The following is a 72,089-nucleotide window of genomic DNA, read 5'->3' as shown; positions in this document are numbered from 1 at the left end:
AAAGAAGCTGGCTTCCCGTGTGTGGCCAAACCAAAAGTGTCCAGAGGACATGGTCTTGCTGGGACGTCCAAATTAGGTTGTAACAAAACCAGTGAGAGTATACAGATGTTCTCTATACTAAAGTTTAAATTCAAAGTAGTCTTTAATTCAAGGTCTGCAACCACTTGGAGACCTAAGTCAGTCAAATCAAGCAGCCCCAAACACAGTTTAAAATTAGCTTTTAAAGACAAAATTACACATTGATTGGTGTATGAGGAGGAGAAGCCTAGCAATAAAACAAAGCAGTCAAACAAGCTCTTTTACAATGTTTATCTATAGGATTAATTCATAGAGAAACATTCTGGGAACACCTGAAACCTCCCAGAACTAGCCCAAGGCCACAGCCTGCAAGACCAGCCTCAAGCCCAGGGGTAAGGAGTGTTTTAGAAAAAGTAAGTTCTGTAGGCTCTGGCCGGTTGGCTCAGCGGTAGAGCATCGGCCTGGCGTGCAGGGGACCTGCGTTCGATTCCCGGCCAGGGCACATAGGAGAAGCACCCATTTGCTTCTCCACCCTGCCCCATCCTTCCTCTCTGTCTCTCTCTTCCCCTCCCACAGCCAAGGCTCCATTGGAGCAAAGATGGCCCGGGCGCTGGGGATGGTTCCTTGGCCTCTGCCCCAGGCGCTAGAGTGGCTCTGGTCGCGGCAGAGCCACGCCCCGGAGGGGCAGAGATCGTCCCCTGGTGGGCAGAGCGTTGCCCCCTGGTGGGCCTGCCGGGTGGATCCCGGTCGGGCGCATGCGGGAGTCTGTCTGACTGTCTCTCCCCGTTTCCAGCTTCAGAAAAAAAAAAAAAAGAAAGAAAGAAAAAGTAAGTTCTGCTAAAATTCTCTTTGTTTTAGAGAAAGTGAATTCTGCTTTATTTCAAAATTTACTCTAAAGCTCTTAGAAGGAAACATAGAAATAAATCTTCATGATCTTGAGTTAGGCAATAATTTCTTAGATTTGACCACAAGAGAAAAAGCAACAAAAATAGATAAATTGAACTTCATCAAAATTAAATATTTTGAGCTTTCAGAGAACACTATTATAAAAGTGAAAAGGAATTGGTGAAAATATTTTCAGATTATGGATCTGATAACGGTCTGGTATCTAGCATATATAAAGGACTCTTACAAGTCAAAAACAAAACAAAACAAAAACCAAAATAAAGCTCTAATTAACAAACAGGCAAAGTATTTAAATATAAATTTATAAAGAAGATATACAAACAAATGGCCAATAATTACATGAAAAGATGTTCAACAACATTAGTCATTACAGAAATACATATTAAAACCATAATAAATAGATGACTATAATATAAAAGACAGGCAATCTTTTGTTTGGTAAGTGTTGGCAAGAATATGGAAAGTCAGAACACTCATACAGTATCAGTGGGAATGTAAAATGGCACACTCTTTTTGGAAAACAGTTTAACAATTTATTAAGAAGTTAAATATTTTGTCCTGCAATTTCACTTCTTGGTACGTATCTAAGAGAAATAAAAATATATGTACACCTAAAAACTGGTGCATGAATGTTTACAGCAGCATTAATTCATAATAGTCACAAAGTGGAAACAACCCAAATATACATCAACAGATGAATAGATAAACACAATGTAGTTTATTCATATAATTAAATATTATTCAGTCACAAAAAGGAATGAAAGAAAGATACATGTTAGAACATGAATGAACCTTGAAAATATTATTCTAAGTGAACAAAGCAAGTAACAAAAGACAATGTCTTATATGCTTCCATTTATTTAAAATGCCCAGAAGGAAAATCTATAAAGATATAGATTAGTGGCTTCTTAGGGCAGTGGTCGGCAACAGAGCCAAATATCAACAGTACAATGAATGATTAAAATTTCTTTTGAGAGTCAAATTTTTTAAACTTAAACTATAGAGGTAGGTACATTGTTATTAACTTAATTAGGGTCTTGTAAGCTGACCTTTGCACCCACACTAAAGGTGCCAAAGAGCTGCGTGTGGCTCATGAGCCGCAGTTTGCTGACCACAGTTTTAGGGTCTGTTTGGGGTGGGGTGGGGTGTGACTTAATTTTTTGGTGGGGATGAGTGATGAAATGTTATGAACTTAGATTGTAGTGAACTTGATAATGAACATACTAAAAACCATTTGAATTGGTGAATTTTATGGTATGTGAATCATATTTCAAAAAAAAAATTTAAATATCCCTTAGGACTGATGGGAGAAGGCAGTTACACTGGGTGACCTCCAGGGTGTGGATCCTCGGGACTGAGGTATACTGTGCTCTCTAAGCTGGAGGGTGGAGGCTGCACCCTTCCTTGGCACAAACACGGGGGTATGGATTTGAGAAGAAAGTTGTTTTTTTTTTTTAAATGAATTTTTATTAATGGTAATGGGATGACATTAATAAATCAGGGTACATATATTCAAAGAAAACATGTCTAGGTTATTTTGTCATTAGATTATGTTGCATACCCCTTGCCCAAAATCAGATTGTCCTTTGCCATCCTCTATCTAGTTCTCTGTGCCCCTCCCCCTCCCCCTGACTCTCCCCCTGTCCTCCCTCCCCCCACCCCTGGTAACCACCACACTCTTGTCCATGTCTCTTAGTCTCATTTTTATGTTCCACCAATGTATGGAATCATGTAGTTCTTGTTTTTTTCTGATTTACTTATTTCACTCCTTATAATGTTATCAAGATCCCACCATTTTGCTGTAAATGATCTGATGTCATCATTTCTTATGGCTGAGTAGTATTCCATAGTGTATATGTGACACATCTTCTTTATCCAGTCTTCTATTGAAGGGCTTTTTGGTTGTTTCCATGTCTTGGCCACTGTGAACAGTGCTGCAATGAACATGGGGCTACATGTGTCTTCACGTATCAATGTTTCTGAGGTTTTGGGGTATATACCCAGTAGAGGGATTGCTGGGTCATAAGGTAGTTCTATTTGCAGTTTTTTGAGGAACCACCATACTTTCCTCCATAATGGTTGTACCACCAACAGTGAATGAGGGTTCCTTTTTCTCCACAGCCTCTCCAACATTTGCTATTACCCGTCTAGTTGATAATGGCTAATCTAACAGGGGTGAGGTGGTATCTCATTGTAGTTTGGATTTGCATTTCCCTAATAACTAATGAAGCTGAGCATCTTTTCATATATCTGTTGGCCATTTGTATCTCTTCCTGGGAGAAGTGTCTATTCATGTCCTCTTCCCATTTTTTTATTGGATTGTTTGTTTGATTGTTGTTGAGTTTTATGAGTTCTTTGTAAATTTTGGATAATAGGCCCTTATCTGAGCTGTTGTTTGAAAATATCATTTCCCATTTAGTTGGCTGTCTGTTTATTTTGATATCAGTTTCTCTTGCTGAGCAAAAACTTTTTATTCTGATGTAGTCCCATTCATTTATCTTTGCCTTCACTTCTCTTGCCATTGGAGTCAAGTTCATAAAATGTTCTTTAAAACCCAGGTCCATGAGTTTAGTACCTATGTCTTCTTCTATGTACTTTATTGTTTCAGGTCTTATATTTAGGTCTTTGATCCATTTTGAATTAATTTTAGTACACGGGGACAGGCTGTAGTCGAGTTTCATTCTTTTGCATGTGGCTTTCCAGTTTTCCCAACACCATTTGTTGAAGAGGTTTTCTTTTCTCCATTGTGTGTTGTTGGCCCCTTTATCAAAGATTATTTGACCATATATATGTGGTTTTATTTCTGGGCTTTCTATTCTGTTCCATTGGTCTGAGTGTCTATTTTTCTGCCAATACCATGCTGTTTTGATTATCGTGGCCCTATAATATAGTTTAAAGTCAGGTATTGTAATGCCCCCAGCTTCATTCTTTTTCCTTAGGATTGTTTTCGCTATTCGCGGTTTTTTATAGTTCCATATAAATCTGATGATTTTTTGTTCCATTTCTTTAAAAAATCTCATAGGGATTTTGATGGGAATTGCATTAAATTTGTATATTGCTTTGGGTAATATGGCCATTTTGATTATATTTATTCTTCCTATCCAAGAACAAGGAATATTTTTCCATCTCATTGTATCTTTTTCGATTTCCCTTAACAATGCTTTGTAATTTTCATTATATAGGTCCTTTACATTCTTTGTTATGTTTATTCCTAGGTATTTTATTTTTTTTGTTGCAATCGTGAAGGGGATTATTTTTTTGAGTTCGTTTTCTAATATTTCATTGTTGGCATAGAGAAAAGCTATGGACTTCTGTATGTTAATTTTGTATCCTGCGACCTTACTGTATTGGTTTATTGTTTCTAATAATCTTTTTGTGGAGTCCTTCGGGTTTTCTATGTATAGGATCATATCATCAGCAAAAAGTGATACCTTTACTTCTTCTTTTCCGATATGGATGCCTTTTATTTCTTTGTCTTGTCTGATTGCTCTGGCCAGAACTTCTAGCACCACGTTAAATAAGAGTGGAGAGAGTGGACAACCCTGTCTTGTTGCTGATTTAAGGGGGAAAGCCTTCAGTTTAGTGCCATTTAATATGATGTTAGCTGATGGTTTATCATATATGGCCTTTATCATGTTGAGATATTTTCCTTCTATACCCATTTTGTTGAGAGTCTTAAACATAAAATTGTGTTGTATTTTATCAAAAGCCTTTTCTGCATCTATTGATAAGATCATGTGGTTTTTGTTCTTTGTTTTGTTGATATGGTGTATTACGTTAACCGTTTTGCGTATGTTGAACCATCCTTGAGATTCTGGGATGAATCCAACTTGATCATGATGTATTATTTTTTTAATATGTTGTTGTATTCGGTTTGCCAGTATTTTGTTTAGAATTTTAGCATCTGTATTCATTAGAGATATTGGTCTGTAGTTTGCTTTCTTTGTGCCATCCTTGCCAGGTTTTGGTATGAGGGTTATGTTGGCTTCATAAAATGTGTTTGGAAGTATTGCTTCTTCTTCAATTTTTTGGAAGACTTTGAGTAGAATAGGAACCAAGTCTTCTTTGAATGTTTGATAGAATTCACTAGTATAACCGTCTGGGCCTGGACTTTTATTTTTGGGGAGGTTTTTAATAGTTTTTTCTATTTCCTCCCTGCTGATTGGTCTGTTTAGGCTTTCTGCTTCTTCATGACTCAGTCTAGGAAGGTTGTATTGTTCTAGGAATTTATCCATTTCTTCTAGATTGTTGTATTTGGTGGCATATAATTTTTCATAGTATTCTACAATAATTCTTTGTATATCTATGATGTCTGTGGTGATCTCTCCTCTATCATTTTGGATTTTATTTATTTGAGTCCTGTGCCTTTTTTCCTTGGTGAGTCTTGCCAAGGGTTTGTCAATTTTGTTGATCTTTTCAAAGAACCAGCTCCTTGTTTTATTGATTTTTTCTATAGTTTTTCTGTTCTCTATTTCATTTATTTCTGCTCTGATTTTTATTATCTCTTTTCTTCGGCTGGTTTTGGGTTGTCTTTGTTCTTCTTTTTCTAGTTCCTTAAGGTGTGAAGTTAAGTGGTTTACTTGGGCTCTCTCTTGTTTGTTCATATAGGCCTGAAGTGATATGAACTTTCCTCTTATTACTGCTTTTGCTGCATCCCAGAGATTCTGATATGTCGTATTGTCATTTTCATTTGTCTGTATATATCTTTTGATCTCTGCGCTTATTTCTTCTTTGACCCATTCATTTTTTAGAAGTATGTTGTTTAGTTTCCACATTTTTGTGGGTTTTCCCCCCTCTTTTTTGCAGTTGAATTCTAGTTTCAAGGCTTTATGATCAGAAAATATGCTTGGTACAATTTCAATTTTTCTAAATTTGCTGATATTGTCTTTGTGGCCCAACATATGGTCAATTCTTGAGAATGTTCCATGTACACTAGAGAAAAATGTATACTCTGTCGCTTTAGGATGAAGTGTCCTGTAGATGTCTATCATATCCAGGTGTTCTATTATTTCGTTTAAGGCCACTATCTCTTTATTGATTCTCTGTTTGGATGACCGATCTAGAGCCATCAGTGGAGTATTGAGGTCTTCAAGTATGATTGTATTTTTGTTAGTTTTTGTTTTAAGGTCAATAAGTAGCTGTCTTATATATTTTGGTGCTCCTTGGTTTGGTGCATATATATTAAGGATTGTTATGTCTTCTTGATTCAGTGTCCCCTTAATCATTATGAAATGACCATTTTTGTCTCTGAGTACTTTTTCTGTCTTGTAGTCAGCATTATCAGATATGAGTATTGCTACACCTGCTTTTTTTGGGGTGTTGTTTGCTTGGAGTATTGTTTTCCAGCCTTTCACTTTGAATTTGTTTTTATCCTTGTTGCTTAGATGTGTTTCTTGTAGGCAGCATATAGTTGGTTTTTCTTTTTTAATCCATTCTGCTACTCTGTGTCTTTTTATTGGTAAGTTTAATCCATTTACATTTAGTGTAATTATTGACACTTGTGGGTTCCCTACTGCCATTTTATAAATTGCTTTCTGTTAGTTTTGTATCTAGTTTGATTCTTCTCTTTTGTTTTTCTATCATTTGTTTTTGTTTTTTGTGTTCCATACTTCTTTCCTCTGTTGCTACCTTTTTTAAGTCAAGTGTTTTTGTGGTGGTTTTTTCTAGGGTGGTTACCATTAAGTAATGAAAAGGGTACCTACCATATTCATTGTAGTACCCTATCTTATGAGTATTTCTGTGCTTCATCGTCCCTTGCTACTGTTAATCTTCATCCTTTCTCCCCTATTTTTTCTTTTGTTGTCACAGTTTAAGTTTGGTTTTATTGTTTTCTTGATGGAGCTGTTACTTGTGGTGTTGTTTTCTTTTGTTCTTTGAATCTGGTTGGAAAATCCCCTTTAGTATTTCCTGGAGTGGGGGCTCTCTGATGATAAATTCTCTCATCTTTTCTGAATTTGTGAATGTTTTTATATCTCCTTCATACTTGAAGGATAGCTTTAATGGGTATAGTATTCGTGGCTGAAAGTTCCTCTCTTTCAGGGCTTTAAATATTGGGGTCCACTCTCTTCTAGCTTGTAGAGTTTCTGCTGAGAAATCTGATGATAATCTAATAGGCCTTCCTTTATATGTTGTATTCTTCTTTTCCCTGGCTGCCTTGAGAATTTTTTCTTTGTCATTGGTTTGTGTCATCTTTATTATGATGTGCCTTGGAGTGGGTTTGTTGGGGTTAAGAAAACTCGGTGTTCTGTTTGCTTCTTGAATTTGAGGCTTTAGTTCTTTCCACAGGCTTGGGAAGTTCTCGTCTATTATTTGTTTGAATATATTCTCCATTCCATTTTCTTTCTCTTCTCCCTCTGATATACCTATTATTCTTATGTTATTCTTTCTGATGGAGTCAGACAATTCCTGTAGGGCTTTCTCGTTTTTTATTATTTTTGAGTCTCTTTCTTCTTCTCTCTGTTGTGCCTCAAGTTGTTTGTCTTCTATTTCACTAATCCTATCTTCAGTCTGGGCTGTTCTGCTAGCTAAGCTTGTTACCTCGTTTTTCAGCTCGTTAATTAAGTTTTTTCAATTCTGTTTGATTTGTTTTTATAGTTTCAATTTCCTTGGTAATATATTCTTTGTGTTCATTGAGTTGTTTTCTGATCTCCCTATATTGCCTTTCTGTGTTTTCTTGTATATCTCTGAGTATTTTTAAGATTTCTATTTTAAATTCTCTGTCATTTAGCTCCAAGGCTTCCAATATGTTAAGTCTTTTCTCCATAGATTTTTCCACATCTATTTGTGTTACCTCTCTTTCTTTTGTATCCATAATATTCGATTTCCTCTTTCTTATTGGCATCTGAGGGTGGTCTTGTTGATAGCACTAATTAGAATTAATAAAGAGTAAAAAGTAAAAAAAAAAAAAAAAAAAAAAAAAAGGTAAAACACCCCACAAAAAAAAACAGTAATAATTTATTATTTCCCCCTTTTTTTCTTTCTTCTCTTTCCCTCCTCTCCCCTCCTCAGGGAAATATCGTGCCTATAATGGAGGGCCTGATTTGGGGTGAAGAGTTCAAGGGGCAAAAAAAGGGGAGTAGGGACCTACTAAATGCAAAAAAAAAAAAAAAAAAAAAAAAAAAAAAGGAAGAAAATCTTAGACAAGCATAAGATGATTTGCTTGTGAGTGATGGTCAACTAAGAAATATAATGAGAGGGATAAGAGGGAACCAGAAAAAAGGACAAAAAAAGAATAATAAAGAAGAAAAAAATAAAAATGATAAGTAAAAATCTGTTGTATTAAGTGGAGTGAAGACTAAATACAATGGAGACCTTGGGTTGGGAGGACCCAAAATGCCACAAAAATAAACAAAGAAAAAAACAAAAACAAAAACGAAAAAGAAAAATAAAGCCAAAAAAAGCCTTGAGTCCCAAATTAACTAATTTGTTCGTGATTGAGGATTAAATGGGATGAAAATAAAACGAGAAAAGAAAAAACGAATAGAAAGGAAAAAATAAGAAAAAGAGAAAAACGAAGGAAGACATAAAAAAGGAAGAGAAAAAAAAAAAACAAGATAAAGCAAAACAAAATAAAACAAAAGAGGAGAGAGTGAGAGTTAAGTGTTTTGGAGTATAACCTTAAAGGAGGGTGAGGATGAAGAAGAGAAATAAAATGTAACACTTATGGGTAGTGTAGTTCAAGAAAAGGGAAGCATAAGATGGGCAGAGAATAGAAGGTCCGAGGTGGAGGAAATAAAGGCAATAAGATAGAAGAAACAAACAACAACAACAACAACAACAACAAAAATTAGTGGAACAAGTTGTGAAGTCTGTGGATTTTTCTTGATTTTGAGATGTTAACTTCTTCCTTTTTCTTTTCTCTCCCTCTTCCTGGTCGGTGATTCTACCCCAGGCTCTGCCCCTGTGTCACACTTAGGTAGGGATTTGCAGTTGATGGGATTCTATGGCAATGTCATATAATTGGCTTTAGTCTTGCTGGTATTCAAGGCTTGTTGGCGTTTGCAGGGTCCAACGATGAGAGAGTTTGCTTTCCTGGATTCTCTCTCCTAGTCCCCCCTTCCTGAATTAGCAGCCTGGTGATCCAGCTATAAGGCTGCAACTGCTTCTGCCTGGGGAGTAAGAGGCTCAAAGAGCTGGGAAATCGCCACTCTATCCCCACTCAGTGCAAGGCTTTGGGAAAGGCTCTGGCAGTCAGGGCCTCCAGTGTAATCAGTTGGGGGTGGGAGTCAATTGTTGTCAAGGTAACTGTTCAGCGCCTAGCATTCAGTTGGACCTCTCAACCCAGGCTTTCCACACTTTGTAGCCTGTTTCGGCTGGGAAGAAGAGGCACTAGTCTCTGCTTCGACTAGTGTAGTATAGATCTTATTATCTGCCAAGTCCTTCTTGTTAGCGTTTATCCCTGAATATGGAGGCTCTATCAATCAGAAGTTGCCCCCGCCCCTTTAGCGAGAGGCACTAAAAAATATCACGCCTCTTGTCTTGGGTCGCTGAACTGAGAGAGATCTTATCAATTAGAACCGAGGGTGCGCAGATTTCACAGGTTAAGCTAATTTCAGTGATTGGGTCACAGCTGTGCTCCCGAAGGTATTTCAGGCTGCCTGTGCACGCCCCTCCCCCAACGCTTGATTGTTAGCTTGAATGGCTGGGTGAGGTGCCCCGCCTGCGGAGAGAATCTCCCAAGTAGGGAATACTGCCCTGGGGCCTCTCCCGCTCCCCCCGCTGCTGGCGGCTGGGGCGCACCAGGCGCAGGATGATGGGGCACCCTGGGTGTGCGGGCCAGCAGGGCGCTCTGGGCACGTGGAATGCCCAGGGTACACGCGCGAATGGGTTGCTCCGGGCACCGGTGGCTGGCGACTCTCACTCGCAGTGCGCGGGCCGCTGGGAACGTTAGCGGTGCTTGCTCTGCAACCAGACCGGGCGCACCAGCAGCTGCTCACCGCTCCGGAGTGTGGGCGGTGCTCGCTCTGCAACCTAACCGGGCGTGCGCCTGCGGCTGCTCGCTGCTGCTGCTCGCGGCTCCCGAGTGTGGGCTGACTCACCACAGGTGCACTTCCTCGCGGCTTGAATGAACGTCCCTGCGGTAGCTTCCTCCACACCCTCGTCTCTCAGATTCAAATGATAACAGTCCTTTCGCTTTCAGTTTGTGTGGAACTCCGGAATGCTCCGAGGATAAATTTTCCTGTTTCTAGTTGATAAATTTGTTGTGATTTTGGGGAGATCTGTCGGACGCGCTGCTCACGGCGCCATTTCCGTCGAGAAGAAAGTTTTAAAGCCACACTGGCTGGCACCTCAGAGATAAGTCTTGGTGTGCTCCCTCAGTGCTTCCTCACATTGGAGCTTTCTCATTATGAGCTCCTCAGTGATAGAAAAGTGTACTCCCCACTGACTTGGGTGATTTGTAATCCGAAGAGCACTTTTCTATTTTTTTTTTTTTTTTTGGTTTGGTTAAACAATCACACCAATCCTGAGAGAAATTCTGTTATTTCCACTTAACAGGGGAAATTGAGACCAGGGAGGTGAAGAGAGTTTGCTAAGGTCAATCAGTGTATTAGTGGGAGATTTTATGATTCCCAACCCAGTGTTATTTATACTTTCAATTAATCCGTTTCTCACCTACAAAATGTCTAGTCTGCTTTCTGCTGAGAAGAGAAGGTGGGCCACATGGAGTCAGCCCTTCCGGTTTGTTCTCAGCAAGGGGAGGGCCACTGCAGCATTTGTGCAAGGAGAGCCATGGTTAAGGATGTGGTTGTCTTGGGCTGAGAATCAGATGAAGACACATGGTGTCCATCTGCTCAGGAGGAGATGTCAATTTCTTGCTTGGTTCACTGATTGAGGTGAAGGTTCTGGTCTATTTAATGCACTCATTTCAGTCTTTTTTTCTTTTTCCAGAATAAGAATGTTTGAAAACTTTACTTTGCTAATCTCAGTAAGAGCATAATAGTTCGGGCCTCCATTGCTGCTCTTCCTTGCCTGACAACAGGCACCAGGAAGCCTGTGTGTCTCAGTCACATGCACATCCATCACCTGGAACACCCAGTGCCCCCTCAGCTATAAGACAAAACCAAAGCAATGCTCTTGAGCTTACATAAATGTTTAAAAATGGAATCTGACAGAAATCTGATGATAGCATCAGAGTAGGAAGATGCAAAGACTCCCAGCTCACAAAACCGAACTGGATTATAAACTAATTTATGAACAATCAGCATGAAAAACCAACTCTGGACTACAAGAACAGCTCTCAAAAACCAAAGAGCAAAGAAGAAGCTACAACAAACCTGGTAGGGAGCAGCTGAATCTCCCCTGCTTATAGGAACAGAGAAGGGGTGAGGCTGAGAGCACAGAAGTGCTATCACTCCAAGGAAAAGAGCAGAAAATACTGCTCACAGCCACTTGCCTGGTGACCAGGGAAAGAGGTGTGTTGCAAGGGCTGGCTTGTCTTCCAAAAAGAAAGGGGAGAGAGAGAGACAGATGGTGAGGGGAAGAGGAATGCAGGGGATGACCTGAGAAGCTGACTCATCCAGTGCTGCAGGTGACCATAGCTGGGGAGGAGCTGATCCTTCCACAAAACAAAAGACAAAGTGCTTCTGGGTCACAGATCTCCAGACATCTCTCCAGCTCCAATCAGCGCAACAAGACACAGCTGAAAACAAGAAGTGAGGAGAAGGGGCAGTAACTCAGGTCTCCATTGAGATCTGAGATACACCTCCCCCTACTGAAGCTGAGAAAACACCCTGTCTCCAGAGGGAGTAACTAGCAGAAGAGGCCTTCAGAGTATCAGGTTACAGCCACCACATTCCTGGATACAGTTTCAAATAAGCCTCCTGCTGAGATCAGTAAACAAGACTATCACCTGTTAAGAAAACAAACAAATCAAAACTTCAAAGCGGCCCAAATCTGAAAGTGGATTGCAAATAATAGCTGATGCCAACCCAAGAAGACCTAGAAATAACAAAATTAAAAACTGGAGGCAGACAACATGAAGCCTAGACTAAACCAGCTCTACAAACAAAACACTCAAACACACAGACATAATGAGAAGACAGAGAAGTGCAATCCAAATGAAACCCCAAGAGAAACTTCCAGGAAATGAACTGAGTGATATGGAAATAACCAAACTTCCAGATGCGGAGTTCAAAATAATGATTGTAAGGATGCTTAGGGATCTTAGAACAACAATGGATGGTCATTAAAAACACTTAAATAAAGAAATAGCAAGTATAAAAAAAGATATTGAAATATTAAAAGAGAATCAGTCAGAGATGACAAATCCAAAATCCAAAATGAAGACCACAATGGAAGGAATTAAAAACAGAATGGATGGAGCTGAGGATCAAATCAGCAAGTTGGAGGACAAGTGAAATGAAGGCATAAAAGCAAATCAGAAAAAAGAAAAGAGACTCAAAATGTCTGAGGAAACTCTTAGAGAGCTCTGTGACAGCGTGAAGAGAAATAACATCCACATGATAGGGGTTCCTAAAGAAGAAGAGAAAGAACAAGGGATAGAGACTTTATTCAATCAAATCTAGCTGAAAACTTCCCTAAATTAATGCAGGAGAAACTCTCACAAGTTCAAGAAGCACAGAGAACTCCATTAAAGAGAAACCCAAAGAAACCTATACTAAGACACATTATAATTAAAATACCAAAGCTAAGTGATAAAGAGAAAATATTAAAAGCTGCTAGAGAAAAAAAAGGCTATCACCTACAAAGGAGCCCCCATAAGGATGACATCAGACTTCTCAGCAGAAACACTTGAGGCCAGAAGGAAATGGCAAGAAATATTCAAAGTAATGCAGAACAAGAACCTACAACCCAGACTACTTTATCCAGCAAGGCTATCATTTAAAATTGAAGGAGAAATAAAAACTTCCCAGACAAAAAAACAAAACAAAAAAACAAAACAACTCAAGGAATTCATAACAATCAAATCAATGCTCCAGGAAATGTTAAGGGGCCTGTTGTAAATAGATCAATGTGGGAAAAGAATATAGCAAAAGAGAAATACAGCTTTAAAGAATAAAATGGCAATAAACAACTACATATCAATAATAACCTTAAATGTAAATGTATTAAATGAACCAATCAAAAGACATAGGGTAGCTGCATGGATAAGAAAACAGGACCCATACATATACTGTCTACAAGAGACATACCTTAAAACAAAAGATGCACATAGACTTAAGGGAAAAGGATGGAAAAAACATTTCATGCAAATGGAAATGAAAAAAAGGCTGAGGTAGCAATATTTATATCAGACAAAATGGACTTTAAAACAAAGGATATAGTAGGAAATAAAGAAGGCCACTATATAATGATAAAGAGAGCAATCCAACAGGAATATATAACTATTATAAATATCTATGTACCTATTATAGGAGCACCTAAATATCTAAAGCAGACTTTGATGGATACAAAGGGTGAGATCAACAGCAATACTATAATAGTAGGGGATTTCAATACCCAACTAACATCACTAGATAGATCCTCAAGAAAGAAAATTAACAAAGAAAGAGCAGACTTAAAGGACACACTAGATCAACTCGATTTAATAGATATCTTCAGAACCTTTCACCCTAAAGCAACAGAATATACATTCTTCTCAAGTACTCATGGTACATTCTCTAGGATAGACCATATATTAGGGCACAAAAGTGGTCTCAACAAATTTAAGAAGATTTAAGTCATATCAAGCATTTTCTCTGATCACAATGGTATGAAACTAGAAATAAATCACAACAGAAAAACTCAAATATTCTCAAACATATGGAAACTAAATAGCAGGTTGTTAAATAATGAATGGATTAAGAATGAGATCAAAGAAGAAATTAAAATTAATAAAAATAAGATAAAAAATGGAATCTGACAGCTATGACATCATATTTTTGGGTGTGCTTCTTGCATATATCTGGCTGTCCATTCAGTTGCCTGGCTCCTGAGAAAGGAGCAGGAGCACTGGGGCTGCAGAGGCCACTGAGTCTGTGCGGTGCTCACCATGTTTCCTATCTTCACAGAACTGGTACAAGAGCTGCCTCTGTGCCTAGGTGGCCTTTCTAGGATAACTCCCAAACAGGAATTGGGCACAATTCCCACGTACTCATACCCATATTCCATACTTCTCACTTTCCTCTGACTGTGACTCTGAAATCCTGAAGTTTCTTCTCAGTGACAGCTAGTGAAACAGCTCCATGACATACACCATGGAGGGCTTATGGAAATGTGTCTGTCTTTTTTTCACTTGGTTTTATGAAAGCACTGTTATTGCATAAAGAGATCTGCTTATTTAGAACATTTGCTGCTTTTAGGCACCAAACTGTTACTAGCTTCTGGTTGGGTATTTCCATGCATTTGCAAAATAACTTGTAGGGAATCATGAAGAGTTTCCAGGAATAAACACACCATTCATATCTAGACGTTAAAGCATGTGCTCTGAGGCCTGCTCTGCATAATCTTGGTGTGCTCACACACACAAACTCAAGAGCTGAGTAACCATTTCTTGTATTGCTTCTTTTTATGATTGTCTATGAAGAGTGTGTTTGCTCTTCCTTGCAACAATCTCATGGACCAAAGGACATTTTCTAGAAATGAATACTCTATTACCTTAAGGAGTATATGTTTCAAATGTCTTTGCTCAACCTGGGTGAACTGTCACTTCCATGGCTTGCTTGGAAGTATAGGTAGAGCCCTAGCCTACTCACTCACTTACCTCCTACCCTCTCTCTTTCCCTCCTCTTTCCACCCATTTTGCACAAATATATAGCTCTCACTTCTTCTGCTACCAGGCACCTAAGTATAGTGGAGCCACTCCTTTGTGCTGTGTGAGTCTTTAGGACACCCCCTCTGTGGTCCTTGCATAGAGCAGGCTCTGTGTCTTGCGCTGTGTCATTCCCTGCTGAAAATGTTATTGGCTATCAGAATCTTTCAGTTTATATCTTCTACTTGGACTCCTGAAGAAGTCCATATGGTGGGGATGCAGAGAGCTTTTGGAATGAGCATCACTCAGCAGGCCTGGCTCTCCCTGAGGAAGCAGAGTGGGTTGGTTTCCCTGTTTGGCTCTGTACCTCCTGCTGAGTACACAAAGAATGCAGCCCACTGCTGGTCACTGCTCCCCTGTCCTGAGGATCTGTAGCCTGGTCTTTCCTCCCCATCTGAGTGATGTCAGTTGGGGTTTGGGACCCATGCCACCTTCAACACCTGCTTATGGATATGTGTAAGTTGTCAGCACAACCTTGGGCCTTCAGATCTGGGATGCTGCCTAAGAAATGGGTCAGGCATGAGTCCTTGCTGAGTGCTGGGCTCTGTGTCAGGAGCAGCTGAAGCCTGGTGTCTTCTACTAGGGCCGAGGCAACCTTGTGTGAAGTGGGAGTGATGCTCTCTCTGGGGAAAGCACAAGGGTTTCCTCGCTCTGTGTCCAGGAGGAAGAACTTGTGTTGGCTTGAGTACTAGGCTTCATTTGTGCCTCCCTTAAGGCTTCTTGATGGCCCCAGAGGCCCAAGGGAGGATTTCTGTTTACCCCTTGATAGAGGTGACCCATAAAGACCTCAAGGTTCCTGGAGGGACCACAGATATCAGGAAACACCAGGCAGGGCTGTGAGTCTATGCAGATCTCTTGCTGAGCATCTCCCAGGCTGGAGCCAACAGCTCAGAAGAGGCTGTTGCCCATGAGAAAAGATTAGAAGTGTGGAGCCCAGGGGGCAGAGATGATGGGGGTAGTGTCAGAGGTGGTTTCCTCTAGCTTGCTGTCTTCATTATTTAGCCCTTCAGCAAGGGCTGGGATGATCTTGACCACGTTATCCTCAAAGTGCACCTGCTTCTTCTTAGTCAGCAGGTCAGTTGGTTCCAGGGTCAGCTCTGTCAGGGTCTCGGGGCACTGGAGGGTGTGGGGCTTCCTGGTTCCCTTTAGGATGCACTTCATATGCATGAAGAGGGAGCCGGGCCCTTCCCTGAGGGCGCCATGGAAGGTGTAGGTTTGCTCGGTGTCCCCAGAGCCAGTAGAGCTCACGGCACTGCTGCAGGGGTCTGTGTACTGTGTACTGCTCCTGGGGAGCCAGCACCGCAGGGGCAGCTTTGCTCTTCTTCCGCTTGCTCAGCAAGAAGTAGGCCAGGCCAGTGATGATGAACATGGAGCCTGGAAAGGATCTGGGAGGTCAGGATGCTAGATGTGTCCTGAAGAGAAGCCAGAGGCTGTCCAAGCCCACTGTTTCAAAAGGCCACGACAGCACACCTGTGTGGCCACATGCAGGCTGCTTGTGCTCCAGACCTAACTTGTCATCCCACACCCGCATCAGACTCAAGGGGCAGGCCTGATGCCTGGCTGAGGCATGTGGGCAGGGCAATGCTCCTGACTGTGAGTGAAGGAACCCTGTGCCTGAGGTTTCCTTCCTGTTGACACCTGACCCTGGTGCTGCCTGAGCAGCGTCCCATCACCACGCTCAGCCTCCCTCTTGGCAGACCTTATTGGGGCTGGACCTGTGACACTTTCTTTGGGTCTGGATTCTATGTTGGCTACCAGGCCCCACCTGCTGAACTGGACTTCATTCCATCCCCAAAGTGGGAGCTGTCTTTACTTCAGCCTCCCCAGTAAGCACAGAGCCAAGTACAGACACCTTGTCTGGGGCTGGTGTAGCACTGGCTCTTTCATGGCTCCTCACACAGCCTCCAGGCCAGAGAATCCTCTGTCCCAGACTTAGCCATGCATTGTCTAGAGGAAGAGGGAAGCTGTCTTGCCTACCAGGGCCAGTGCCTCTAGGGTCTCTCTGACTTTCCAAGGAGCTGGACATGTGGCTTGCTCAAGCCTCTGTGATGCTGAATCCCTCTCAGGAGTCCACTGAGGGTCATGCAGAGTGGTCTTGAGAGGCTGTGACAGGCAGAGTAGAGAAACTGCAGGAGGGAAAAAGAGGCTCTGCCTTTCAACCTTGTCTCCTTGGGCAATTTGCTTCCTGAAATTTTAGGTGGGTCATGAAGAGGGACAGAGTTTTCACAACTGGAAGGAGGACACAGAAAGTTGTTGGCAGAAAAGGTCATGAGCAAAACCCCAGAGGTGGAAGCATGAGTCCTGGCTCCGCTGGTCAGACACCGGCTGACCAGCAGGCTAGAAGATGGTGTGGAGGATGTTGAGGCCATGCGGGTCTTTGGGGGTCTTACCACTATGTGCTATCCAAATCAGGCTGAGAAGTTTGGGCCTGAATCAGTGGGCACTGGGGAGGCATGGGTGGATGTGGGCAGAGAAATGACTATCTCACCCTCTGAAAGTTAAATCCATACACAGGCTTTGAAAGAAAGGCCATGTCCCTTTTGGGGTGCAGCCTCTGGACACCTCCAAGAAAGATGTAGGGATCAGGACATTCTTGCCACTTACTCAGTATGGAAGATGTCTAACAGGTCTTCATTCCCATGAAGGTAGTGGGGCTAGAGGCGGCCCTGGTACCAGAGTTACTGCAGGCTGAGATGAGGAGGATTTAGGGCTTTCTGCTCAGAGCCTATCTATGGTGAGGGCTGCCTGCCTCCACTACCTTCTGGAACTCCTACCTGATATGGTCACATGCCAGACCAGGACAGGGTGCAGAAAGCAGGCTATTGACAGCAGCATGTAAGCTAGGAACTTCTGGAAACAGCCCAGCCAGTAGGCCTTCTCCCTTGCTCTGTAGGTCAGGGACCCTGGAAGACACCTGGGAAGGAGTCCATATTAGCAGGAAGCAGGATGTGACTCAGGAGAGCCCCAGCAATGCATGGGCCATATTTTCTGTGGTGGCTTCTGGCTGCACACCCCCAGGGGTGAGAGTTCTCAGTTAGGGGTCTTGCCTGTGCTGCACCATAGGGCCCATAAAGAAAGTGGAAAAGAGGAGACTCAGGAGTAACTGGGAGTGCACAGCAGCATGCAGAGGGTGTGCAGTCCAGGAGATACCTGGCTGGGATGGTTGTGAGGGTCACACGACACAAGGGCATGGCTACATCTGAGCAGGCTGGAACCCAGTTGCACCTTGCTCAGAGTCTTGCTTAGACATGTAGTGACATTGACTCGGGCGGCTTCATGAATGCCATGCAGAACCCACACATAGGCCTGACAGAGGCCTAACACTGAGCAAGTTTCTTCAGGGTTGCCACCTGCAGGTTTCAAAGGAGGAAAGCACTGGCCTTCAGGTCCATCTCCTTCCTACTGTGGACTGCCCTGGAGCAGGCATCTCTCTGCACAGCTTCATCTTGCTCAAGCCAGCTTTGCAGAGGGATGGGGATTTTGGGTGATTTGTAGACCCAGAGCACAGCCGGCTTCCACACCACTACCATGGCATGGCTCTTTGGTTCTTCCTGATGGTCATTCTATTGTGACCAGGCCCTAGCTGGGTTTGGAGGGGTCCAGAGCTGGTAAAATGCCCCTTTAGTCTAGGGCTCCTTCCTCCCCCCAACCCCAGAAGTTGCAAGGATTCTTTGGCAGTGGAGGCTATTTACTGGAAGCAGATGGACAGCAACTGAGCCACAAAGTAGACCCCTTTGCACATGGAGACAGTGGCTCCTGTAAACCTGTGGTAGAGACAGGTGAGAGGGGCTGGGCATCCTTCAGGTCTCCCTTCACTTTCCAGTGGGCCATATTCTCACAGCTTCTTGGCCTCCTGGGTCTACAGCTGACCAGAAGACCAGGAGTTTCCTGACCTAATCTTGTCATCTAATCAGCACCCACCAGAAGTTGACTTAATGCCAGGCCTGGGCTGGTTTGGGCTGTGGTGGTGAAGGGGTTGGAGTCTGGGGTCCAGAGATAGGTGAGGAAGGAGTTGCACGCCAGCAGGAGAGATCACCTGGACCCCAGCACCCCCTGTGGACATTGGGGGGCAGATGTTCTGCTCCTTGCTGTCACCAGGATGGACCCCCACTGCCTAACTGTGAGTCTCAAAGCTGGATCCACTCCCGAACCCTTCCTTCTCCCTCTTTCTCATCATCTAAAATGTCACCAGGACAGGCTGGTTATAATCCTTCACTGACCTGAGCATCAGTTCCATTCATTCAGGCCTCACCTATATTGCCTTAATTTGGGTATTGTTCCCTGGACCCCTGTGCCACCTTCCCCTTTGGACTCCCTCACTCCCTAGTCTTCATCTCCCACACCCAGCTCCTCTACTTTGTCACCACCAGGCTGCCCCAAAGGCTCCTTCTGACATCTGAATGTAATCACATTCTTTCCAATCAAGAATTCTTCAAAGCCTCCTCATGCTCCAAGTGTGGTCCAGAGACCCTCCACTCAGAGTCTCCTAGGGAATATGTAAAATCATAGATTTGGGGCCAGTCCCACTTTCTACATCAGAATCTTTAGCAATGGAACTCACATTTTTTGCTGGAGACTCTTGTTGGCCTATCAAATTAGAATTCCTTAGCACATATTTTAAAGCCCCACTTGAGCTTTCATATTCCTCTGAATATACAGGAAGCTACCAGGTGCCACAGGACCTTTGCCCAGGCAAGCCTTCCTTGGAAGAACTCTTTATCTCCCCTTGTCTGTATGGTGGCCTCTTATTCTTCCTTGTAGCATGAGTATGGTTAAGGGTTCTATGGACTGCATTGGGGTGAATAAATGAGTGAGAGGAAGTGATTCCTTGCAGGAGAAGGAAGCTTGGGGTCAGGGTTTCCTCGGGCCCACAGCATTACTTCTGATCAGCTGTATGACCACAAGCAAGGCGCTTGACCTCTCTGTGCCTCAGGTTTCTCAGCTGTAAACTGAATGTAATTATTGTGCTTCAACAATATAATTGTTACAATGACTAAATGAGTTGCTATTTGTAAAGTCCTTAAAATGTGTTTAGCACAGAGTGTTCATTATATACAGGGTGGGGAAAAGTAGGATTACAGTTGTTTGTATGGAAAAATGCAAATAAATACATAAATAATAATACAAGAATTAACTGTGTTTCATGTACTCACAACTATAAGCCGACTTCTGCCAACCCCTGTGCACATTAGTCACTGTCATTGCTCTCCCTCTCTCCCCCCCACCACTGTGACTGTTTAGTACTTACCTCTACTTTCTCCCACTTTATCTATGACCACCAGCATCCCCTTAACTCTTACTCCTCAGTTTTTAAGTGGTAATACCCTTCAGTCAACAGTGTGGCCACTGTTTGTGTGTAAGTATGAGAGGGCAGTGCTTGGCCTCACAAGGAGGAGGGAGGTGGGAGAGGAAGGAAGCATTGAGAGGAGAAGCAGAGAAGGACAGGGAAGGCCAATGACAGGTCAGGGCCTACTGGTGCTGACTGCTCTTGCCATGACCTCAGCTTGGTTCTGCAGACACAGAGAAGGCAGGGCATTCATACAGGGTGTGTGCTATGATGGTGAACCCTCTGAGTATGAGGGAACACATGGCAGGAGTTCAAGATCTGTGAGGGGAGATTGTATGTGTGTGGGAGAGTGAAGGAGGCAGGACAGCGTGGGGGGAAGGAGGTGTGAGAAGATGGAGGGGAACATTTGAATATGTGGATGGCTATTGCAGAATGAGTGGACATGAATGCAGGGAGGGTGGGTAGGGTGGGTTTTTCCCTCAAGGTTGGATAACAGTGCATGGATGGAGAATATAAACTAGTTTTCAGTGAGGAAAGGGGGCCTGAGGCTGGAAATAACTTGTCTTAGGACTTGACCACAGAATGACTAGACAGGCATAGTATCCCTTTAAGACAGGCAGAGCAATCAGGGCCCTGGGTAGAAAGCTGGCAACATAAACTGGCCATGGACTTGACCAGGATAGTAGGATAATAACTCCCAGCTCTCACCCAATGTGCTGTTTGTGGGTGAACTAGGCAACCACAGAGAGAGGAGGACGTCCAGGGCTGTTCCTGGGGTCTAGGGACATTTCACAGCGGCTGGGCAGGCTCAGTAAGACATGGAGGACCCTCAGAGCAGCAAATCTCTTCCAGTTGGTGGGGGTCCTGGGCAGGTGTCCCACGCCAGAATGCCAGGAAGGGATGTCAGGCTTCAGGGATGCTGAAGTGGGTGAAAAGGCACTCCAGTGCTTGAACAGAGGAACAAGGTGAGGTGATGTGGGTGCGTTTGGGAAAGAGTCAGAACCTTCTGGGGTGTAAACGGAGTGACAAGAAATAAGGTGGAGGTCAGAAGATTACAAAGAAGTGTAGCCTGGAGGCCATGGGGACCACTGAAAGTTGTCAGAGGGAATAGTGTTTCTGGGCAACTGATGTCATAGGATGTGGGAATGCACCGGGAGGTTGGCACATGGGTGGGAGCTGGTGGATGTGATCTGCCCAGCACACTGAAGCACCTGTCTAGGGCAGGGGCTCCTTAGGATACAGACAAGGTCACTGTGATGAGAGTGGATGTGGAGGGAAGGAGCAGAGGAGTAGAAGATGCATCCTGCTGACCCATAAGCATATTGGGCTCCCTGTGTCCTCACAGACCCGGTTGCTGAGAAGTTGGGTGGTCAGAGTCTGCAGGAATGCCAACTTTCCTCCTTCTCCCAGACACCGCTGCACAGTGACCTCCTCCCGGCCAAGGGGTGTTTGCAGAGACAGTGGAAGAAGAAAGGACAGAGGCTGGGGAACTAAATGCACTGGCGTCTGGTGAGTCTGGGCCATGCTGCTCATGAGCTTGGTGGTGTGGGCTGAGCTGCGTACTTCCAAGGAATTTTCTCATCTGCAAACCGGGATGATATTCACTTCTATAGTGCTGTCAGAGTCAAAGGATGTGATGTAAATAAAACATTTAGTGTGCTTGACATGGAGATGGACTCAATTTTTCAGTCCTTTGAGATTCCTCTCTCTCTAAACGAAAGTTCAGTTACTGTCTTCAAACTAAGAAATAATTGAAGAGATGAATGGATGGATGGGTGGATGGAAGGATAGGAGGTGTGTGCATGGGTGTGTGGAAGGATACTTGGTTGATTTATGGGATGGTTTGACTGAAGCCCTTTCCAAAGCAGAAGATATCCTAAGGTCCCCTCTAGTCCCACCACCCCTGGGATAGGATGGACATAGCGTGGGAAAGGGCAGGCTGCTCTGCGTTACTCTGAGAACCTAGACTCAGGGTAAGCTGGAACACATTCAGGCAGAGCATGGCATGTGCACACATACTCACAGCAGGTAGAAAGCCGGGCTTTTGAAGTGCCCTTGGAGGAAGGTCTCAGTGCCCACGCCGATCAACACTAAGAAGGGGAGAGGAGAAGGGACTGTGAGAGTGTAGCTCCAGGCACAGCACTGCTCTGAGGAGGACTCCTTGGCCAGAGAGTGAGCCTTTCTCTTGGGGACTGAGAGCCAGGGGTGGTGCTTCCCGGTGTGGCGCAGAGCTGCTCTGACACAGGACACTGCTCAGCCTCATTTCCCTCCTACTCTTTCTTGGCAGTTGGTGTTAAATCACTTCTAATCAAACACTTGACCTTCCCTTTTTACAGGAAATTTTGTCTTGGATCCACCTTTGCAGACTTGCTGGCTCCCAGTCATTTCTTCACGGTGACTCCCTTGCTCTAACAGCTTCACTCAACCAGACATGGCTGGAACCCCAACCTTTCACTGATGGAAACATTTCACAGACAGCACTCAGATGTCCCCAGACCTTCTTCCAGGGCCACACTGGATAACAATCAGACCTCTTTCTGGACTAACTAATCATACTCCATGCACCTAACTTGTCTCTCTGGGTTCAGATGGCACACTGGGTATTTGCCACTGTGGTATTTACCACCTTGTCCTCCCTCCCTCCTCTGAAACTCAGAGATGGTGGGTTGGGTTGTCATATTTGGCTGTGAGCAACCCTTTGTCTCTGCTGCTCCTGGGCTGCTTCCCTGGGCCTGATGCCTCCTCTCTTCCTGGGCAGAGATTCTGTGTAAGCTTCCATCCCTGGGTGGGTGGTCCCAGCCCTGTCAACAGCAGAAGTTCCACCTCTTAAAATGCAGGGTGGGGCCCCCCACTTTGGTCACCAGCACCCCAACCCTTTATTTCTGGGGGGATTGTGGAAGTGTTGCAGGGATAGGGGTCAGAGTACTTTGATCTAGGAAGGGGAGGGGAGGCTCCCCGTGCTTGAAAGCTGTGGCTGATGCTGCCTCTGTCCCTGCAGGTCCCAGCTGCCAGCTGACTCATTGCAGGGAAGGAGCCGGAGGTGTTGGTCAATGTCAGTACAACCTGAACAGCACATATGGGTTTACACACGGTGGTCATACATGTCCTCACTCCTCACAGCAGCCGTGACACAGGTAGCTCTAGACTCCCTGTTTTACAGGAAGGAAAGGAGGCTGTGTTGTTCTCAAAAGGACACACATGGCCAGAATGTAGATGCACAGACCAGACTTGAGATTCCTGGCTGCAGGTGCTGGGCAGCTTCCTGGTTTTCACCACCAGTGCATGTGTGTGTGTGTGTTGTGTGTGTTGTGTATGTGCTGCAGGTATGATCGTTTATTTAATTTTCACTATATCCCTTGTCCTGTTCTCAGCACTGAGGATTTATTAACTTATTTAATTATCACAAGGTTTCTATGTAGAAATACTATGTTATTCACATAGGAAGGAAAATGAGGTACAAAGAGTGTAAGCAAAACAAATCAACCAACCAACCATGGATGCCTAGTTTAGGTCTTGCAGTTCAATCTTACACTGGCAAGTTAATACCCAAGTCATTCAATCTCGCTAAGCCTCAGTTTCTTCATTATTTCTCTTGAGCATAATGATTATGAGGCTTAAGTAAGCTAATTTATGCCCAGCACATCACAGTTGCTCAATTGTTAATTTTGGGTGGTGGCTTCATCTGCATCATTGTCCTTGTAGATTTACATGGGCTTGTGGCAGATGGCCAGCAGATGGCAGGAAAGGGTCTTGGAAACATAGACAGTTCCCTAACTTACACCAACTAAACTTGTGGAGAGCTATTTTGACACCTTTTGACTGAAACAAAGGGTCAATAATCAAAGGGGCATTGGAGGAACACTAAAGGCAGAACTGGTTTGCAGTTTAAAAATATCAAAGTAACAACAGAGAAATGAAAAAGCTGGGCTGGAATCCCAGTCTTACTCACTGGAGTTGTTTCCCATCTGTGGAACGGGGGAAAGCTTTGTGCTTGGTAGGTGTCAGGTGTCCAGTGTACATGAGTCTCTTCCTCCCCCAGCTGGGGCCTCAGCAGCTTTCCCAGCCTCCAGCTGGTACACTTTGTACCACCCAAAGCTCTCAACCATAGCCATGCTGAATTCTGAGGCCCAGTGACAATGGGGTGCCCTTTGGCTGGAGGAGGATGGCAGGAAGATGAAGTCAAGAGTATGGGTTATTTTTTTTTAGTGAGAGAGAGAGAGAGAGAGAGAGAGAGAGAGAGAGAGAGAGAGAGAAGGACAGACAGAGATAGACAGACAGGAAGGGAGAGAGGTGAGAAGGATTAACTTGCTGTTGTGGGTCTTTAATTTTCACTGATGGCTTTCTCATCTGTGCCTTGACCCAGGGGGCTGCAACTGAGCCAGTGACTCCTTGCTCAAGCTGGCTACCTCGAGGTTTCAAACCTGGATTCTCAGCAAACCAAGTCAACGCTCTATCCACTGCGTCACCGCCTGGTCAGGCAAGAGTATGGGTTCTAAGGCCAGAGGATTCCTAAGGGGATCCAGTAGGATTCTCAGTGGAAGCCCTAAGTTCCTTTGACAGTGAGGCCAAAGGGCCACCTGCTTTCTGCTTGATCCCAGTTCTGGGGCTTACATTCTCAGAGGCAGACCATGCAAAGTCTGCCTGCCCAACTGACTCTTCTTTTCTTCTGTTTCCTGCATCTGTCTTCTGTCTGCCTATGGGTTCAACCCCTGATCTTGCTTATGTCCTAGAGCTACTTGGCTGCACTCCTTGGTGTCACCTGGATTCTCCTCCTAGACTGTGCTTCTGTCTCATCTTCCTGTTTTCCTGTGGGGGTGACTTGGGGTCAAGGCCCACGTGGGCTGGGGTCCATATGGGGCTCCTCTTTGGGACATGGTTGGTCCAGGGAGAGGTGTGATATGTACAAACTAAAAAAGTATTGTGACTCAGACTGTGAGAGAAGCACACCTGCGTGCTCTGAGAGCCAGAGATAGGAGGGCCATTCCTGAACACTTCGAACCAAGCTGGACTATGAATACAGGTAGAAAATGGATATGTGCAAATGGAGAGTCAGGGCCCTGCAGGAAGACCCCCTTCACAATCATAACAGCAACTTATTTCTCCTGGAGCAGGGGCACCGGGTGGGGGCAATGGGCAGTACATATGGACTGAGGCAGACTGTGGATCTGTAAATCAGATTCACAAATTGGGCAGGGGCCTTGAGGGTTTTGGAGCAGCTTAGTAATATGTTCAGGTTGGCATTTCAGAAAGCTCCCTGATCTCAGGCACAAGGGGTAAGAGGCTGTGTGATATTTGGCTAACATGAGATGGTGGCTGAGGTACAGGACCCTGATCTGGATGTTCCCGGCCTCCCCTCCCCAGCACAGTGGTAGCCTCTAGTTCCCTTGTTGGTCTGGCTTGAAGCAAACTTCTTGTTGTGGCTCCCAATAGTGTGCCTAGTGGTGTGACTCTGGTCACCTGTCTGCAGGGCAGGGTGCTTGGGAAAAGAGAGGGTTGCTTTGCCTGGGGCTCCAGACAAGGACAATTTTCAGGCTCACAGGAGAAAGGCAGACCCTGTTGTCACAGGAGGGTCTTCTGCCTTTTTCTGGGTAGTGGAGGCAGCGATGTGAGGTGATCACAAGTGACTATGAACATTTGGGTTTGGAAGTTCCCTGGCATGTCAGCCTAGCTGCATCTCAGGGAGGTCCTACCACAGGCTGTGCATTATAGTTGGCCCCTTACACACTTCTTGCTTACTTACTCTGTACAACATTACTCAAAGTGTCAATTGCATGTTATTTATGAAAAAACCCAAACCAGTATCCTGGAGGTAAGCACCTGGGCCAGGCACACTGGTAGTAAAGGAAAGAGGGAAGAACAAACAGGACTTTTCTCAGTGGTTCCAAGGTCCCTGAAGGCAAAGTTTGGAGAAGGACTCTCAGGGAACAGAGCAGGTAGGGGAGGACATATCCTAGAACCCTTCATAAGTATGGGTGGGTGTCAGATGAATGAGACCTGTGTCACCATGGGTAGTGGACCATTGCATTGCCCAAGTCCAGCTGCGAATAAACTTCTGTAATGTCTTTATCAGAAAGAGGCAGGAGCTGTCCTTTCCCTGCCTCAGTACCCTACCTGGTGCCCAATCGGTGCGTGTGTCAGTGTGATGATCACCCATTCACCCCTCATTTTGGGCATGTGGCAAATGTCCCTCAGCTGGGCAGAGCTCTCTTCTGAGTGTCAGAAGTGGTCGTAGCCTGAATGTCACCATCAGGTTGGTTCCATTCAGCCTCCCAAGGCCTGTCCTGGTTAATCAAGGTCCAGTGCCCCCACTGGTGTGTCCACACCCTCATTCACAGCACATCCTCTGTGTCGGGTCCAGGTAAAATGCAACTGCAGGGCTGCAAAGGACACGTGTGTCAGAGACTGAGCAGGCACTCCCAGACCCAGGAAACACGTCCACAGTGGGAGCAAGCCACAGCAGCAGGAACAGGAAGGATGCGAGCTCCATTTGCCGGAGACCGAGGAAATCTCTGCAGAGGAGAAAGGCAAGGCAACACCTGGAGGACAGAGCAGCGAGAGCTGAGTCTGGAGCTGTGACAGCCATGCCTCCCTGTGCAGGTAAGGGCAGGCCTTGTCTCTGGGAACGTTTCTGTGCAACTCCTGGGGCTGAACAACTTCACAGCCACATGAGGCAGGGACAGTGTGGCCTTCTGGGCCCACACTGTCAAGTCCCCTTTTACTTTGCCACTTTTTAGCAACTCTCCAAGGGAGCCAAGCCCATTGTAAAAGCTGAGCCCTGTGGTCCTGGGAACCCCTCCTTCAGCAATCTGGGTGCAGCCCAGTACCCTGGGAACCATGGCCTCTTCCAGTACTTACTCTAGCACCTAAGGCTTGTCTCCCAAAGGTTTCCCAGGCCTTTCAAGGTTGTGCCAGCTATGATCTCTAAGGCAAATGATCCAGGAATGGTCTCCTTTGAAGACATTCCTGCTGATCCCTGAGACAGTAACTCTCCCAGAGGCCTGGTGAGATTATTGCTGAATCTATGACAGAAAATGAAGTTGACCCCCACATATATTAGACTGTTAGATGAGAGAGATATCCCTAATTATTACAATGCAATATGGGTTTCTTTATTACAGCAGATGTGTTATATTGAAGCTGGGCACACATTTACCAAAACTCTTTCTATGAAAACTTGTAATTCCCTCCCTTCAATGTGGTCTGGCCTGGAGGCTCAATTGTCTGGTAGAAAAACTAGAAGTAAAATTTGGGGACTTGCATGGCTAATTCACAAAAAGCTTCTTCTACTGAGACTTCTTACAATGCTTGTTCTGGGAGAAGTTACTCGCCATGTAAGAAGTCTGACACGTCTGAGGCCACCCATTTGTGAGAAATCCCAAGATAATGAGAGAGAGAGGGAGAGAGAAAGAGATAGTGCCCCAGCTCATTTGAAACCTCTCAGCCAGGCATGGAACATGTGAGAGAAGAAGTTATCTTGAACATACCAGCCCCAGAAGGTGCAAAATGTCAAAGAACTGCTGAACCTAGCTAACGGTCAAATATATGGCCCTGCCACCCTACCTAAGATCCCAGTCACCCTGGAGCAGAAGTGAGCTGTCTTCACTGTGCCCTACCTGAATTACCGAGCCACATAATTTTGAGCATAATAAAATACTTGTAGTCTTAAACCACTAGGTTTTGAGTGGCTTTATTATGTGGCCACAGGTAACTAGAGAAGCAGCTTATTCCAGCCTCTAACTTTCGGCCCAGAAGTTCCAGTGTCTGGTCTAGTGTATATTTTGACTCCTTCAGCAGTGAGTCTTCCCCAAGGCCCTACGGCTTCTGGTCTTTCTCACTTGGTCTTCACCTTGGTTATCAGGAAGACAACTTCAGACTTCTAGGTCTGTCTGCCCAAATGTGTGCCCTGCATGAGAAATGCAGTTTCAGGACAGGGGTGGTGTCTGGGCCTTCCTTTGACCACAGAATCCAATGGTGGTTTCACATCTTAGAGTTTCCTGCAGGGTCTGGGAGGCTCTTCCTTTCCATAGCAAGTTCCTTCCAAAGGTTTACTCTGATAAGATGCTCACTTGAAAAAGTGAAAAAAGCAAAATGTGAGCTCTCCTGCCACAGAAGAACTTTGTGAAGTCTAGGCAACACTCACCCCAGACATCCACACTGGGCACTGCCAGGAAAGCCCCTCCTCATGTGACCTGTGCTGGGAATAAGCCCTGTTTGGAGGGCACCATAGCTCCACATGATATAAATAAATATAAGACTCCAAAACTGCTTTGACTGAGGGCCTGTAGTTTCCTAACTGTTTTCTAGACACCAGTCTTCAAAACTTTACACTTCAGAAGCCAGAAGATAAACATGAAGTGTCACCTTAAATTAGGGGGTGAAGAATGAAATTGGTATGTGAGAATCAGCCATCCTATTTCCCTAGTGTCTATCTCCCCCAAATGGCATAGTTGGTCCACTTGCTCTCCCAAAGGCCTCACATCACCCTGAGTGAGGATGGGCACTGTCCTTGCTTTGTGACATGGGATCAAGGAACAGGGCAAGTTTTCAACTGTAGGCAGGGTTGTCTGTAAAACAGAGATGCTCTGTCATCCAGCAGAGCCAGGACCAAGGTGAGCTGAGAAAAGTACCTGGGCACAAAATTTAAATAGGCGCTCACCCTAAATTGAAGGAGGCATGCCCTGTGTCCGGAGATGTGAGTGGCCCATGGTTGGTGGGCTCTGGCCTGCATTGTGGTCCTTCTTCCTCCTCCTGGGGCAGTGGCTGGAATCTCCAAAACTACATTCACCGGGCTCTAGTTCAGACAAAATGGGTGACTTTCATCAGCAATTCACCCCTACTAATGACCCTGAGGCTCTTGTTCAGAGCTCAGTATGTAGTCAGAAGAACTGACAGTTTGGCAAGCAGCCAGGGAGACAAATGCAATACACATCCCCAGAAACGGTTTTTTTTATAGCAAATTCTCCACAAGGAAGAACTGCCCCCAGAACGGCCTCAATGCCAGCTGCACTGCTCTTCCTGCTGCACAAGGGAGAGTGCTGGCTGGGCCATGCTATCTTGCTTTTGCATCACTGCTAAGGGCCTGTCCTTCTATCCTCTTGTTATATGCCTCACAGGGACCCGTTATCCCTGTCCCAGCCCAACAAAACCACATGACGAGCCCACCTGCACACAGTCATTCCCTAGGCAGGGCTCTTTTATGGTGCCTGTGAAAGCCAGCTTTTCCTCCTCAAGCACTGGTGGACAAGCCTGGCCTCTTCCTCTCATCCCTTCCCTCTCATGTCTGTCCCTCTTGTCTGCGCTGCTCCAACCCCTGCACAATATTTTTTCTCCCAGAGGCCAGAGTTTTCTTCTGAGTTACCTCACTGAGCTGTTTATTCTAGTTCAGACTTAGCAGTGGTCAGAGATTCTGAACCAAGAAGCTGTGGTGGCAGGCCTGGGCCAGGCAGACACTGATTGTCTGAGCACCCTGGCCCCTGACTCCAGAGTAGCTAGAGACAAGGAGGGTGCCGACCTGCAGCAGAGAGAATGTGACACTAATCAGAAAGGCTGGGTCCTGGCTCCTCAAACAAATTGTAACTCTCTCATATGCTTCCTTTTCTGGAAAATGAAGATAATAAAAACATGGATAAATGACTATGAGAGTTCAGTCTTAGTAAATTATAGAGTGGTCTGCAAATGGCTAATAGTACAATTAGGAGAGGCAGGTTGTTCCCATTAGTACTCTCAGGGGAAGAAGAGGGTTATTTCTTTTTTTTTTTTTTTATAAATTTTTATTAATTTTAATGGAATGACATCAATAAATCAGGGTACATATGTTTAAAGAAAACATCTCCAGGTTATCTTTTCAATCAATTATGTTGCGTACCCATCACCCAAAGTTAGATTGTCCTCCATCACCTTCTATCTGCTTTTCTTTGTGCTCCTCCCCTCCCCCTTCCTCTCTTTCTTCCTCCTTCCCACCCCGCTCCGCCAACCACCACACTCTTGTCCATGTCTCTTAGTCTCATTTTTATGTCCCACCTATGTATGGAATCATGCAGTTCTTAGTTTTTTATGATTTACTTATTTCACTCTGTATAATGTTATCAAGATCCCACCATTTTGTTGTAAATGATCCGATGTCATCATTTCTTATGGCTGAGTAGTATTCCTAGTGTATATGTGCCACATCTTCTTTATCCAGTCATCTATTGAAGGGCTTTTTGGTTGTTTCCATGTCTTGGCCACTGTGAACAATGCTGCAATAAACATGGGGCTACATAAGGTAGTTCCATTTTCAGTTTTTTTTATAAATAAATTTTTATTTTAATGGGGTGACATCAATAAATCAGGGTACATATATTCAAAGAAAACATGTCCAGGTTATCTTGTCATTCAGTTCTGTTGCATACCCATCACCCAATATGAGATTGTCCTGCGTCACTTTCTATCTAGTTTCTCTTGTACCCCTCCCCCTCCCTCTTCCCCTCTCCCTCCTTTCCTCCCCCTGCCCCCCATAACCACCACACTCTTCTCCATGTCTCTTAGTCTCGTCTTTCTGTCCCAGCAATGTATGGAATCCTGGCAGTTCCTGTTTTCTTCTGATTTACTTATCTCACTCTGTAGAATGTCATCAAGATCCCACCATTTTGTTGTAAGTGATCCGATGTCATCATTTCTTATGGCTGAATAGTATACCATGGTGTATATGTGCCACATCTTCTTTATCCAGTCTTCTATTTTTTTTTAAAGTGATTAAAGCCTTTAAGCAAACTCTTGGCCAATTCAGCAAGAATCTATAAAAAAGTAGTGTCCTTAACATATTCACCAAGTCCAAGTTGGCCCTAACACCATGCCAAATCCCTGAAAAATGCAACCCAACCCCAGTTCAGTCTGTTAGGAGCTGTCACAAGGAGCAGGAGTCCAAGAAAAGACCGCAAAGTATAGAATTGTGACAAAGTATAGTGTTGTCACAATTCTATACTTTGCAGCTCACGTCCCAATGACCGCTACTTCTAGCTGGTAATGATTCAGGTAGACTGGAAAAGTCATCTGCAGCATGTGTGGATATGGAGCTTCTTTTTTCCTCTGCCTGGAGAGATGAGACCAGGTTGCTTTTCCCTGGAGCTCTGTGACTGTGGCTTGGTAAGGAGAACCTTGGGATACACTAAGCTGGGTGGCAAAGGTAAATTCATAATAGAAGTTGGCAAAAGGGGGAAAGAGAGCTCTAAATTAGGAGTAGGTCCCAGCCTGAAATATGAATGGGGCATTGAGGTAGGATGAATAAAGGAAACACTATATGTTAAACAAAGCAGCAGAAAATAGGACTATCAACACCCACAACAGAGATCTTTGAGGGAAGAATAAAAAACCTTACTATTCAGGCAAGACATAGTTAAGTGGCCCTTGTGCAAATGAGATCAGTTTACCTGCTTCTTGGAAGAAATACCCTAGGCTCGTGCACAGTGTCGTAGATAGGGTTGACGGCCCTGGGCACCTTCAGCCTTCAGTGGCAAACCCGAGCATTCTGGGCAAGGTTAGGTCATAGGTGGCTGGAGTGGGGCTGGAAGAGACTGCACCCTCCCTTAGAGGAGTGAGGGGGAAACCTACCTTCCAGTGTCCCTGTTTCCTCACAGCAGAAGCATGTAAGTCTGGCAGGCTTTAGTTCAATGACCTTCTTTTCCACTATTGAAGCAGGACCCAGGTGGCATCCTATGAGACCCCTTTGGGGTGTTGTAGCCTTTAAGGGCATATCCTAAAAGCTGGTAGTTCCCCTGATCTCTATTGGGCTTTTTCTGCCTCTTGGTATCTTAAAAGCCATGCTCAGAAGATCTCACTGAGGGGTTTGAGGATCCCCATCTGCCTATAAAAATCTTTTCCATATATCTGGGGCTATTTGGAAAAAGACAAAACAATGTTATTAGCTGGATCAAATAAAGAAGGTAGTAGTTTGCAGGAGAAAAAGAAATGGCGTCTTCTGTTCATCAGCATTCAAAAGAAATTTAAATTGTTTTAAGTAAAAAGCATGGTATGGTAGATCCGTAGGAGTTCCAGGATATGACTACCCCCTTTAAATTTTTTTTTAAATTGACCTTAAAATATTTGCTGGGTACACTTTAATAATACCTTAACTTTAAAGATTGTAAGAATGACAAAATACAGTAAATGCTTTTGCTCCATATGCAGGAGCATTTTCAGTTTAACCAGTTTAGAAAATCCAATAATAGAACAATGCATACAGACAATGAGCTATAACATGCTTAGCAGCCTCTCCTGTTCTGACAGAGGTTACAATAAATCCAGAATATGTATCCACTGTAACGTGGACCTAGGACTGTTTGCCAAATGAAGATATATGAGTAACATTCATTAGCCAAGGTTGTCCTGGTACGGTTCCTTGAGGGTTAACTCCAAATGATGGGGCAGATTGTAGTATAGGACCCCTTGGACAGGATTTCCCAATCAGCTGTGCTGATTCCTGAGAAAGTTGAAACTGTTTACACAGGGCTGCAGCATTCTGGTGATGAATAGTATGAGACTGAATTGCTCGATCTGTCATGGTTGCTTCAAATAATTTTCTTTTGGGTAGCTTGATCAACAAGGGCATTCTTAGGCCCTGGCCGGTTGGCTCAGTGGTAGAGCATCGGCCTGATGTGTGGTATTCCTGGGTTTGATTCCCGGCCAGAGCACACAGAAGAAGCACCCATCTGACTCTCCACACCTCCCCCTCTCCTTCCTCTCTGTCTCTCTCTTCCCCTCCCCGCAGCCAAGGCTTCACCAGAGCAAAGCCACCTTGGGTGCTAAGGATGGCCCCGTGGCCTCTGCCTCAGGTGCTAGAATGGCTCTGGTTGCAACAAAGCAACACCCCAGATGGGCAGAGCATTCCCCCCTGGTAGGCATGCCGGGTGGATCCCAGTCGGGTGCATGTGGGATTTGTCTGACTGCCTCCCCATTTTCAACTTCAAAAAAATACAAAAAAAAAAAAAGAAGAAAAAAAAGGGGGGCATTCCCTTGTGCTAAATCTCCAGGGAGCATGGAGTGAGCTCAAGTATGTCCTATGAAACATGGAGCTCTATGTTGACATACAAGTCTTTGAAGAAGGAAGAACTGCTGAAATAGTTCATCAGCATTTGTCCCTAAGACAGCAGTCTTTATAGTGGAAACACCATAAGTAAATATTTGCTGTTTGTATATAGATTAAAGGGGGAATATGGCAAATACTGAAAAGCCATGATAATGACATATAATTCTAGACTTTGAGCTGATTTTAAGTTGACAGTTTCAGTATAAAGTTGTCCATTGATTTGCAAGAGCGATTTTCCATTTAGTGGAAGTTTCTCAGAGCCATTGAAGAAGGAACAACAATAATTTTGAGGCTCAAAACCTATAAACTGTAAGGGTTGCCTATGCCCCTTGATAATCCAAAAGGCAACAAGATCAAAATATGGAAGTGTATTTTATGGGCTATTAGATGGTTCAATGTGCCCAAGCTGTAGCTGCTCTTGTACCAATTGAGCAGCTGCCCTAAGTTTCTCCTGAGAAAGGGGCCATTGATCTACCCATACAGGATTATCTGATTTCCAAGTAATTGGGTCTGCACAATGCATTATTGAGGTAGCAGGAGCTACCAAGGCCCCTATGCTAAATTTTGATATCCTAATCCACATCTTCTGGTATTGGGTACTACTTCTATGGGAGTGAGAATTCCTTGCTGTTCTTTCCCTACACCCTTGGTGGGCAAATATCACCGATCAAGTATCTGAGTACTGACTAAACCATTAGGACTGACAAGCAACACTCCCATATTTTTCAAAACATCTCTACCTCACAAATTAATTAGCCATCCAGGGAGCACATAAGGCTTAAAAAATCCAGAATGACCTTCTTAATCTTCCCAATGTAGAAAACTAGAACTTTGTTGAGGGGATTTACTCTGCCCTATACCTTGTAATTCTGTGGCTGCTGCATAAGTGAGCCAAGAAGGAGGCCAATGTAGCTTAGCAATAACAGATACATCAGCTCCAGTATCTAAAAGTCCTTTAAATTTATGCTCATGTATTGTTAGTTCCATTTCAGGGCGTTCCTGACCTTTTTTCTTTTTTTTTAAAATCCAATTGGCAAAATCAGAGGAGCCAAATAGGCAATTTGCTTGGGGCCCCTTTTGGAGGATGTGGCCTGAGAAGCAGAATTAGCATCCTTATACTATTCTTCTAACTGTCTGAATTAGCTGTTAGACACATTATTATTATTTTTTTAATAATTTTATTTTTTTAATTGGGTGACATCAATAAATCAGGATACATATATTCAAAGATAACATGTCCAGGTTATCTTGTCGTTCAATTATGTTGCATACCCCTCACCCAAAGTCAGATTGTCCTCTGTCACCTTCTATCTAGTTTTCTTTGTGCCCCTCCCCCTCCCCCTTTCCCTCTTCCTCTCCCCCCTCCCCCCATAACCACCACACTCTTATCAGTGTCTCTTAGTCTCACTTTTGTGTCCCACCTACGTATGGAATAATGCAGTTCCTGGTTTTTTCTGATTTACATATTTCACTTCATATCATGTTATCAAGATCCCACCATTTTGCTGTAAATAATCTGATGTCATCATTTCTTATGGCTGAGTGGTATTCCATAGTGTATATGTGCCACATCTTCTTTATCCAGTCATCTATTGATGGGCTTGTTGGTTGTTTCCATGTCCTGGCCACTGTGAACAATGCTGCAGTGAACATGGGGCTGCATGTGTCTTTATGTATCACACATTCTTTTTTTTTTTTTTTTTTTTTTTTGATTAATTTTGATGGGGTGACATTGATAAAATTGTCTTTTGTCACCTTCTAACTGGTTTTCTTTGTGCCCCTCCCCTCCCCCAACACCCTCCCTCTTCTCCCCCCCCCACCCTGTAACCCCAACACTGTTGTCCATTTCTCTGAGTCTCATTTTTATGTCCAACCTCTGTATGGAATCATATAGTTCTTAGTTCTTTCTGATTTACTTATTTCGCTCAGTATAATGTTATCAAGGCTCATCCATGATGTTGTAAAAGATCCGATGTCATCATTTCTTATGGCTGAGTTGTATTCCATAGTATATATATAACAAAGCTTTTTAATCCACTCGTCCTCTGATGGACACTTGGGCTGTTTCCAGATCTTTGCTATTGTGAACAATGCTGCCAGAAACATGGGGGTGCATTTCTACTTTTCAAACAGTGCTACTGTGTTCTTGGGGTATATTCCTAACAGTGGTATAGCTGGGTCAAAAGGCGTTTGATTTTTAATTTCTTGAGGAATCTCCATACTCTTTTCCACAGTGGCTGCACCAGTCTGCATTCTCACCAGCAGTGCAGGAGGGTTCCCTTTCCTCCATATCCTCGCCAGCACTTATTCTGTGTTATTTTATTGATGAGCGCTATTCTGACTGGTGTGAAGTGATATCTCATTGTGGTTTTCATTTGCATTTCTCTAATGATTAGTGATGTTGAGCATTTTTTCATATGCCTATTGGCCATCTGTGTGTCCTTTTTGGAGAAGTGTCTATTCATTTCTTTTGCCCATTTTTGGATTGTATTGTATGTCTTCATGGTATTAAGTTTTACAAGTTCTTTATAAATTTTGGTTATTAACCCCTTATTTGTCGCATTGTCAAATATATTCTTCCATTGTGTAGTTTGTCTTTTTATTCTGTTCTTATTGTCTTTAGCTGTGCAGAAGCTTTTTAGTTTGATAAAGTCCCATTTGTTTATCCTGTCTTTTATTTCACTTCCCTGTAGAGACAAATCAGCAAATATATTGCTGTGAGAGATGTCAGAGAGCTTACTGGCTATGTTTTCTTCTAAGATGCTTATGGTTTCACGGCTTATATTTAAGTCTTTTATCCATTTTGAGTTTATTTTTGTGAGTGGTGTAAGTGGTGGTCTAGTTTCATTTTTTTGTAGGTAGCTGTCCAATTTTCCCAACACCATTTGTTGAAGAGGCTTTTACTCCAATGTATGCTCTTATCTTCTTTGTCAATTATCAATTGTTGATAGAAGTGTGGGTTTATTTCTAGGTTCTCAGTTCTGTTCCATTGATCTATATGCCTGTTCTTATGGCAGTACCAGGCTGTTTTGAGTACAATGGCCTTATAATATAACTTGATATCCGGAAGTGTGATACCTCCTGCTTTATTCATCCTTTTCAAGATTGCTGAGGCTTTTCATGTTCTCTTTTGGTTCCATATAAATTTTTAGAATATGTGTTCTATATCTTTGAAGTAAGTCATTGGTATTTTAATTGGTATTGCATTGAATTTATAAATTGCTTTGGGTAATATAGACATTTTAATGATGTTTATTCTTCCTAACCATGTGCATGGTATACGCCTTTATTTGTTCGTATCTTCTCTGATTTCTTTTATCAATGTTTTATAATTTTCCGAGTACAAGTTTTTAATCTCCCTGGTTAAATTTATTCCTAGGTACTTTATTTTTTTGGTTGCAATGGTAAAGGGGATTGATTTATTGATTTCTCTTTCTGACAGTTCATTGTGTATAAAAATGCCTCTGATTTCCGAGTATTGATTTTATATTCTGCCACCTTGCTGAATTCATTTATCAGGTCTAGTAGTTTTTTGACTGAGACTTTAGGGTTTTCTATATACAATATAATATCATCTACAAATAATGATAATTTTACTTCTTTTGTTCCAATTTGGATGCCTTATGTTTTTTTCTTGTTTGATTGCTGTGGCTAGGACTTCCAGAACTATGTTGAATAAGAGTGGTTAAAGGGGGCATCCCTGCCTTGTTCCTGATCTTAAGGGGATTGTTTTTAATTTTTGCCCATTGAGTATTATATTGGCTGTGGGTTTGTCATAGATGTCCTTTATCATGTTGAGGTATGTTTCCTGTATTCCCACTTTGCTGAGAATTTTGATCATGAATGGGTGCTGGATTTTATCAAGTGCTTTTTCTGCATCTATTGAAATTATCATGTGGTTTTTCTCCTTCCTTTTGTTTATGTGATGAATCACACTGATTGCTTTGCGAATATTGTACCAGCCTTGCCTCCCAAGAATAAATTCCACTTGATCGTGGTGTATGATTTTTTTCATATATTGCTGGATCCGGTTTGCTAATATTTTTTTGAGCATTTTTGCATCTAAATTCATCAGGGATATTGGCCTATAATTTTCTTTCTTTATGTTGTCCTTGCCTGGTTTTGGAATCAGAATTATGCTCACCTCATAAAAGGAGTTTGGAAGTCTTCCTTCCTCTTGAATTTTTTGAAATAGCTTGAGAAGGATAGGAGTTAGTTCTTCTTTGAATATTTGGTAGAATTCACTTGTGAAGCCATCAGGCCCAGGACTTTTCCTTTTTGGGAGTTTTTGGATAGCTGTTTCAATCTCATTTGTTGTAATTGCCTGTTTAGGTTTTCTGATTCTTCCAGATTGATTTTTGGAAGATTATATGTTTCAAGGAATTTGTCCATTTCATCTAGGCTGTCTAGTTTTTTGGCATACAGTTCTTCATAGTATTTCCTTAAAATATTTTGTATTTCTGTTGTGTCAGTTGTTATTTCTGCACTCTCATAACTAATTTTATTTATTTGAGTCCTCTCTCTTTTTTTCTTGGTGAGTCTGGTTAAACGTTCATCGATCTTGTTTACCTTTTCAAAGAACCAGCTCCTAGTTTCATTGATCCTCTGTATTGTTTCTTTAGCCTCTATGTCATTTATTTCTGCTCTGATCTTTATTATTTCCTTCCTCTGCTAGCTTTAGGCTTTCCTTGCTGTTTTTTTTCTAGTTCTTTTAGATGTAGTGTCAAATTGTTTATTTGAGCTTTTTCTAGTTTCTTGAGGTATGCCTGTAATGCTATAAACTTCCCTCTCAGGACTGCTTTTGCTGTGTCTCATAAATTTTGAGTTGATATATGCTCATTATCGTTTGTTTCTAGGAATTTTTAAATTTCTTTTTTGATCTCATTGTTAACCCATTTGTTATTTAATAACATGCTATTTAGTTTCCAAGTGTTTGAATGTTTTTCAGTTTTTCTGTTGTGGTTGATTTTTAGTTTAATGCCATTGTGATCAGAGAAAGTACTTGATAAGATTTCAATCTTCTTAAATTTTTTGAGACCACTTTTGTGCGCTAACATGTGGTCTATTTTAGAGAATATAGAGCGCTTGAAAAGAATGTATATTCTGATGTTTTATGGTGAAAGGTTCTGATGATATCTATTAAAGTGAGTTGATCTAATATGTCCTTTAACTGCTGTTTCTTTGTTAATTTTCTTTCTCGAGGATCTATCTAATGATGTTAATGTGGTATTGAAATCCCCTACTATTATAGTATTGCTGTTGATCTCGCTCTTTAAGTCCATCAAAGTCTGTTTTATATATTTAGGTGCTCCTATATTAGGTGTGTAGATATTTATAATGGTTATATCTTTCTTTTGGATTGCTCCCTTTATCATTATGTAGTGACCTTTTTTATCTCTTACTATAGTTTTTGTTTTAAAGTCCATTTTGTCTGATATAAGTATTGCTACCCCAGGTATTTTTTACTTCCATTTGCGTGAAATATATTTTTTTCATCCTTTTATCTTCAGTCTGTGTGTATCTTTTGATTTAAGGTGTGTCTCTTGTAGACAGCATATGTATGGGTCCTGTTTTCTTATTCATGCAGCTACCTTATGTCTTTTGATTGGATCATTTAATCCATTTACACATAATGTTATTATTGATATGTAATTGTTTATTGGCATTTTATTCTTTAAACCTGTATTCCTCTTTTGCTATATTCTTTTCTCTTTTGATCTGTTTACAACAGGTCCCTTAGCATTTCTTGCAGCTTTGGTTTGGTTGCAGTGAATTCCCTGAGTTTTACTTGTCTGTAAAGCTTTTTATTTCTCCTTCAATTTTAAATGATAGCCTTGCTGGATAAAGTAGTCTTGGTTGTAGGCTCTTGTTCTGCATTACTTTGAATATTTCTTGCCATTCCCTTCTGGCCTCAAGTGTTTCTGTTGAGAAGTCAGAAGTCATTCTTATGGGGGTTCCTTTGTAGGTGATAGTCTTTTCTTCTCTAGCAGCTTTTAATATTTTCTCTTTATCACTTAGCTTTGGTATTGTAATTATGATGTGTCTTGGTGTTGATTTCTTTGGGTTTCTCCTTAATGGAGTTCTCTGTGCTTTCTGAACATGTGAGATGTTTTCCTGCCTTAATTGAGGGAACCTTTTAGCTATGATATGTTTGAACACAGTCTCTATCCCTTGTTCTTTCTCTTCTTCTTCAGGAACCCCTATGATGCGGGTGTTATTTCTCTTCATGTTGTCACAGAGCTCTCTTAGATTTTCCTCAGACTTTTTGAATCTCTTTTCTTTTTTCTGCTCTGCTTCCGTGCCTTTATTTATCGTGTCCTCTAACTCACTGATTTGATTCTCCACTTCATCCATCCTGCTTTTAATTCCTTCCGTTGTATTCTTTATTTCAGATATTGTATTTGTCATTTCTGACTGATTCTTTTTTATTATTTCAATGTCCTTTTTTATATTTGCTATCTCTTTATTTAGGTTTTTGTAATGACCATCTTTTGTTGTTCTAATATCTTTGAGCATCCTAACAATTGTTAGTTTAAACTCTGCATCTGGTAATTTGGTTATTTCTGATTCATTTAGGTTCTTTTCTGGGGATTTCTCTTGGTTCATTTGTGTTGCATTTCTCTGCCTCTGCATTTTTTCTTCACAGGAGTGGCTGTGATCACGTGCTTGGGTGCACATGCCTTGGTGGCCTTGGCCTTTTCCCCACCCCCATGGATGGTGTTATGCTCGGTCCTGAGGGCACTGGTGAGCACCTTTGCTCAGCTGCAGGTTTCCGCCTGTTTCCAGGTTTTCTCCCTGCCCTTGCAGGAGGAGCCCGCTCGTGGAACAGCTGCTAGCCTTGGCTCTACCAGCCGGGCAGGACTGCCTGCCCAAGGTCAGCTCAGTAGCGGAATTTCGCCTGTTCTGGGATTTGGCTCCACACCCACGGGAGAAGCCGGCTCCCAAGTCAGACCACAAGCCTGGGTTTCACAGGCGGAGCAAGGCTGTGCTCCTGTGCTCTTGCTCAGGGGCTGGTCTCCACCCTTTTTGGGGTTTCCGCTCTTCTCTCGCAGGCTGGATTAAAGGCTACCGACAGATGGGCTTGACTGATTTTCCATGCCCCCTCTTCTCCAGCCGGGCAAGACTGAGCTCACACCTGAGCCCAGTGGTGGCCAGCCAGCCTTTACCGCTGCCAGCTGAACCGTGCTTCCATCTTTCGCTGTTGCCCGCCCTTTGGCGAGCCCTCTGCTGCGTGGGTGCGGGCACTGCAACTCAGACCCTAACACTCACTACTGTAGACCCGAAAGCTCCCTCCTTCTATGCGACTCTGCTCTGAGTGCCATGGGGGGAGCTTGTTTGGCTGCTCTCCTGCTTCCCTTTGCTGTTGCTGTTTCCAGGGGAAATATTCACTTCAGATTTGGGGAGTGACTCATCCCAGGGGTTAGGGTGGCTGTCTCCCAAAATGTTTCTCCCTGTGCCTCCTAGATTACACTCTCTTCCTGCTACTCTGGTACTCTCCTCTCTCCCTGACCCCTGGAGCCCTGGGTGAGTGGTTGTGAGAGAGGTGTTCTGCGTGGTCCCTTTAAGAAGAATCCTGGGTCTGAGAAATCAGACTCTCTCACAAACAGTATCCTGACTTGTTTCCAGCTAAATACTGTCCTTACACCTCTTCTCTGCTCTGGATTTTCAGGCTGGGACTTTGTTCCTGAGGCTCAGGACCCTCTCCTTTCTGCTAAACTCACTTCCTGCCACACAAGTCTCTCCTGGCTGCCATTCACTCCGGGGAGCTGTGCAGCCCTTTCTGCATTTCCGCTTTTTCTACCAGTCTCGATGTGGCTTCTTCAGTGTTCCTTGGTTGAAGAGTCCTCTTAGTTTAGTCCGAAGTTGGCTTTTCCAGATGATAGTTCTTAAAATTAGTTTATAATCCACTTTGGTTCTGGGAGGTAGATGTTGGTATGTCCGCCTACTCCAGCACCATCTTGCCTTCCCTCTCCATTTTCAGTTTTTTGAGGAACCACCATACTTTCTTCCATAATGGTTGTACTACTTTACATTCCCACCAACAGTGAATGAGGGTTCCTTTTTCTCCACAACCTAGAAGAGGGTTATTTCCTTCCTTCCTTCAATTAATATGCACTTCCATTGCAACTAAGAGCTCTTCACTGTGCACTGATGTTGTCCCATGATCTTATCTCAGCTTCCTCTGCAGGTCCAATTAGGATTTAAGTGTTACAGAGCCCCAACCACCACACATCTCCTTTGTAACACCCTTTGTGGGGACTGCCAGGGGCTTTAAGGGCTTGGGCCAGTGTGCTTTGAGGTTAGGTCCTGTGGGTGGTGCTGATTGTGAGGGTTAGTTCCCTGGCTTTAAGCCTCATGAAGCTGTGCTTCACTGTCACTTGTCTATTCTGACCCCATTGCTGGGTTGAGTTCTGACACCTGTTTTTCATTCAGGGCAGTGCTCTGTTGGCAACACAGGACATGTCACAGAGGTCACTAGAGGCCACATTAACTAACTTGCTTTTCATGCCTGGCAGTGATCTTAACCCTGGCTGCCTAGGTAGCTGGATGAGAATATCATACTCACTGCTGCTGAGGACAGCCTCATAGCTCTCCATGTCTTATTTATTGCTCTTTTTCATCCTCATTTGTGTGTCATCTCTGCCAATCTCAGGGTCTATAAGGACATCTTAGCTAGGGGTGCACTGGGTTGATGACAATGGCTGGAGAGATGTTAGGTTCAGAAGGGGACACAGCTGGTTGTAGAGGTGAAAGCTAACTTTTTACTATTGCTAAGAATTTGGAGATGTCAGAACCAGTTGCTAAGAATCCTCTTAGACATAGATAGTGGCTGAAGGCTTCCTAACTCAGGAGAAATTCTGACAGAACATCTACCTCTGTACTGAGTGCTATTCAGCTGACACCTGTGAGCCAGGTTTCAGAGACACTGAGATTAAAGGCCAAGATTTTATAGTAGAAAGTTTCAAATATTCAGTGAGAAGAGCTTCAGAGTTTAGTGTGGCACTCAGTATTCTCCGATAACTCCCAAAGGCCTGTTTGGGTAGAATTTCCTAAAGGCAAGAGAATCTGGAGTGACGTCACGGAAATGGTGCCATGAGCAGCGCGTCCGACAGATCTCCCCAAAATCTCAACAAATTTATCAACTAGAAACAGGAAAATTTATCCTCGGAGCATTCCGGAGTTCCACACACACACTGAAAGCAAAAGGACTGTTGCCGAGGAGGGAGTACACCTGTGGTGAGTCAACCCACACGTGCAGCTGCCCGCCCACACTCCGGGAATGGCAGCCTGGGCACTGGCGGCCGCCGCTGCATGTCCTGAGAAACCGCACGTGTGCCCCCCCCATGCCGCAGTCTGGAGTGCCCCCAGCCACTGGCGTGACGAGAAACCGCGCGTGCGCCCTGTGCCATGGTCCAGAGAGTCCCCGGCCACTGGCGTGCCGAGAAACCACGCGCGCGCCCCGTGCCACGGTCTGGAGAGTCCCCGGCCACTGGCGTGCTGAGAAACCGCGCACGCGCCCCGAGCCGGGGTCCGGGAGGGGCGCCAAGGCTGTCTTTCCTAGTCAGGAGATTCTTTCCATGGGCGGGGCACCTCACCCAGCCATTCAAGCTAACAATCAAGCGTTGGGGGGAGGGGCACGCAGGCAGCCTGAAATACTTTCTGGAGCACAGCTGCAGATCAAATCACTGAAATTAGCTTAACCCACGAAATCTATGCACCCACGGGGCTCTAATTGATAAGATCTCTCCCAGTTCAGCGATCCAAGACAAGAGGCGTGATATTTTTCAGTGCCTTTCGCTAAAGGGGCGGGGGCAACTTCTGATTGACAGAGCCTCCATATTCAGGGATATACCTAACAAGAGGGACTTGGCAGATATTAAGATCTATAAAGCAAGCAGCGACTAGTGCTTCTTCTTCCCAGCCAAAACAGGCCACCAAGTGCGGAAAGCCTGGGTTGAGTGGTCCAACTGAATGATAGGCGCTGAACAGTCACCTTGACAACAATTGACCCCCAGCCCCACCTGATTACGCTGGAGGCTCTGACTGCCAGAGCCTTACCCAGAGCCTTGCTCTGAGTGAGGATAGAGTGGGGATATCCCAGCTCTTTGAGCCTCTTACTCCCCAGACAGAAGCAGTTGCAGCCTCATAGCTGGATCACCAGGCTGCTAATTCAGGAAGGGGAGACTAGGAAAGAGACTCCAGGAAAGCAAACTCTCTCATTGTTGGACTCTGCAAACACCAACAAGCCTTGACTACCAGTGAGACTAAAGCCAATTATATGACATTGCCATAGAATCCCATCAACTGCAAATTCCTACCTAAGAGTGACACAGGGGCAGAACCTGGGGTACAGAGTCACCGACCAGGAAGAGGGAGAGAAAAGAAAAAAGGAAGAAGTTAACCTCTCAAAATCAAGAAAAATCCACAGACTTTATAACTTGTTCCACTAATTCTTTGTTGTTGTTTTTTCTTTCTTCTATCTTATTGCCTTTATTATTATTTCTATTTCTTCCACCTCGGTCCTTTTACTCTCTGCCCATCTTATGCTACCCTTTTCTTGAACTACACTACCCATGAGTGTTACATTTTATTTCTTTTCTTCATCCTAACTCTCCTTTAGGGTTACACTCCAAAACCCTTAACTCTCACTCTCTCCCCTTTTGTTTTGTTTTTTTTCCTTTCCTTTTTTTCTTCCTTCGTTTCTCTCTTATTCTTATTTTTTCATTTCTATTCATTTCTTCTTTTCTCCTTTTACTTTTCCTCCCATTTAAGCCTCAATCACGAACAAATTATTTAATTTGGGACTCAAGTTTTTTTTGTTGTTGTTGTTCTTTTTTTTCTTCTGCTTTTGTTCTTGGTTTTCCTTTATTTGTTTGTTTTTGTGGCATTTTGGGCACTTCTTACATTGATTTTTAACTCACTAGCATTCCTCCCAACCCAAAGTCTCCATTGTATTTAGTCTTCGCTCAACTTAATACAACAGATTTTACTTATTATTTTTATTTTTATTTTTTTCTTCTTTAATTATTGTTTTTTCTCTCCTTTTTGCTGTTTCCCTCTTATCCCTCTCATTATATCTCTTAGTCGACCATCACTTACAAGCAAATCATTTTATGCTTGTCTAAGATTTTCTCCTTTTTTTTTTTTTTTTTTTTGTATTTAGTAGGTCCCTACTCCCTTTTTTGCCCCTTGAACTCTTCACCCCAAATCAGGCCCTCCATTATAGGTAGTTTTTGTTCCATTTAGCATAATATAATTCACAGGTAATAAGATATTTTCCTAAGGAGGTGAGAGGAGGGGAAGAGAAGAAAGAAAAAAGGGGGAAATAATAAATTATTACTTTTTTTTGGTGGAGTGTTTTCCTTTTTTCTTTTTTCTTTTTTCTTTTTTTTTCTTTTTTTCTTTTTTCCTTTTTATTTTTTATTAATTCTAATTAACACTATCAACAAGACCACCCTCAGATGCAAATTAGAAAAAAGAAATGGAATATTATGGATACAAAAGACAGAGAGGTAACACAAATAGATGTGGAAAAATCTATGGAGAAAATATTTAACATATTGGAAGCCTTGGAGCCAAATGACAGAGAATTTAAAATAGAAATCTTAAAAATACTCAGAGATATACAAAAAAACATAGAAAGGCAATTTAGGAAAATCAGAAAACAACTCAACGGTCACAAAGAATATATTACCAAGGAAATTGAAACTATAAAAACAAATCAAACAGAAATGAAAAACTCAATTCAAGAGCTGAAAAATGAGGTAACAAGCTTAGCTAATAGAACAGCCCAGATAGAAGATAGGATCAGTGAAATAGAAGACAAGCAACTTGAGGCACAACAGAGAGAAGAAGAAAGAGACTCAAAAATAATAAAAAACGAGAAAGCCCTACAGGAATTGTCTGACTCCATCAGAAAGAATAACATAAGAATAATAGGTATCTGAGAGGGAGAAGAGAAAGAAAATGGAATGGAGAATATACTCAAACAAATAATAGATGAGAACTTCCCAAGCCTGTGGAAAGAACTAAAGCCTCAAATTCAAGAAGCAAACAGAACACCAAGTTTTCTTAACCACAACAAACCCACTCCAAGGCACATCATAATGAAGATGACACAAACCAATGACAAAGAAAAAATTCTCAAGGCAGCCAGGGAAAAGAAGAATACAACATATAAAGGAAGGCCTATTAGATTATCATCAGATTTCTCAGCAGAAACTCTACAAGCTAGAAGAGAGTGGACCCCAATATTTAAAGCCCTGAAAGAGAGGAACTTTCAGCCAAGAATACTGTACCCATTAAAGCTATCCTTCAAGTACGAAGGAGATATAAAAATATTCACAAATACAGAAAAGATGAGAGAATTTATCATCAGAGAGCCCCCACTCCAGGAAATACTAAAGGGGATTTTCCAACCAGATTCAAAGAACAAAATAAAACATAACCACAAGTAACAGCTCCATCAAGAAAACAATAAAACCAAACTTAAACTGTGACAACAAAAGAAAAAATAGGGGAGAAAGGATGAAGATTAACAGTAGCAAGGGACGATGAAGCACAGAAATACTCATAAGATAGGGTACTACAATGAATATGGTAGGTACCCTTTTCATTACTTAATGGTAACCACCCTTGAAAAAACCACCACAAAAACACTTGACTTAAAAAAGGTAGCAACAGAGGAAAGAAGTATGGAATACAAACAAACAAAAACAAATGATAGAAAAACAAAAGAGAAGAATCAAACAAGATACAAAACTAACAGAAAGCAATTTATAAAATGGCAATAGGGAACCCACAAGTGTCAATAATTACACTAAATGTAAGTGGATTAAACTTACCAATAAAAAGACACAGAGTAGCAGAATGGATTAAAAAAGAAAATCCAACTATATGCTGCCTACAAGAAACTCATCTAAGCAACAAGGATAAAAACAAATTCAAAGTGAAAGGCTGGAAAACAATACTCCAAGCAAACAACACCCAAATAAAAGCAGGTGTAGCAATACTCATATCTAATAATGCTGACTACAAGACAGAAAAAGTACTCAGAGACAAAAATGGTCATTTCATAATGATTAAGGGGACACTGAATCAAGAAGACATAACAATCCTTAATATATATGCACCAAACCAAGGAGCACCAAAATATATAAGACAGCTACTTATTGACCTTAAAACAAAAACTGACAAAAATACAATCATACTTGGAGACCTCAATACACCACTGATGGCTCTAGATCGGTCATCCAAACAGAGAATCAATAAAGATATAGTGGCCTTAAATGAAATACTAGAACACCTGGATATGATAGACATCTACAGGACACTTCATCCCAAAGCGACAGAGTATACATTTTTCTCTAGTGTACATGGAACATTCTCAAGAACTGACCATATGTTGGGCCACAAAGACAATATCAGCAAATTTAGAAAAATTGAAATTGTACCAAGCATATTCTCTGATCATAAAGCCTTGAAACTAGAATTCAACTGTAAAAAAGAGGTGGAAAAACCCACAAAAATGTGGAAACTAAACAACATACTTCTAAAAAATGAATGGGTCAAAGAAGAAATAAGCGCAGAGATCAAAAGATATATACAGACAAATGAAAATGACAATACGACATATCAGAATCTCTGGGATGCAGCAAAAGCAGTAATAAGAGGAAAGTTCATATCACTTCAGGCCTATATGAACAAACAAGAGAGAGCCCAAGTAAACCACTTAACTTCACACCTTAAGGAACTAGAAAAAGAAGAACAAAGACAACCCAAAACCAGCCGAAGAAAGGAGATAATAAAAATCAGAGCAGAAATAAACGAAATAGAGAACAGAATAACTATAGAAAAAATCAATAAAACAAGGAGCTGGTTCTTTGAAAAGATCAACAAAATCGACAAACCCTTGGCAAGACTCACCAAGGAAAAAAGACACAGGACTCAAATAAATAAAATCCAAAATGAAAGAGGAGAGATCACCACAGACATCATAGATATACAAAGAATTATTGTAGAATACTATGAAAAACTATATGCCTCCAAATAAAACAATCTAGAAGAAAGGGATAAATTCCTAGAACAATACAACCTTCCTAAACTAAGTCATGAAGAAGCAGAAAGCCTAAACAGACCAATCAGCAAGGAGGAAATAGAAAAAACTATTAAAAACCTACCCCAAAATAAAAGTCCAGGCCCAGATATTTATACCAGTGAATTCTATCAAACATTCAAAGAAGACTTGGTTCCTATTCTACTCAAAGTCTTCCAAAAAATTGAAGAAGAAGCAATACTTCCAAACACATTTATTGAGGCCAACATAACCCTCTTACCAAAACCTGGCAAGGATGGCACAAAGAAAGCAAACTACAGACCAATATCTCTAATGAATACAGATGCTAAAATTCTAAACAAAATACTGGCAAATCGAATACAACAACATATTAAAAAAATTATACATCATGATCAAGTGGGATTCATCCCAGAATCTCAAGGATGGTTCAACATACGTAAAACAGTTAACGTAATACACCATATCAACAAAACAAAGAACAAAAACCACATGATCTTATCAATAGATGCAGAAAAGGCTTTCGATAAAATAGAACACAATTTTATGTTTAAGACTCTCAACAAAATGGGTATAGAAGGAAAATATCTCAACATGATAAAGGCCATATATGATAAACCATCAGCCAACATCATATTAAATGGCATAAAACTGAGGACTTTCCAACTTAAATCAGGAACACGACAGGGGTGTCCCCTCTCTCCACTCTTATTTAACCTTGTGCTAGAAGTTCTGGCCAGAGCAATCAGACAAGACAAAGAAATAAAAGGCATCCATGTCGGAAAAGAAGAAGTAAAGGTATCACTTTTTGCTGATGATATGATCCTATACATCGAAAACCCAAAGGACTCCACAAAAAGATTATTAGAAACAATAAACCAATACAGTAAGGTCGCAGGATACAAAATTAACATACAAAAGTCCATAGCCTTTCTATATGCCAACAATGAAATATTAGAAAACGAACTCAAAAAAATAATCCCCTTCACGATAGCAACAAAAATAATAAAATACCTAGAAGTAAACATAAGAAAGAATGTAAAGGACCTATATAATGAAAACTACAAGGCATTGCTAAGAGAGATAGAAAAAGACACAATGAGATGGAAAAATATTCTTTGTTCTTGGATAAGAAGAATAAATATAATTAAAATGGCCATATTACCCAAAGTAATATATAAATTTAATGCAATTCCCATGAAAATTCCTATGCCATTTTTTAAAGAAATGGAGCAAAAGATAATCAGATTTATATGGAACTATAAAAAACCTCGAATAGCCAAAGCAATCCTAAGGAAAAAGAATGAAGCTGGGGGCATTACAATACCTGACTTTAAACTATATTATAGGGCCACAATAATCAAAACTGCATGGTATTGGCAGAAAAATAGACACTCAGACCAATGGAACAGAATAGAAAGCCCAGAAATAAAACCACATATATATGGTCAAATAATCTTTGATAAAGAGGCCAACAACACAAAATGGAGAAAAGAAAGCCTTTTCAAAAAATGGTGTTGGGAAAACTGGAAAGCCACATGCAAAAGAATGAAACTCGACTACAGCCTGTCCCCGTGTACTAAAATTAATTCAAAATGGATCAAAGACCTAAATATAAGATCTGAAACAATAAAGTACATAGAAGAAGACATAGATACTAAACTCATGGATCTGGGTTTTAAAGAACATTTTATGAACTTGACTCCAATGGCAAGAGAATTGAAGGCAAAGATAAATGAATGGGACTACATCAGAATAAAAAGTTTTTGCTCAGCAAGAGAAACTGATATCAAAATAAACAGACAGCCAACTAATTGGGAACTGATATTTTCAAACAACAGCTCAGATAAGGGCCTAATATCCAAAATTTACAAAGAACTCATAAAACTCAACAACAAACAAACAAACAATCCAATAAAAAAATGGGAAGAGGACATGAACAGACATTTCTCCCAGGAAGAAACACAAATGGCCAACAGATGTATGAAAAGAGCTCAGCTTCATTAGTTATTAGAGAAATGCAAATCAAAACTACAATGAGATACCACCTCACCCCTGTTAGATTAGCTATTATCAACAAGACGGATAATAACAAATGTTGGAGAGGCTGTGGAGAAAAAGGAACCCTCATACACTGTTGGTGGGAATGTAAAGTAGTACAACCACTATGGAGGAAAGTATGGTGGTTCCTCAAAAAACTGCAAATAGAACTACCTTATGACCCAGCAATCCCTCTACTGGGTATATACCCCAAAACCTCAGAATCATTGATACGTAAAGACACATGTAGCCCCATGTTCATAGCAGCACTGTTCACAGTGGCCAAGACATGGAAACAACCAAAAAGCTCTTCAATAGAAGATTGGATAAAGAAGATGTGGCACATATACACTATGGAATACTACTCAACCATAAGAAATGATGACATTAGATCATTTACAGCAAAATGGTGGGATCTTGATAACATTATACGGAGTGAAATAAGTAAATCAGAAAAAAACAGGAACTACATGATTCCATACATTGGTGGAACATAAAAACGAGACTAAGAGACATGGACAAGAGTGTGGTGGTTACCAGGGGTGGAGGGAGGGAGGACGCAGGAGGGAGGGAGGGAGAGAGTTAGGGGGAGGGGGAGGGGCACAGAGAAATCTAGATAGAGGGTGATGGAGGACAATCTGACTCTGGGCGAGGGGTATGCAACATAATTTAATGACAAGATAACCTAGACATGTTTTCTTTGAATATATGTACCCTGAATTATTAATGTCATCCCATTAACATTAATAAAAATTTATTAAAAAAAAAAGGCAAGAGAATCTACTCATTATCTTCAATTCTTTAAATATGAGTTGTAGACAAAAGCTGACCAGTCCTGCAGAAAGTCCCTGTGGCAGCTTGCTGTAATATCCCCAAACCTTCAGCCCTCTCAGGATCCACACACTCTATTCTGTGACTTTGCAGTGAAGCTTATTTCCCCAGCCCTTGACTCTGGACCCAGGACTGTGACTTGCTTTGGGCATCATGCAAGCACAGGTATAAACTGGCATGTTCTTTTGTGCCTCTGCAATTATTATGGCACATGCCTAAGTCAGCCTTCTGGAGTGTAAGGGACACAAAGAGCAGAGTGGCCCATTTCATCCTGGCCCAGGTCAAGCTAGGCAAGCCAACAGCCGCAGAATGATAATACTAGCAGAGCTGCCCAATCTACTTGCCCAGATGTGTGAATAATAACAGTATATTGCTGTAGTTCTCTAAGGTTTTGGAGATGTTACACAGCATTATTTTGGCAATAGATAAGTGACACATCCACTTTAAAAAACAGCTTTATTCAGATATAATTGATATGAGAGTGTCACCTCCTGTGAGCACTCAGCACTGTGCATGGGGTCCTGCTCTCAACCATGCTCCTCACTGTCATTCTTGTGCACCTTTCTCAATGACCAGTGGTGAATGAGAGTCTCACCTCCTGTCAGCACTCAGCACTGGGCAGGGGGTCCTGTTCTTGACCACGCTCCTCACTGCAGTTCTTTTTTTTTTTACAGTATGTTTTTATTAATTTCAATGGGGTGACATTGATAAATCAGGGTACATATGTTCAGAGAAAACATCTCCAGACTATTTTGACATTTGGTTATGTTGCATACCCCTCACCCAAAGTCAAATTGTCTTCTGTCACCTTCTCTCTGGTTTTCTTTGTGCCCTTCCCCTCCCCTCCTCCTTACTCCCTCTCCTCCCCACCTTCCAATTATCACCACACTCTTTTCCATGTCTCTGAGTCTCATTTTTATGTCCCATCTATGTATGGAATCATATAGTTTTTAGTTTTTTCTGATTTACTTATTTCACTCCGTATAATGTTATCAAGGTCCACTTATGTTGTTGTAAATAATCCGATGTCATCATTTCTTATGGCTGAGTAGTATTCCATAGTATATATGTACCAAAGCTTTTTAATCCACTCGTCCACTGAAAGACACTTGCGCTGTTTCCAGATCTTCGCTATTGTGAACAAAACAACACAGAATAAGTGCTGGCAAGGATGTGGAGAAAAGAGAACCCTCCTGCACTGCTGGTGGGAATGCAGACTGTGCAGCCACTGTGGAAAACAGTATGGAGATTCCTCAAAAAATTAAAAATGGAACTGTTTTTTGACCCAGCTATCCCACTTTTAGGAATATACCTTAAGAACACCATAGCACTGTTTCAAAAGGAGAAGTGCACCCCCGTGTTTATGGCAGCATTGTTCACTGCAGTTCTTGTGCGCATTTCCCAGTGACCAGTGGAACAAAACAATATTTCATGTGCTTTTCACCATCATCTCTCTTTGCTGACTTTTTTTCATTCTCTTAAAATTATATTTTAAAGAGTAAAGTGTTAAATTTTGATGGTGTACAATTTATAAATTTGTTCTTGGATTGAAATTTTGTATTGTATCTAAGAAATCTCTGACTAAGCCATTACTGATATTTTATCCTATTTTCTAGGAGTTTCATAGTTTTGAGTTTTACATTTAGGTCTATAATCTATTTTAAATCTTTTTTATTTTTTGGTATATGGTACAAAGTATAGGTAAAACTTTATTTTTTGGTAAATGGATATTCAATTGTTCAAATCCATTTATTGAAAAAGTTATTCTTTCTGCCCTAAGTTGCCTTTGTACTTAAGTCAAAATTCTATTGTTCATATATGTCTAGGTCTATTTTTGAATGCTACTGTATTTGTCTTTCTTTGTATTAAAACTTCTTTGTCTTAATCTGTAGCTTTATATAAAAATAAGTCTTAAAATCAGGTAGTGTTAAATTTCTAATGTTGCTTTTTGTGTACAAAGTTGTTTAGGTTATATTAGAATCTTTGCATTTCCAAGTGAATTTTAGAAACAGCCTGTCAATCTTTAAAAACAAAATAAAACAAAACTCTCCTAGGATTTGACAGGTGTTGCATTCAGACTATAGAGCAATTTTAGTGAGAATCGACATTTTAATGATATTGAGTATTTTGACCCAGGAACAAATTATATCTCTCCATATGTCTTCTTTACTGTCCTTCAGCAATATTTTTTTAGTTTCCAGTGTATAGATTTATCCCAAAGTATTTTTTATATGCTGATGCTATTATGAACATTCAAAATTTATTTTCTAATTATTTCTTACTAGTATATCAAAATACAATTGATTTTTAACTAGTGATCTGGTGTTCTGCAACCTTGCTAAACACTGTGTTAGTTTTAGTAGCTTTTCTGGTAGGTTCCATCAGCTTTTCCAGACCATGATGCCATACTGAACTGGTCAGAATCTCTAGTGCATGAAGAAAGGTGGAACAGAGTAGAGATGTTTCATTTACTCACAGAGGCTATCAGATTGGGAAAAACATCCTCCAACATCCATTTGGAGGATCTGAAAACAATGTGACTGATAAATCCACCTCTGGACATGCTGGAGTGCATGATGCTCCTTTTGTGGAAGGCAGTGGTCATGGAGTACACATTGAAGAAGGGGGAAAATTAGTATGGAGATCCCAGGATGGTTGCCGCGGAAGCATTAGCTTGTTTCTGAAACCTTTGAATAAGGTTAAGGTCAAACTATGCATTTGCTGTATGCTTTAAAATATGAGAATATCTGAGTTTCAATGTTTCTTTTGTCCTAGTCTATATTAATGAGCCACAATTTTAAATGGAGTGTGGCAAGAGTGGGGTTGTTGGAAATATGGCTCTGTCTGTAGTGTAGAGGAGAAATTAATGGGTCAGAATTTATAGTAAAAAAATCCTTAAGTGATCCCAGGTTGTCCCTTACTGACATAATGTGGTTTCAGCAGGATACTTTCTAGCATGCTGTCAGTCATACAACTCTGGACTCATAAATGGGAGGTCCCACTAGGATAGTTCTCTCTGGGAATGTGTACAGATTGTCCTGGATAAGGTCCCGGACTGGGTTTGCCTGAACAGCCATGGTAGTGTCAGTCAAACCATGTAATCATTAAGAGACAGAATGAGAAGCTGTATCAAATATCAGTGTCTCCAGGTTTAGAAAGAGGTCATTCTTGACTATTCTTTATTGTAACTGTGTCCATCTTCACCATGATCCTGCCTGCTTGTTGGGGCTGATGAATGGCGGGGCACTACAGTTGACTGATGAGTGGCCTTAGTCAGGCCTCACTGGTACCCTCTGTGTGTTTTGCATCCTACATCCTGGGATTACCAAGATATGGAAAGACATGTCCCTCAGCCTGATTTAAGTGAAGGGAACATTGGTGAAGGGTTGGGTCTTGTGAGTGGATCACCATCAGTTCAAATCTTGCCTCCCTGTTCTCTAGTTATGAGACCTAGAGCAAATTGCTCTGCCCCACTAAGCTTCAGTTTCCTCTGACTGAATAATAATAAGGATGAGGATGAGCATAATGGTTCTCCCAAGGGTGAGTATTAGGATGAAATGAGATACTGCATTTAAAACACATAGCACAGAGTCTGGCTCACAATAAATGCTTAAATAATGATGTTCACTGTCAGCTATTATACCAACAGCAAAGCCTGGAAGAGTAAAAATGCCCTTGAGTATTGGTAGGGAGGGGCCACAAACTTGAGCCCCTTTTCTCTGAGGAAAGTTGAGAGGCTTCCCAAAGGGCACAGAGACATTTTATTGGCATTTCTTCTCATACGGAGGCTCATACACATCTACATGCAAGGACATGTATATGAAGGATTTCCCTTTAATAGTCAGAGAATCAGCCTCTCCTTTTTCCTCCATATACCACTCAAGTCTGGGGCCCACAAGATGCAACATCTACCCTCACACAGGGGACTCTTCCCACATGTTTCTGGCAAGTTTGAGGCAGGGCAGAGCAGTGGTGAGGAAATTCATGGAGATTGACTCCCCAGGGTGATGAGGACTGCAGAAACTCAAGGGAAATGGACCCTGCCTTCCCAGAGCATGAATGGGCACCAACCCTGTGCACAGGCTCTTTTCTCATTTCCTGGAGAAGACCAGCCTGGCTGCTGTCTTCCCTCTTTAGCTACCTCCATTTCCCCAGATCCCCCTCTTGACATTTGATCTGCAGTGAGAACAACTCACATAGGTTGGGCCCTCAGAGCCTGGGTCTCTAACTCAAGATGCCAGGCTCCTCTCTCAGGAAACCCAGTGAGGACCTGCTCTGAGGATGAATAAGCAGACAGACGCCAGTATCTGCACAGGGAATGCAGAGCTCACAATCTGTGTGCCATTCCCCAGGGTTCTGCTTCCTGGGTGGCTGCTGGGGTCACAGCTCTGCAACAGGCACTCAGAGGTCACATGTGGGGCACAGATGCACAATGCCTTCCTGGCCAAAGAGGTGATGTAAATGAGTGAAGCCAGCTAAGTGTAAGATTAGCTCCCCAAAGGGCTCAGAGACAGTGGGAGGAGTGGGTTTGTGATTACCTGGAAACCTTATGATTGATTCAAAAGAAGATAAAATTTTAATTTTTAGAACACTTCTGGTTATGTGCAGTCTGTCTGTGACCCCTTTACCCCTATTTGGTGGTGGTGCTCTGTCTGGGTTATAAAGCTGGACATAGGGCTAGGCAGCATGATCAATGGGACTACTGGGTGTCCTAACGAAGCTTTATCCAAAGGCCTTGTTGAAGAGGAGAGATGAGTTCCGGTAGCACCTCTGCTGGGCCATTGGGCCCAGGATGCTGGGCTTTGCCATCCTGGTAGAGTCCTCTGGGACCTTGTACCTGTGGAGCCTCTGACAGTCACAGACCCTGTCTGCAAAGGGGAAGAGGTTCAAGGATGAGGCCAGTGAACAAGTGCTACCTGGTCCCTGCAAGTGACTCTCTGGATGATGTCAGGTCACAGGCCTTTCCCAGTTTCTGGAGAACCACAGTCCTCCCCTCAGTGGGACTGGGACTCCTGCAGGCTTCCTGGAGTTTCTGCAAATTGACAGCCTCTGTTTGAACTCTTATTTCTGCTGTAGCAGAATGCCCCTGTAAGTGAGGCCTGGACTTCTCAAAAGAAATTTCACCAAAAAAGAGACTGATACCCTGGAAATAGGTCAAGAGTTCAGTGGTACTGAAGAAAACTCAAAATATACCCAAGAACACCAACAACCCTCTCTCTAGCTCCCCACTTGCTCCTAGCTCTTTAGAGAGCCCCAGCATAATTATTGAAAAGCTGGACCAATAGTAGGCAGTTCATGCCTATTTTTAGCCTGGATCTTAGATCAAAAGCAAGCAGGAGGCCCATCTTCAGCATTAACTGCCACCCTCTGTGCAGAGATCAGGGTTATGGTCAGGAGGGTCACGTGTGTGTGCGCATGGCTACAGACACTTCTTCTGACTGAGACAAATCAGACTGTTAAACTGCCTGTAGCCAGTACATTAAAAGGACAGACACATCATACAATAGATTCTAGATAAGAAGCAGGCCTTGGATCTGGGTTGAGTGTGGCAATGGGACTGTCACTGTGATATCTGATAGTTGAGAGGGGTGCACTTCCACACTTGAAAACCAAAGCTTAGAGAAGGCAAGGTGGAGTTAAGATCAATAATTGTAGACCAGAACTTGAACCCAAACATGGAAATCCACTTAGGGTTACTTGTCCTCCCCAGGATGAGCAGTTGGGTGCCTTGGCAGTCATTCCCATAATGAAAGGAAAAGGTGGTTCTCACAGTCTGGAACTGGCTCCCCCAGCACCTCATTTAATCAGGGACCTCAGCAGACCAATTCCAAAACCTTCTTCTTCTTTTTTTCTTTTTTTTTTAGGTGAGAATCGGGGATATAGTGAGGCAGACTCCCACATGCACCCCTACCGGGATCCACCCAGCAACCTCATCTGGAGCAATGCTTGACTCAACTGAGCTATTTTTAGCACCCAATGCTGGTGCACTTGGACAAACCAAGCTACTCTTAGTACCCAGGGCCATGCTTGAACCAACTGAGCCATTAGCTGTGGGAGAGAAGGAAGGAGAGAATGGGAAAAGGGTGGGGGGAAGAAACAGATGGTCACTTCTCTGTATGCCTTGACCAGGAATCAAACCCAAGATGCCCATATGCTGGGCAGACACTGTAGCCACTGAGCCACCAGTCACGACCCATTCCAGACCCTTCTTGGTGTCTGCTGGGTGTGGCTACCCAACCTGTGAAGCAGATACCTCTTTGGCCAGAGTCCTGTATTTTTTGAAAGTCAAGGGACCAGAGATCAGGCTGGCTGTCTCTCTGACTTGCAACTTGCACTTCTATGCTAACTCAGGGCCTACATGCTGCAGAGCCCACTGGCCAGTGTACTAACGAGCATGGCCCAGTGCCTGGAAATGGTCCCCTGAGCTCTGAAGTATGCCACAGAACTATTCCCAAGAGGGTTTTATTCCCAGTTTCAGCTAGTGGTGACCAGTTTATGCATCCTCGATCCTCCAAAACATCTGACCAGCAGGTCCAGTTATCTCCGTTGTACATACCAGACAGCTCAATTCCAGAGGGCTCAGATGGCTTTCCCATGGTCACACATTGGCAGTGACAGGGCTGGGGCTAGAAGCAGCACTGTTTGAATCTGAGCTGGGAAACATTCCCTGTTCTCCAAGATCCATGCATATGATTAGTCCAGTGGTAGAGAAGGACATGATGAGCAGTAGGAATCTCCTCCTTGTCCCAAGGGATAGGGAGGCCAAGAGCTAAGTGCTCAGAATGCTGCCTGCTCACTTCCCCCAACAGATCCTGGCCATATGGGAGCCACACGGCTAAAGTCAGGGTTTGCACTGGGGAAGTAAGTGGGCAGCACTCAGGATTGCGGTCACACTGGTTCTGCTTCTGTCCTCCAGGCATGCTGAGCCACCACCAAATCAGACATCAGTCAGGTGAGGGAGAGGAGCGAGCACAGGAGCCATCTCCCACCCGCAGCAATCCCACAGTGCATTAACAGAAGCCCAAGGCCTCCACACCCGGCCCTCTAGCTCAGCCTGCCCGAGTGCTGGGAAGTCTTCACGATCAAAGGCTGTGGTTTGAATAAAGCCAGATGCGCTCTTTTGATCACTTTCTTAATTCTACAGCATCTGCCCTTTTACACCTATTTCAGCCCCAGCTCCACTTTACAACTGCCCCCCCCCAGAAAGAGGGGTAGACTCTCCACTCATTTAGAAGATGAAGAGACACAAATGATAGGTTGCCAAATAAAAATTTAAGTTCCCAGTTCCAGCTGACCCCATGGCACTGGCTGCAGAACACTGTTTCTTGGGGTCTTGGGAAAGAAAATGAAGGACAGATGTGGTCATATGTGTCTGCCCATCCCCGGCTAGCTGCTTTACACCCCTTGCACAGCCCTGTCTGCTCTGCTCAGAATGCAGGAGACTACAGCAGGGGGTGGTGTCTTACCTGCAGCAGTGGCGATGCCCAGGAGCCAGCAGGTGTATTCCAGCCCAGTCCAGAACACCTGCAGCTTCATGGTGCCAGGAGCAAGGGCAGTGTCCCAGCAGGGCAGGCAGCAAAGGCTCTGCCCTCAGATGTTTTCAGACATCCAGTATGCAGGGGAAGGCTGTGGCTTCCAGGTTGGGGCCCTTGTGCCCCAGGGCCCCACCTTCCCAAACCAGTCCCAGCCACTGAGGCCTGGACAAGGTGTGAATAGGATTCACTTTCCTGGCTTGGCTGCCTGTGCCCTTGCCAGGCACTCAGTTTAATGATTACCTTGGAAGAATGTCCCCACTACTTTGAGCAGCAGCTGTGGCCCCAGTGGCCACCTGAGATCAGGCTGATTAGGGCCGGGTTGGAGGTAGGCAGCCTGGAGCTGGCAATGAACTGTTTCTGGCTGTGAGGAGGGAGTCTGCCAAGGAGCCAGCCAAGGCCCTTCCTCACTGGGCAGCTCAGAGATGCAGTGCCAGCTAGACCTCAGGTGGCTGGGGTCCAGAGAGTCAGTGTCTGGAGGTCCCTGTTTATGCATCTGTGGGAGAGAGAGAGATGAGCCTTTGAATCACCAGCAGAAACAACTTTTGAAACAAGTTCTAAGCTTTTATTTTTCTGAGTATGAGTGGATTAGAAAGCTTTCGAGTCTGGGACAGGTTGAATTCTGACCCGATATACTTAGCTAAGATCCATGTCACATGGGGCCTTCTTTTACTCTGGACATGGCCCCAGACATGTGATGTAGAAATCACTGTGATTCTTTGGGAGGGGAGGTGCTATGTCAATAATTAACAGTTGACCTTGGGGAAACACGAAGATATTTGTGAACATCAGTAGCTTGCAGAGAATAAAGGAGAAGGTTTAGCTGTACTAGTCCTTGAAGTATGTTCTGAGAACTGCACAAGAAGCCCAGCCTCTAAAATTTGGCAATTGTAGGATTTCAGTAATTCTTAATTTACTAATTTATGCAAGAAATTGAGTGACTTGAAGTTTCAGCTTTCCTCCCAGGCATTTTCCAAAAACTTTGCCCCCCCCCTTTTTTCACATGGGATAGACCAGTGTTTTTAAACCAGTGTGCTGTGGCACACTAGTGTGCCATAAGACATGGTCAGGTGTGCCATGGGGAAATTAAACATGGGTCCCCAAACTACGGCCCGCGTGCTGGATAAGGCCTGCGGAGGCTATTTATCCGGCCCACCGCCAGCCGCCTTCATCCGAACATAAACATTCCCCTCACAATCCCTCCTGCTATCAGCGACAGGAAGAGTGGAGGCACAGGGAACGCTCACTGACCAATCACCTTCTAGGATTTATCCCAACCACTAGCGATGAACCAATAGTAGGCCGCCTCGCATCCACACCCAGAAAGGTCCCCGCTCGGGCTGCCGCGCACTTGTCATTGTGTGGCCGTGGCGAGTAGTTGAAGATGCTATTCCTCCCCATGGTCTCGATTTCTAATCCTGGTCAGGACTGGAGGTAAATGTTGCCACCACTAGATGAAGCCTCAGCCTCAGCTGGTTATGTCTATCCTGATGGTGTATATAGATATTTGACCTTTTTCTTTTTAAAAGAGGCCCCCGCAGAGGGTGATATACAATGCATCACAATGTTATCTAACTTTAAAGCTAAAGTTTGCTGATCTTCCTTTGGACAGTTTTTGGTTATCTGTTGCCAAGGAGTTCCCATTCTGGCCAACAAAGCTATTTTGACATTGCTCCTGTTTTCAACTACACATTTATGTGAGCTGAGCTTCTCAAGCTTGACTGCGATAAAAACTAAAAACAGAGAGAGACTGAGAACTGTTGAGGAAGAGCTTCGTGTGTGTCTTTCTACCATTCCTGCCAGGATATCCCTTTTGTGTTCATCGAAACAGGCCCAGGTTTCACACTAAGTGAGTATAAATACATTTAGAAACTATATTATTAACTATATGTATAATATGTACTGTGTTAGAGTGTCATTTTGGTAGGTGGTGTGCCCCAGGATTTTGTAAATGTCAAAAATGTGCCGCAGCTCAAAAAAGGTTGAAAATCACTGGGATAGACAACAAAACAACCGAATTATGAGGGGGAAAAAAACAGACAAAATTCTAATCATAACGGAAAACTCAGGCATAATCTGTCTTGCATTTTTTCTTTGGTGAGATGCATACACCTTCATATACTAAATAGATACTTTTTTTGCTATTAAAATTATTCTGATTGATTAATTTGATCAAGATTTCAAAGCATTCCATAAAGACTACCATTGATTTTCATGCTCTGCTTTGAGTGAGTTTAAGAACCTGTTATTTCATGTGACTTTTAGACCAAGTCTTAAAAATGTGTGGTTTAATATATTTATTTCTTGGGTTAGGTGACTGTGTTTAACAGCAGATGTGTTTATCACCTACAAGCTTCCCAATTTCCCCAAGATCACTTCCACTGCTGTGTCTCCCAGCCTCCAATTTTGCCCCTCTCTAATCAACCTTCCATTCTGTGCCTGAGATGGCAGGTCTTTACAAATTACATCCTCCTAAATATTTTAAAAGACTTTCCATTGCCTAGAGTAAAGACTGAATTCCTTCATCTAGAATCCCAGGCCTCTTGTGAGCTGTCCCACCCCACCTCTCCGTCTCCCCAAGCTCTGTCTCCTCGCTCTCCTTCTCCTGTCTGTCTGGGCTCCCAGCCTGAGCCGAACAAGACACATGCTTAATGCTGCTTTTCCTCTTGGCTGTTCTCTCTGTAACAGCTTCTTTCATTCTTCTCTAATATTCTCTTCGCCTCATCACCATAACACTCATTATTTAAAGTCCAGGTGAGCAGCACCTCCTTAGCCCATTATTATTATTTCCACGGTCAGAGTTAATCACCTTTCCTTCCAGCTCCTCAGTGCCCATGGCATCTATGCATCTGAATTCCATAAGTAAGTGTGATCTTTCCCACCAGCTGGTGAGATGTGTGGACTCAGGAATGGAGGAGCTTGATTAATGAAGGAGGCTTGTCCAAAGAGATCCTGTATTTATATTTTAGATCTTTGGGATTTATTTAGCCAAAGCAGAGGAAATAGACACAGCCACATGCTCAACAGAATAACAGGGTGCAGTGGATACATGTTAAGGCAAGCTCACCTTTGCTCCTCACATTTTTCTCTTTCTCTGAATTCAGTGTAATCTGTGGTTGCTCCTTCACTATGCAGGGGATACCCAGAATCTGTGAAGGGTATGTGCTATTGTACTGGCTGGTGTTAACAATTTCCCTTGGAGTCTTTAGCATCTGAGGAGACAAAGCAGCTCAGTGTTCACTAAGACATTGATCTGGGTGGAATGTGGCAGGAGGGGTTACTGAGCTGTCTGGGTCTGTACCCCTACAACTCTGATAAGGGATTTGGCATCTGTCATCTTGACTGCTACTTCCAGCAGAGGTGCATGGTCTTTAAGAGAGGTCGGCTGGGGGCAAATTCGAACTTGTTTTGAAGGTTAATGTGAGTGTGGACAGGCCATTTTCCTTGGGCATTGGTTTTTCTTGTATATAATGTGGCAGTTGAACCCTCAGATCCTTCTGAGTCACTGAGGCTGATGTCTTTGTAACCCTAAACTTAATTTCAATTAAGCCACCTTGAAAGAGAGACTGACAGAGGAAGAAATTGCCATTTCTGGAGGATCTGACACAGGTGCTGTTTGCTCTGCTGAGCACACATTATTAAGCAGATGGCCCTGCTGCTGTAGTTTGGTCTCCTAAATTGATCTGGTAAGACTCAGATGTATGGTATGTGGCCATGAGAGGTTTTAAATATTTCATGGTCTTGACCCCCTTGATGACCACAGGTTTCTGGAATTTGAATTTTGTTATCAGTTTTTCCAAGAGAAATGGCAAAGCTAAATACTAGTTTGGGTTTGTAACATTTAGATGATTAAACCCCTAATGCTCCCAAGAGTGACTCCAACATGTGGAGGAAATAGTGCTGTGTCAAAGGTGCTCAGTTGCCATGGACGGGACTGCCTTCTGCTGCTGCCATGACAGAGGGGTTTCTGCATCTGTCAGAGCCCCTTGGGGAGCTCAAGGGGAGGAGCACCGGCTCTTTTGTGAGAGTCCTGGCTGTGTTGTCCCAGAAAACTGTACTCGCCCTGGATTATAAGAGAGAGAAGGTAGAATTTGGAAGGTAAGCTGCAGTTCCCCATTCTGTGTTATTGCTTTAATGGTAGTGTCTCTAAACATTTTTTTTTTTAGTTTAAATTAACTTTCAAAAGATGTTTAAAGCCCTGGCCATTTGGTTCAGTGGATAGAGCATTGGCCTAGTGTGCAAACTTTCTGAATTCCATCCCTGGTCAAGGCATACAGGAGAAATGACTATCTGCTTCTGTCCCTCTCCCTCTTCCTCTTCTCTCTCTCTTCCCCTCTTACAGCCAGTGGCTCAATTGGTTCGAGCATCGGCCACAGGTGATAAGAATAGCTCAGTTCAGTGATCGGCCAACCGCAGCTCGCGAGCCCCATGCTGCTCTTTGGTCCCTTAAGTGTGGTTCTTCCACAAAATACCATGTGCAGGTTAATAACAATGTACCTACCTATATAGTTTAAGTTTAAAAAATTTGGCTCTCAAAAGAAATTTCAATAGTTGTACTGTTGATATTTGGCTTTCAAAAAAAATTTCAATTGTTATACTGTTGATATTTGGCTCTTTTGACTAATGAGTTTGCCGACCACTGGCTCAGTTGATTCAAGCATTGGGCTCAGACAAGGATTTCTGGGTGGATCCTGATTTGGGCCCATGTGGGAGTCTGTCTCTACATTTCCTGTCCTCTCACTTGAAAAAAAAAAAATGTTTAAGGCTCTGTCAGGAAAAATGTGAATCTTGTTTATGAATTTCATTCAGAAGTCATCCAATGTCATTTACAAATTCCCTAAGTGCTAAAATCAAATTAATTTGGTTCTGTTTATTCACCCACCTTTATCCAACTGCTAATCTACACACCAAAAATAAAATTGTGATATAACTGAAAAAACGGTTTATTTTTGAAAACACAGGGGCTTCCAGACTAATGTGGCTATTTAGCTATAAGCATTTGGCTCTTCCCATTGAAATGGAACATGAGAATTTAAGAATTTAAAGTGTTCACTCTGAGGATCCTAGGTAAGGGCAGAAAGGGAAATTTAAGTGAAGGAGGGTAAATGAATGGAGCTGACTTTGCAGAACGTGGGAAGGTTTGAGCTGCTCACCTGCAGTGGCCTCTCCCTGTGTGTGGTGAATGCTTCATCCTGCCAGCCTCTGAGGGGCTCAGCATGAAGGGATCCCTAACATCAAGGGGGAAGGGTCCAGTTTGGCCATAAAAATGAGGAGAGGCCCTGGCCAGTTGGCTCAGTGGTAGAGCATCAGCCTGGCGTGCGGAAGACCCGGGTTCGATTCCCGGCCAGGGCACATAGGAGAGGCACCCATTTGCTTCTCCACCCCCCCTCCTTCCTCTCTGTCTCTCTCTTCCCCTCCCGCAGCCAAGTCTCCATTGAAGCAAAGATGGCCCGGGCACTAGGGATGGTTCCTTGGCCTCTGCCCCAGGCGCTAGAGTGGCTCTGGTCATGGCAGAGCGACGCCCCGTAGGGGCAGAGCATCGCCCCCTGATGGGCAGAGCGTCGCCCCTGGTGGGTGTGCCAGGTGGATCCCGGTCGGGCGCATGCGGGAGTCTGTCTGACTGTCTCTCCCCATTTCCAGCTTCAGAAAAAAAAAATGAGGAGAAATAGTTGAAAGTCTTTAAGTACTTTAAGTACAGTACTTGTACCATCAAATCCTTCCCCTACCCCCTGCATTTGGGGCCCTGCCCCTCCTCTGCACCCTGCCCTTTTCCTGATCCCTCATTGCTGGAGACCAGAGGAGTATTCTCCAGGTGAACTAAATATGGAGATGTGTCAGGTCATGAGAGTCTAGGCAAAGCAGGGAACAGAAGGTACAGTTGAACTCTTGCTGAACTGTGGGTTCCTTGGTCCTCTTTCCATCTAGCTCTAACACAGCAGCAGGCAGACCTGCATCCCAGGTAGGCAGTTGGAGGACCCTTCCTTGTGAGTATGAAAGCCTGTGGGGAACCAGAGAGTCTGATGACCCTCTGGTGAGACCCATAGTTTTTGAAATTTTCACGTAACACTTCCAACCTACTTTTTGTACCTTGTTTTAGGTGTAAAGACAGCCCAGAGATGCCAGATGCTAAAGGAAAGGCTCTAAAACAACAGAGAGAGCCCAAAACAAAAAGAAAAAGAGAGCCCAGAGGGGGGAGGTGCAGACAATGCAGGACATGGGGAAACTTGAAAATAATGAACCCTGTTTCACTACCTTGAGAGATATACAATATTACAGCTATAGCAAAAGGACATAAGGGAATAAAAAATTACAAAGAATGTTGAAATGAAAAACAAAACCCAAACAGAATAAAACAATAGGACAGTTAGAATCTAAAATCAAGTAGAAGACAAAGACAAGAAAATAGAAGAGAAAGGCTAAGGTTTGTGTGACATCTTAGGACAAGTGGTTCAGGCCACCAGCCATGAAAACTGAGTACATCTGTTAGATTCAGGGAGTACTGGAGCTGCCAAAGAGTGTAACTATTGCAGGAACAGTAAGTGCTGATATGGCTCCTGTGAGGCTGGGAACAAAGAAGGTCAGAGACCCTTATCAGAAGTTTAGGTTTGAAATTCGCCACTAAGCTAAAACCGGCCCCTGTTGCTATGCCGGCCCCTGTTGCTATGCTGCATGTGACCTCCCTAGCCAATAGCTAAACTGCCACATCTGCTTCTGTCTATGCTTGCTCACTTAGGATATATAAGGGCCTGGCTGTAAGCTCCAGGCGCGGCTCCCATTTGCAGCTCCTCGTGGGCATGGTGTCTCTGGACATCTCGGGAGTTCGCCCCTGCGCAGGTTAAACTGGCCAATAAAGTAACATCTTAACTCCTGAAAGTCTCCAACATTTGTTCTCGTACCCGGTGGATGCTACATTTTGGGGGCTCGCCCGGGATTCTCCCTTGGCGGAGTTTTGGGTTGGAGACCGGAAGGACAGCTCGAGCTGAGTAAGTATTCACGGAGGATCCTCATTTGGTTTGGTTTTGGGCTCCGGAGCATATAAACCTGAGGTAGTAGGTGGGACGCCGCTGGTAACCTACCCAGGGCTTTCAGAACGGGACGCCGTTTTCTGAAAGGAATTGTTAACTCTAGGAGTTAACTTTGAGAGTGACCGGTCACATTAGAATCTGTTTTGCGCTGTGCTGCGTTTTGTCTGAGCTCAAATGACTGAGTTGAGTGTGAGAGAGACAAGTGTGTTCCTTGTGTTAATAGTGTGTGTTGCCTGTATCCTACCCTTTCTCATTATTCCTGAGTCATCTAGGATGGGACAACAGGAGTCTGTGCCAGGATCCTTGCTCGAGTGCCTGTTGAAGAATTTTTCTGATTTCCAGAAGAGGGCTCAGGGGTACGGAGGTCCGCAGCCAAGTCCAGGTTTCCTCCCGACCTTGAGCCAGCTGGAATAGCCTGCATTTAATGTAGGATGGCCCACAGAGGGCACTTTTGACCTTCCAATTTTGTTTGCTGTCAGAGCCATGGTCTATAGGGCTCCCCACCCAGACCAATACCTGTATATGGATGTGTGGGTAGATACAGCCATTTTGTCTCCTCCTCCAGGAGGGCAGCCATTTTGTCTCCTCCTCCGGGAGGGCAGCCATTTTGCCTCCTCCTCCAGGAGGCGCAGCTATTTTGCCTCTCTGGGAGGCACCGCTGGCACCAGATGCTGGCCCACGGGCACCTCCTCGCCTCATCTATGTGCCTTTTTCCACTAGTGATTTATACAATTGGAAACATCAGAATCCCCCATTTTCCAAGAAACCTCAGGGACTAATATCTCTCCTTGAGACCATTTTTTAGCACCCATCAGCCCACATGGGACGATTGTCAGCAGATTTTACAAACCCTCTTCACTTCTGAAGAAAGGGACAGAATAATGAGAGAAGCTGCTAAGGCAGTATTAGGAGAAGAAAGGGAAACTTAGGAGGGAAGAAGGGAAATAGAAGACGTTCTCCTGTCTCAACCTCCTACCTGGAACCCTAATACCGCTGGGGGAAGGGACGCGCTCCTCCAGTATCGCCGGGCTCTGTTAAGGGGGCTCAAGGCAGCAGCTAGAAAGTCAACCAACTTTAGTAAAGTAAGTGAAGTCATCCAGGGAAGAGAGGAATCCCCAGCAGCCTTTCTAGAGAGACTCATAGGGGCTTATAGAGTATATACCCTTCTAGATCCTGAGGCAGAAGAGAACAGGAGACTAGTAAATATAGCCTTTGTGACTCAGGCCGCTTCAGATATTAGGAAAAAGCATCAGAAGATTGAGGGGTTTGAGGGAGAGAATAGAAGCAAGCTATTAGAGATAGCCCAGAAGATGTATGTCAATAGGGATGATCCAGAGGTTGGCAGGGCGAAGGAAATTGCCAAAATTCTGATTGCTGCCACTGCCCAGAAACCTCCTCCCAAAGGAAAAGGGGGACAGCAAAAGGGCCAGGGACGGCGAATAGCAAAAGATCAATGTGCCTATTGTAAAGAGAGTGTCCAAGGTTAAAGACCAACAGCCAAGGGCCAAGACAGGGCCCAGAGGTCTTGCTCCAAACCTTAGACTGATGGGGCCAGGGCTCCATTTCCGCCAGCTCCCAGGAGCCCATGGTCACCTTAACAGTCGAAGGAAAACTAATAGACTTCCTAGTCGACATGGGAGCCACCTAGTCAGTCCTAAAGAAACCACAGGGCCAGATGCAGAAGACAACTACTAAGATAAGAGGGGCAATGGACAAAGCAGAAGCCTACCCATGGGCCACCACAAGAATTACTGACTTAGGTCGAGGCACCATCACCCATTCTTTCCTAGTCATTCCAGACTGCCCTTACCCACTGCTTGGAAGGGACTTATTGCAGAAACTTCAGGCCACCATAACCTTCCGACAGGGGGAAAGCCCTATGGGGAACAAAGAGGCAGAGGTCAGCATAGAAGTAATTGTCCTACTGTCTGAAGAACACTTACTTGCCACTGTCCTAGAAGGTAAGGAAGCTGAGGAAAGGGTTCCAGACGCCCTGCGTGCCCGGGTACCTGAGGTTTGGGCAGAAACCAACCCCCCAGGTTTGGCTGCTCACCAACCGCCTGTCCTGGTGCAACTGCTTAGCACTGCTAGACCGGTTAAGATCAGGCAGTACCCGGTCCCAGCCCGAGCTAAACAGGGAATCACCCGGCACTTGCAACGCCTGCTGGAGGCAGGCATCCTTCGAAGGTGCCAATCAGCCTGGAACACCCCACTGCTTCCTGTCCAGAAACCGGGGAGCCAAGACTATCGTCCGGTCCAGGACTTGCGGGAGGTGAATGCACAGGTAGAGACTATTCATCCCACAGTGCCCAACCCGTATACCTTACTGAGCTCATTGCCTCCAACTCATACCTATTATTCTGCCCTGGATTTAAAGGATGCCTTCTTTTGTATTCCCCTGGCACCTCAGAGCCAAGGGATCTTTGCCTTTGAATAGAATGACCCAGATAATAGACTGGTGGGGCAGTTCACTTGGACCAGACTACCACAAGGGTTTAAGAATTCCCCCACCATTTTTAATGAAGCCCTCAGCAAAGATCTGCAGGCTTTCCGCTTCTCCCATCCGTCAATTGTACTGCTCCAGTATGTGGATGACATCCTCATAGCTGCCAAGGATAAAGGAGAGTGTGAGGAAGCTACCTTGGACCTGCTACAAGATCTCGGGTGAATGGAGTATCGAGTCTCTGCCAAGAAGGCCGAGATTGTGACGCAAACTGTAAGTTATTTGGGTTATAACTTACAGGGAGGGCAAAGGACATTATCCAGCCAGTGAATTCAGATGGTCTTGCAGATCCCCGAGCCTACTAACAAGAGACAGGTACGAGAATTCCTGGGTGCAGTAGGATACTGTCGATTGTGGATATTAGGCTTTGCAGAACTAGCTGAACCCCTGCACGAACTGACCAGGGGTAAGGAAGAGCAGTTCACATGGACAGATAAGAAGAAGCAAGCGTTCCAAGCGCTGAAAGAGGCCCTGGCGGCTGCCCCGGCTTTGGCCCTGCCAGATCTGGCCAAACCCTTTCAGCTATTTATAGCAGAAAAGGGAGGGGTAGCCTTAGGAGTACTGAGCCAGGAACTTGGGTTGTAGAAGAGGCCTGTTGCCTATCTGTCCAAGAGACTTGATCCTGGAGCCTTGGGATGGCCAACATGTCTGAGGGCACTTGCTGCCACCTCCATACTAGTGAAGGAGGCTAGTAAATTAACTTTAGGGCAGGACATCAAAGTCATTGAGGAGCACTACGTAGAGCAAGTGCTGCGAGCACCTCCTGACTGGTGGCTATCTAATGTGTGGCTAATGCAGTATCAGGCTCAGCTGCTGAACCCTCCATCTGTTCAGTTCCTCAAAATTGCTGCCCTGAACCCAGCGACTCCACTTTGGTCCACAGTTGCAAATAAATCCTTGACACAGTGACTGGCTCCCACCCGGAATTAAGGATCAAGTATATGGGAAGGCAGACCTGACCCTCTTTACTGACAGGAGCAGTTTTATTAAGGATGGACAGCGACATGCAGGGGCAGCAGTGGCCATGGAAAATAAGGTCCTGTGGCAGAAAGCACTGCCCGCAGGAACATCTGCACAAAGGGCAGAGCTAATAGGACTAACCTGAGCCTTACAGATAGCAGAGGGAAAAGTTGCCAACATCTATACTGACAGCCGGTATGCATTCGCCACTGCCCATGTCCATGGAGCCATATACAAGGAGAGAGGCTTACAGACAGCAGGGGGAAAGACATTAAAAATCGCAATGAAATTCTTGCCCTCCTAAACGCCATTTGGCTACCTACCAAAGTTGCAATCATCCACTGCAAAGGACACCAGAGAGGGGCAGCCACTAGGCCACAAGAAAGCCTTCTGCCATTGCTGCCTAAGCCAACGCTACCTCCGGATCCTAGTTATTCCCCAGAAGAAGAGCAGGAAGGGATGCAGTTGAAAGGGAAGAAAAATCAGCAGGGAGAGATAGAGCTTCCAGACTCCTGGCTCTATTTACCCCAGGGAATAGTAAGAGAAATAGTAGGAAGTATTCATACTAGTACCCATCTAGGACAAAACAAGCTAGAACAACTTATTAGGAAGTATTATGTAGGGCCCAACATCAGAGATATTGTCCACTCCATTGTCTCGAGGTGCAGCATCTGTGCCAGAGTAAATGCACAGAATAAGAAGCTACCCCCCTTTATGAGGTATTGGGGGAAAGCTCCGGGAGAACTGTGGGAAATAGATTTCACAGATATGACCCCTGGGAAGTCAGGTTATAAGTATCTACTAGTATTATTAGACACCTCAGGATAGGTGGAAGCATTCCCCACGTGAGGAGAGGCTGCTTCCACAGTCTGCAAAGTCTTATTAAGGGAAATCATACCTAGACATGGCATTCCCCTAGCCCTAGGATCAGACAATGGACCTGCATTCATATCCGGGATATCTCAAGAATTAGCCACGAAGTTAGGTATTAATTAGAAATTGCATTGCATTTATAGGCCCCAAAGTTCAGCACAGGTAGAAAGAATGAACAGGATTCTGAAGGAAACTATAATTAAGCTGAGAGGGGAGACCGGCGAAAACTAGGTTGAGCTCCTCCCTTTCGCCCTTTTTAGAACCAGATGTACCCCCTATCTCAATAAATAGACCCCTTATGAAATCTTACTTGGGCAACCTATGCCCCTTGTACCTCGATTGACCAGAGGGGAACTAGAGATTTCTAATCATAATTTCCTCAAGTCCTTGCAGGCCCTGCTTCAGAGTAGAAAGAAAGGTCATTGAACTGAAAGCCTGCCAGGCTTCCCGGCCCCATCAAGGGATACGTCTGTGCTGTAGAAAGTAGGACATAAGAAGGTTTTACAGGTTACTCAGCAAACTGTTCAAGACTGTCCAAGAGGCACTTCTAGAAGTACACCACCCAAGGACTGACTCCCACATAGACGGGTCCACACACCATGATCCTGAGCACCCCCACTATTGCCAAGGTAGAAGGCATACCCGCCTGGGTCCACCGCAGCCGGCTGAAGCTTGCAGTCCCAGCAGAGACACCTTTGTGGACAGCGAAGACTGACCCCGCCAACCCTTGTAAGCTGACCCTGAGAAGGACAGCATGCCCTGCTTCAGCCACAAACCAGAAGTTAACTGGTCCACGCATGGCTAATGCCTAGAGGAACTAACTAAGGACTCTTTTAATCAGGCTTTAGGAAAAGAGAAACTAGGATAAAAAGAAAGTCAACTTAATTGTTACTAAAGGTTAAAGATTTTTAAATCAAGAGTTTTGACTAGAAAGGAATTGTATAGTTTTGATAATAGAAAGTATAAAGTATAGAGGTACTTTTGAAAAGAAAAGGGAAAAGCAAGTTGTTATGAAGGCCAGTTATTTCTGGATAAGAAAGTGCATAAAAGTTGAAGGTTTATGTAAGTTGCAGAAGGTTTGTGTAAGTTGCAGAATGTTTGTGCAAGTTGTAAGAAGTTAGTACAAAGAAGAAAAATACAAAGCAGGACACGTTCCTTGTGTATCAGCCCTGCCCATATTGCAGGAAAGTATCAATAGTTTATTATCTTAAAACAGTGTGTGCTTGTGTACTTTTGCAAAGATATTGTACAAATGTGCTGAAAACATTGTAACTTTGTAGGTTTCGCCTATAAATACCCCTCTCCCCCTGAGCTCATCGCTGACCATTGTGAGAGGCGTAGTAGGCTAATCACTAGCCAGTGTATAAGACCCAATTAGCTTATAGCTACAGCTCAAGTAGAAAATTCTCATGAGCCCCAGCCTTATACCATTCTCCCCAATGATGAAGAATCAAGGGTTTGATTTATGCCCAAAAGAGATGGGGGAATGTTAGATTCAGGGAGTACTGGAGCTGCCAAAGAGTGTAACTATTGCAGGAACAGTAAGTGCTGATATGGCTCCTGTGAGGCTGGGAACAAAGAAGGTCAGAGACCCTTATCAGAAGTTTAGGTTTGAAATTCGCCACTAAGCTAAAACCGGCCCCTGTTGCTATGCCGGCCCCTGTTGCTATGCTGCATGTGACCTCCCTAGCCAATAGCTAAACTGCCACATCTGCTTCTGTCTATGCTTGCTCACTTAGGATATATAAGGGCCTGGCTGTAAGCTCCAGGCGCGGCTCCCATTTGCAGCTCCTCGTGGGCACGGTGTCTCTGGACATCTCGGGAGTTCGCCCCTGCGTAGGTTAAACTGGCCAATAAAGTAACATCTTAACTCCTGAAAGTCTCCAACATTTGTTCTCGTACCCGGTGGATGCTACACATCCAGTACATGGTTGGAGGAAAAAGATAAACAACCATTAGAAATGTAGCAATAGGCCCTGGCCAGTTGGCTCAGTGGTAAAGCATCGGCCTGGCGTGCAGAAGTCTGGGGTTCGATTCCCGGCCAGGGCACACAGGAGAAGCGCCAATCTGCTTCTCCACCCCTCCCCCTCTCCTTCCTCTCTGTCTTTCTCTTCCCCTCCCGCAGCCGAGGCTCCACTGGAGCAAAGATGGCCCGGGCACTGGGGATGGCTCCTCGGCCTCTGCCCCAGGCGCTAGAGTGGCTCTGGTCGCGACAGAGCGACGCCCCGGATGGGCAGAGCATCGCTCCCTGGTGGGCATGCCGGGTGGATCCCGGTCGGGCGCATGCGGGAGTCTGTCTGACTGTCTCTCCCCGTTTCCGGCTTCAGAAAAATACAGGAAAAAAAAAAAAAAAAGAAATGTAGCAATATTTTCCACTGAACTCTATGTACCCAGATCAAGGAAGCCCCTACCCTAGAGACTTAGCCAAGAACAAGGTCAGCTAATCGCACCTCTTCCGCCCTTGTAAACGTTGCTTGCTTGCTCAGCCTAGATAGCCACCCTATAAAAAGGAGCCATTTTAGAAGCTCGGGGCTGCAGTGTTCCCTTGCGTGGGTTGCCTGCAGTCCCTGTGCAGGTTTGCAATAAAACTTATAAAATTCACTTTGGCTTTGCTGTGGTCTGTCTCCTGGGATGTAACAGTTTGCCTACTGGGATACAGGAGTTTGAGAAAGATGGACACAGGGAGAAAAGAGATTGAAGATAGAAATTTTCAAGAAAATTTCCCAGCACTGAAGAAAACAGTCTCCAGAAAAATCACATCTTAGGGAGCTGCAGAGAGAAGTAGTCACGAGGAAATCAAAAGTCAATGCCTACAGCTGATCAATCAAAAATTGCAACGTGAATACATTATGATTAACAACAGGGTGAAGGTGTGTGAATGAATGCAACCAACTGTATATGACATGATGTAGTGAATATCAGAAGGATTTGCTAGAAGAATTGACAATGTTTGTCCTTGGGGAATGGAACTGAATGGGGAAAAATTTGTGAAACTAGATAACTTTTGGTTGTTGTTTCTATTTATTTGTTGCTTTAAAACTTTTATTATGTCTTGACTTTTTAAGCTCAGTGCATGCATACTTTGTCAAAATAAAATGTATTTTGAAAAAGAAAATGAGGTAAAAAGAAAGAAGTGTTTTTTTCCAGATATAAATATATTATAGCATATCTTTCTAGAAGTATGTAAGCCTTGAGCACTATGAGTTTTGCACAGATCCACTGATATA

At 43.5% G+C, this 72,089-nt stretch overlaps 1 protein-coding gene across 1 annotated transcript; it reads right to left on the bottom strand.

The window, feature by feature from the left end:
• Positions 1 to 15,592: 15,592 nt before the first annotated feature.
• Positions 15,593 to 57,774, bottom strand: TMEM72 (transmembrane protein 72). The gene is given in 6 exon segments (XM_066350239.1): positions 15,593 to 15,955; positions 15,957 to 16,048; positions 17,449 to 17,588; positions 18,367 to 18,438; positions 21,985 to 22,051; positions 57,436 to 57,774. Coding segments are annotated over 6 exon segments (804 nt in total). The 5' UTR covers positions 57,506 to 57,774.
• Between the last annotated feature and the right edge of the window lie 14,315 nt (positions 57,775 to 72,089).

Source organism: Saccopteryx leptura, chromosome 9, assembly GCF_036850995.1.
Source record: "Saccopteryx leptura isolate mSacLep1 chromosome 9, mSacLep1_pri_phased_curated, whole genome shotgun sequence".
NCBI classification, from domain to species: Eukaryota; Metazoa; Chordata; class Mammalia; order Chiroptera; family Emballonuridae; genus Saccopteryx; species Saccopteryx leptura.
Note: the sequence above shows the minus strand (reverse complement) of the source record. Positions and strands in the feature narration are given on the sequence as shown.